The sequence below is a fragment of the Melospiza melodia genome, chromosome 3 (genome assembly GCF_035770615.1).
Source record: "Melospiza melodia melodia isolate bMelMel2 chromosome 3, bMelMel2.pri, whole genome shotgun sequence".
In the NCBI taxonomy this organism is placed as follows: domain Eukaryota; kingdom Metazoa; phylum Chordata; class Aves; order Passeriformes; family Passerellidae; genus Melospiza; species Melospiza melodia.
In genome coordinates this window covers 72,070,774-72,142,862 of record NC_086196.1, presented here as the reverse complement: position 1 = coordinate 72,142,862, position 72,089 = coordinate 72,070,774, and the positions used below count along the sequence as shown (strand labels likewise).

At 39.7% G+C, this 72,089-nt stretch overlaps 1 long non-coding RNA gene across 2 annotated transcripts; it reads right to left on the bottom strand.

The window, feature by feature from the left end:
- Positions 1 to 32,236: 32,236 nt before the first annotated feature.
- Positions 32,237 to 52,512, bottom strand: LOC134416052 (uncharacterized). 2 transcript variants are annotated; one of them, XR_010027167.1, is made up of 5 exons: positions 52,411 to 52,512; positions 51,575 to 51,980; positions 37,804 to 38,068; positions 33,800 to 33,892; positions 32,237 to 32,521 (listed from the first exon to the last, which is right to left on the bottom strand). It is a non-coding gene; the product is annotated as an uncharacterized LOC134416052 (long non-coding RNA). The 2 variants fall into 2 exon arrangements; XR_010027168.1 differs by having other exon boundaries at positions 51,575 to 51,706; positions 52,411 to 52,487.
- Positions 52,513 to 72,089: the final 19,577 nt, after the last annotated feature.

Here is a 72,089-nt window from a genome sequence, read left to right as displayed (position 1 = left end):
AGGTGGCAACTCTTGCAGGAATCATGAGCAGGAGATGGATTCTTTGGTCTCTTCAGGCCCTTTCCTGTGCCTGAGGAGAACTAGTTGCTCCAAGCATCCATCTCTTTTCAACCCTAGCGTTGGCCATAGCAGAAGGAAAAGAATGCATCCCCTGGGCCCATTTTTTGCATTTGCTTTAAGCTTTTCATTGTAAAAGCAATGCAAACTGGCTTTAGTATAAGTGAGGATTAAGTGTTGCACATATCGTTAGGAAGTCACCAGGGACCACAGTAAAATCTGAGCTATTACTACACACAATTGTTGAATCAGCTCTCTTTAGAACCTGATTATCTTTTCAAACAAATTTTGTAAATGAGCTGTAATATTTTATATCCACTCAAAACTTTTTAGCCCAGAGCACTTAACAAGCTTAAAGACCTGGAGTGAGAACCAGTTTTTGTTCTGTGTACCTGGCACAATGGAAGTCAGTCCCTCACTCAGGTTCCCATGTGTTGCTACAACAGCAATACCCTCAGGAGAATGAACAGCAGAATGGAAATACTGACATTTCTGGGTCAGAAAATGGTCAGACAAAGAATGAATAAGGAAAGCTTTGATTTTGAAATAAGGAGTTACAGAAAGTAACCAGAATCTAAGCTAAAGAGAGATAGATTTTGAAGGCTGAACTAAAAGACTAACCTAATTAACATATGCATCACAACCTTTTTATGATTAATTCTATTCTGCCAAGAACCAAAATAGTTTCTAAATAAGAGTAAGAGTTTGACAATGCAGGTATTCATACCCATTTACACCATATAGATATGCATTTATAGGCAGGATACAGGACTTGAAGGATTTCTTTCCCATTTTAAAAAATAAATATATAAGTATGCCCTATGAATATATGTAATATTCACTTATACTCTTTGGAAAATAAGTGCCATTTATTATTGATATTCTAATTAAATATTCTAATCAATATTTTTACCAAAGTCACAAATAACTATGCTGAGCTTCTTTGTAGGAAATTGGGATCTCTAGCCTTCTGTTAGCAAGCCTTGTGAGCAGAGTATGCAAATGGAGAGGTTTACGTGAAAATTCCACCATTTGCAAATGGAACACATCTGCACTTTGAACCATGCTGAGTAGTGGTCTGTTCCCTGAGCATTTTCTGCTTTTGTGCCTGGGCAGGTAAGTTGAGGAATGTATCAAACATGGGCACTGTTTGAGGAAGTAAAATGCCATTGGATGTCATTATTTCTCTCTCTTTGAAATTCAAGCAAGTCTTCTCTAGAGGTGGAAAATATGGCTATTACAGAAGGTAGACGAGTTCAATTTTGAATATTCTCAGTATTTTGGAATATTTGTCCTTAATTTAGAATAGCTGTCCAAAGCCAGACTTCTTCATGAGTCAGTGGAAACATACACAACCCTTTGCAAATGCAAGCAAAAACTTTGAACACCCTCATTTTGGTACAAATTGGTCAGTCTGCAAATGGCTCAGTTGGGCAAGGCTCTCAACCCTCCTGGCTGCTCGCATTGTGCCCTCCCAGCTTTCCCTCCCCAGCAACCTCAGGGAAGCCACTTTTGTAGTAATATAAAAGTAGATCAGAACCAAAGCATAAACTTAGTCATGAGTGTCTCTGAGCATTTGAAATCTTGTCACTGGGATCATGGAGTCTATGCCTGCAGCCATCAGAAGTCCTGTTTGTTTGAGTGCAGTAGTGGGCATATCAGTGAGATGGAAAGTACCAGAACACTGAGTATCACACTTAGTTACTGCACAGGCATTTTCTCTAAGAAAACACTGACTAGCTCTACTGGTGGCTGCACTAAAAGATGGGATTTAATTCTATGTCTTTCACCTTTCTGATCTGAGATATCAGTAAAAGATTAGGAGCTGAGATATTTCTCCATATTAATGGCTCTCAACACTTAATAATTGCTTACCAGAAAATGGTTCCCTTTCTTCCATTATAATTAGTAATCTTATCAGTACCTGAGACTAAGAACCAACAGAAAAATATTTTCCATATGTTTCTTATTTTCAGAGATGAAACAAGGAGCTAAATTATGTTATATTGCTGCGACATAACATAAGAGAATATTACTGCTTTTTACATTCCAGATCCTTGTACCTTATCTATTGTACCATTGTATTTATGAGTCAGATCTACATCACAGCCACTGAATATTTGTCAGTGATGGCATAGCTTAAGGAGTTCTTTGGTCCATGATTTTAAGTGTTTTGAAAGGTAACAAGAAAGAACCCAGCTTAATATCCAGACTTGGCCGAGTTGAAACAGTCATGAATAACAAGAAATGCCAATATGTTTGTAAATGAGGCATCCCGTGCTTCATTTTTATTAATTTTACATTAATACTTTATAATGGTGAACTGCTCTTGAACTCTGTCCTGTGCCTGATAGAACTTTTCACCATTAAATTCTAAATACAGGAAACACCAAAGAACATCATAGCCTGTCTGTCTTGCTTACCTACAGAAACTCCAATGTAGTGTTTGATCTTACAAATGAAATTGTAAATCTTTGACATCAATAGAGCAACAAGAAGTTTCAAAGGTAGAGATTTGTGGTTTTTTTCTGATTTTGTAACTGAGGTACACAACTGAGATGTGGAAGAAATTGTCATCACTGTGGTCCGTGTGAAAGTATAAGGGATCTTGCCTACTAACCTGGAAACTTGGGAGAGCTAATGCAGAGCACATCAGTGTGGAAATCATACAAACAAGAAGGAAAAGCATGAAAAAAAGTATTGAGTTTAAACTAACACCTAGGAACACTGAAATTGAGATAATAATTTTAAGAAGAAATAGTATATTTGAATATTTTCATCTAAGTATGTTAACAAATTTATCACAACCATTTTAGGGCTTTCTAAGATGGCTTTATAATCTAACATTATGTGCTAGATATCTAGAAATACCAGAACTATTTTCCTTGTTGCCAAAGACACAGACAAAACAGTTAGTTTGGGGTGAGTAGGTGCTTTCACTGCAAATGGAAATACATTTCTTTCATATGTTTTCTTGCCTGAAATTTTTCATAGGGAATAAAACCCACTCTCAACCAGTTCCACATGTGATTTATTTGAGTTAAACTGTGTGGAATGAAATCTTAACAAGGGACTGATCTGAAATCTATAGAAATCTCTGGGACTCTTTCTATTAATTTGAGTGGTCTTTGATCGGGTCTTACATGAAGAAACACATTAATGGGTCCCAAATATGGAACTCGTTAAATTATGTTTCCTTTATTTTACATGTGTAATTTAAATTATTTTAGATTTTATAATTCCCAATGAAAATATTTGATTCTACATTACATAAAGATAGGGGAGCTGTAGGGATGTGGGAACCAGGATAAAACCCCAAGTTTGCTGGTATAAATAAGTCTTGTTCTATTAGCTTTTAAAAACTTCCATTATTTGCAATAACAAAAGATAAATGCATATGTTAGCTTTCATGCTCTTTTAGCAACGCAAATGTGAACACCACTTTTTAGTTGCAGGTTATAAATATGATGTAGTAAAAAATTGGTTCAGCAAGATCTACCAGGGAGAGCAGTCAAAGGCAAATGTTTTTACCTGATTAAACTAAAAACTGACAACATCCCAGCCTGGCAAAATATATCCAAAACACTTGTGCAAAAGATCTGTGGCACCAAGTAAGAAGAAAGATGCTCAGCCTTAGGAGTAATGTTTTTGGGGAACACAGGAAAAGGCTGAATCTGTAATGCTGTAATGGCTTGAGACAACTCATGTTACAACATGTAAAAGCCAATACGTGCCCTCAGTTCATGGTGAGGATGGAGATCTCTGTAAAATGGCATCAGGGCTGTTGAGCCCTGAATGCTGACAGCCTGATGTGAAGTAATGGAAAAGCAATGACAAAAAATGGATTTTTTATTGTGTTTTGTCCCTCCCTTTCCCTCAGAGCTGCCACAGCAGGAATATGCTGCTTGGGAAGAGAACCTGTGTTATTGTTTGATTTCTGTTTTCTGTCAAGGGCACTGGCAGAAAACAAGACTTTCCTGTTACAAGAGGGAAAAGTTTGCCAAAATTCTTATTTTTCTCTACTAATTTCAGTGTAAGAGGTCTGAATGATAATACAGAAGGTTTATGTGCTAGCCATTTTACAGTTGTTTGTGTAGACTGTCTTTTGCAAGCAGTGGCTATTTATAGCATCCTAAAAACTGACTCCACAACCCATGAATGACACCTAAATTACTGGTATCAATATCCATTTTTGTTACTATTCTTAAGTGAGTTGAACTGTAATTAAATAAAGCAAGCAGATTTCAAGATATTTTAGAGATGTTTTCAGTGATCAGATATCAACATTCAGCAGTTATGTTCTAGAAATACCAAAGCAGTGATCTGTAATATTTTCCCTATTTAATCCCTGAAAGTATTTGATTTTATCTTTTATCTTGATTTCATCTATCTATCTATCTATCTATCTATCTATCTATCTATCTATCTATCTATCTATCTATCTATCTATCTATCTATCTATCATCTATCTATCATCTATCTATCTCAACAGGCTTTTTGTGGGGGCTAGGGGGGGTGTCACCATTTATGTGGCACATATTTAGAGAAAATATTAGGGAAAAAAGAAACAAACAAGAAACAAACGTGAAAAAAATCTTGTCCTTAAAACAAATGCATAAAGGACAACTTTCTGAACCAAGGTTTTTGTTGAACTTCAAAGTGAGAATTAATATATAAAATATCTAGGATCTTGAAAGAAATAAACTTTTGAAGAATTCTAACGTGTCTAATATAAACCAAAAAAAGAAAAAAAAATCCTTTGAGTCTTTAAAATAATATTAGTTTTGCTTGTAAGTTTTTCTTTAACATCAACTTCTTGGACTGTTTTATCGAAACTTCAACAGACAGTAGCTTATTTTTCCACAGACTTAAGCACCTGAGATTTTTGGCTAATGGATATAAGGCCAGTAAAATTTCCTATAAAATGTAACTTTATACGAGAACTTACATGATGTTTATGGAATATATTCCAGCGTTTGCTTTTTCAAAAGCAAACTTCTTGATATTCATAGGAAGACTATCAGCTGCATTGCAATGAGAAAGTGAAAATGATCAGCTGACGAATACAAATAAACAGAGATGTTTTCCCTGGCTTCACTACTTGCTTCCTGAGGACCTCTGTTTCCCACTTAAAGATCAATAAATACCAAGCACAAAGCTCAGTGAAATCCTTTCTGTTCCTCTTAATGAGCTGTGAGTTAGAACTTAAATTAAAACCAGGGATGAACAAAGACGTTTTTAATGAGAAAATTTCTGAATCAGAACTTCTACAAATTACTCTTGTTACTTTTCATTATCCCTAATTTTGGCAAATAGATCCCCTGGTGGCTATGGATTCACAAATATTATGTGTCTAAATGGAGTGCACTGAAGAATATTCATCTTCATAAAATAAATGAAGGACAGCACTTCAGAGCCAAGAATGACAGATACCAGTACTGGATTCATCTTTCAGAAGGAAATAGGCCCAGATATCCAAGATAATATGCTTCCCAGAAATAATCTATCTGTTTTATGGCTATCAACAGCAAAACACTCATTTCAGATAAGAACTTCTGAAAATTTCATTACTGTCAATCAACTAGGGCTTTTACTCAGAAAGTAGGAAATGAGACAGCAAGCTCTAAAATGGATGACAACATTTAAATGTACTTTGCCTCTTCTGCAAGTCCTACATAAAAATATTCCAAAGAAAACACACCAGCAGTAATAAAACTGTCCATCAATTCTATTTCATACATAAATGCATCTGATTAAGAACAAAACATGTAGGGCTTCTGACAGTAGGAATCACTCTTCCCTCCATGTAATTTACTCCAAAAAACTTTATCTGTTGCAAACAGGTCAACAATTTCTAACTTTTCTCCAAATAAGACACCCACACATCATTTGATCTTCATACTTCAGAGAAGTCAAATGGAAATTTAACTTTAAATTCCATGAGGAAAATTTAGGTTACTGCTTTGGACTGAGACAAGCACCCTTGTTCTCTGTAGCCTGAAATGGCAAATAGGTATAAATTGTGTCTGGGGACAAACTTAGAATCATAGAACCACAGAATCAGAGGGTCACAGAAACATAAAATATATTGGGTTGGAAGAGACTGCTAAGTCTTCTAGTCCAACCTCCCTGCAATGAGCAGAGACATCTTCAACTAGGCCAGCTTCTTCAGAGCACCATCCAAAGTGTTGGAATAGTATCACCCAGAGGAAAGCTTCTGGTCTTTCTGGTTTCTTCTTTCTTGAATCTGGTCCTACAAGATTTTGACCATCAAACCTGGCATTCTAGAAGTCAACTAATCCCCCACTGGAATGGAAGAATTTGGAAGGCAGCTGCTTGTATACTTCCCAAATATTCCCATACAATCCCATCACCATGCATTTTTTCACTTGTCAAATCTAAGAAAGGTTAACCCAATGTGCCTCTGATTGGTTTCTGATTGTCACTCTGGACAGGTTTGGTGGGAATTGCCTGGGTATTAATGGATAAGTTTTAATATATGGAAAGATATTAGTAAAAACTCTTGCCCTTAGCAGGGAGGTTGTGGATTTGAATGCAATGTCCCTTTCTTTTCTCCTTTAGTGATGATTCCTTAAGATCTCTTCACTCAGAGGTAATCATCTTACAGCCTTCTTCTAAGCAGCTGACATGTGGCTTCAAGCATACAGGCAGTGAACATGCCTGGATATTTTTCTCTTAATATATCTTGAGTTTTGGAAGTGGTTCTAGAAACTGGCTGATGCTCTTAGAACTTTCTACATGAGGCAGTACCCAGTCAAAAATTAATGAACTACCCCCAGCTGCTGAGGAATAACTACTTAAAGAATTGGCACGAAATAAAAATATGAAATAAAACTTCTGTGTTCATGTTGGAACAAGAAAAGAGCCACCTCAAAATGTTATACCATATTATGAGCACATCACCCAAGGACAGCTATTGCAAAACTCAAATAATATTTTGTATTAAGGAAGACCATATCACAAGGTTATTTGCTTTGCTGAATCCATCCCTAGTCTGCTGTCACACTGTGTAGTAGTATTGAAATTTCCCAGAACTACTAAGTCCCTGGGTGCAGCTGGGGATCATCATCACAGGGGAACAAAAACTCAGCATATTTTATTTTACACAGCTCAGAAAACGTTAGGGTGCTTCACACTGACATAAAATCTTCTTGCATCCCTCCCTTTTCTTTCCTCCTCTCAAATCATCGCCACTGTTCTAACAGTTCTGCTTCTACCTTTGTTTTAATCTCCAATTGCTTAATTGTCAGTTACCAAAGCTTTCCTTTTGCTTAGTAGACAGCAGTTATGATTATTTAAGCTCTGCTTGCATATATTTTAACAGTATAGCTTAATAGGATAATAGAGGGCTATTGATCAGAAAGGGAGTTGGACTGGAAGATGTTCAAACATTCTTGACTCCTCCTTGTGGAGGGTTATGTATAGACTCTGTCTGCTCCTTCATAAATAACACACTTGAACATAAATAAAAGCCCTTTAGCCCTCAGCTGAAGTGAGAGAGTCTGAACGGGTCTTGAATCAGCTTTATGTCATAATTTCTCACAGTCATCCCACTGTTCTGCTGTTTTCACTTAGAATGAATATAAACTATCCAGATTTAGTGTGAGTTTCTGCTTTCAGGAGCAGTGCACTTAGGGATTCTCTGAGTATGTGAAACAAATTCTCAGTACCAGTTTTTAAACAGGGATTGAGACTAAGTAATGGAAATAGCAGAGCCCATGGGATTGATTAAAAGCGTGTTGAGTTTCCTAATATTCAAAGCGCGGTAATTAGAGCCCTCTATGACACAGGACCGTAAAATCCAGTTGATCAGATGCTCACATACATGGGCTTTCCTTGCAGCAGTTAGCTAACACCAGAAATGTTCCAAACACGTAATGGAAAAACCATTACTATTTCAGAGCCCACGACGCCGCACGCTGGATTCGTATTCTCCTTACAGTAAATTGCTGTTTATCTGGAACGCATCATCCTATTCTGACAGTCTATCCAAGGGTCCATATTTTCTGTCTGAGCTGATTACACCCCTCTGTGTGTCATTTGTGTCTCCCTGAAAACCTCCGGCCAAAGGGAAGCGTGGAGGCTGCGGGGAAGGGAGGACACAATTAGCCCTGTCCTCCGGCCGTGACGGGAAAGTTGATACAGGAGTAATAACCACAAGCCAGGTCTCTCCCACATTTATTGTGCCCATCATAGCCAGTAACATTTCTTTAACAATAGTCATTTATCAAGGCCTGGCTTCTGTGGAAAGATTTACTAACAGCCCTAAGTGGAAACTCCACTATAAAATGAACATGCTCATGGAAATTGTACTACTACAAAGGCATAAAAATAATACACAGAAGTGACCCACCGGTGCATTTACTGTAAAACTCAAGGGCTAAAAATAAAATAACCTCAATATTAAAATGAGTACAATTTTTCTTTTTTTTCCTTTTTGAAACACAGAAGTAGCTCTAATGGATCATGGACTAAAAAAAGCATATTGTGATTGGATCTAATAGTATTTTCACATTCTGCCCTTCAAATACTCAACTCCATTTCTTTTTTTACAAGACAGAATCTGGCTGTGAATCTGGCTGTGAATCTGGCTGTGTAATAGAAGTTTTCTTTTAAAAATTATATATATATATATATAAAGGACAAAAGCTAAAAGTAAGAAAGATCATCAGGACTGAATAATATCAACCGATTTTGTGTCATTCTCACTACTCCACTTGCTAAGCATTCAGAGATTATAAGAAAATAAAAGAAAATATACTAGTGTCTCCAGACATGCTGTGTCAACAAAAACTCCTTCCGCTGGCATGATATAATTTCTGTTTAACTAATCAGGAGGAAATTTATCGTACTGGACTTGGTGCAGTTGTTTATGGAGTCATTAGCACAATGGCACTCGGCTCTCGGATGACAGTTGTGCTCTTCAGAAGATGAAATGCTGCAGCTGGCTGGGAAAGGAATGAAGGCCAAATCCAAAATTATAAAACAGAGGACTTTGAAAAAATTTTGTTACTATGATTTCATGGATGTGTTGGCTGATTTATTTATTTACTTATTTACTTACTTCTTCTTTCCAAATAATGAGAAGGTGCAGGAGACTGTAAAGTGGTAGTGTGTTCTAGTGTTCGCTCATAGCCTTAGAGTGATTTCTTCAGTGTCTTGCTGTAAGAATATCACACTTTGCTAACTGGCTCATAAGAGACCTTTTTAAAAAACATCGAAGTAGTGGAATGAATTCCTAGGATAATATTCAATTGCTCAAATTCTGCCTAATGCTCTGACTCTGATTCCCAATTATAAAAGTAAGATAACCACTTCAATTCTAAAAATATTCCAATGATGCCTGCCAAAAGTCTTACTGCTGCCTTGTCCATGTAAAACATGACTTCAAGGAGAATTTTGGTAACACAGAGTCCAGATCTTCACAGATTTCTTACTACACCTTTAACTGACATAAGCATTGCAAGGATTAAGTCAATAATATTTATAGAAATGTATGGAAGATACAGTTTCAAAAGTGCATTAATAAAAGTGTCCAGCAGATAAAGAAACAGATCAAATTCAGGTTAGAGAAATGTAAAGTAAAGTACATAGGAAAAGTATTCCTTGGAACAAGTAATTCCTTAAAAAATCTACAAAACTCTACCTCAACATATGATGGTAAAAAAAAAACAAACAGAAGAAAATGAAAAACAAATGAAAGGCCAGGAATAATTAAGAAAAAATAGAAAACATTAATCATCATTATGCCACTGTAAAAATCCATGCTTCTTCTTCATTGTAAATACCATGGTCATTGTGTCCTCCTCATGAAAAGTTACAGTGAAGTTAGAAACAGCTCAGCAAGTCCCTGAGCCACAAATTTCTGAGAGAGTGTCCTGAGGCACTATGAATTATGTATGTCCTGGTATGGCTGCTGTTCTGTGACTTTTTCTTGAACATCCTATTATCCATCACTCTTGGAGAGAGCATGGTGAGCTGGCTGGGCCCAGGGGCTGGCCTGACACACCATTCCTTATGTTTTTGACAGATTTAAAAAAACAAAAACCAAAGTGGAAGAGTAGTTTGCTTTAGTCAGTGTGCCTGGCTGGGAGGGAAAAAGGAGGTGTCCTACTGCATACAGAAGAATGGAGGTATTTTCACTGCTGTTGGTACCCTGGCTTGCCAGGAGACCAGGAAGTTTAGAACAACATGGAGAAGACTGAGTGTGGTTTTTAAAGCATCCCCTTTTTCTCACCAGCAATTCAAAATCCCTGTAAGGATTCAGCTGCAGCCAAGTGCTCTTCACCCAGACCCTGAGACAGCTAAAGCATCTTACTCTGTGCAGAATGTTGGCAGTGTATTCCATGGGCAGGAGGAAAGAGGGCACAGAATGGATAACAAAACAGGGCAGGACTTTTTCTTTAAAATTATGATCATTGTGTTCCATAACAATTAGAAAGAACTTGAGTACTTGAGTATGATTTCTTGCTAAAAGGATACACTGTAGGAAACTTGCTAATGCAGCCCACATGAGGCAGTGCTGCTTGAAAAAGGAGAACCAGGGCTTCAGTAACAAAGCAGAGACCCTGCACACCCCTATGTGTGTACCCCATCTCTCTCTCTTGTCCTGCCTGGAACCTGGAGAGGTTGAGATCAGAGAGAGACATTCCTGATTCTTCCTTTAATGGTTCCTCTTTTGCCAAATCCCCAGATGAAGACTACAGTGAAACAGTAAACTGAAAAAAACCCCCAAAATGGCAAGTCCAGAAGAAAAGAAAGTGTGTTCACCCCACTAATAGATTTTGATGGGAGATGAACTGTCTTAGGGAGCAAAACTTGCTGCACAGCAATTTCTCCAAGTATGTGTCAGTGCCCAAGTTCAAAGACAAAGACCAGAAAGGAGAAATTCATTTGCCTGTCCATGGGGTCCATACGCGCATGTGGCCTAAAAGGACCTAAGAATATGCAGTAAAAAGTGCTGTCTTGCCATTAAGATAATGACACAGCCCATGTAATCTGTCTCCAGCCGGTGAGGTTAGAAATCCTGTGTTTGCTCACAGAATGAGAAACAGGAAGATGCCTTTTCTTTCATTCATTTTTAGTGCCATCCATTCCTTCCCCTCACTGCAGCTAGTGCCAAAGATGAAGGGAGCTAGCAGGACTGCCTTCCTATGCAGCCCTTTCTCCACGTATGAAAGAAATCAGCTCTGCAGCATCTTCTCTGCACACCATGGTCTCTCTTGATATCACACAGCATGTCTCCTTTTACTGAGAAGTAAAAGTGCATCAGCAGGACAACTCCACTAAAACATCCAGCTTTACATTGCCCTTACATGCTGCATTTGCAGGAATGACTGTCACACAGAGCAAATCACACCAAAGCTGTCATTTGTCAATCACCTTTAAGGTTTACCCATAGAAATAAAATTTAATAAAAATTCAGCAAGTGGTTCATTGAATTAAAAATCTTCTTCCAAATCTTTTATGGGTATTTACAAAACTGTAAGGGCAATTATACATTGAAATGCTTATAGGGGAATATTTGTTTTCAAGTTCATTAAAAAAAAGAAAATTAATCTACATTATACTTGGAAACACAAAGACTTACTATTTGGAAATGCAGCCCATTTAACTATGACTTTATTAATATTATGGAAGCATTGATAGCAACTCTATAACTAACATTCAGTTAGGCATGAAAATAAATACTGATTGAAACCAAATAACTACACCTCAGTTCCTCACACAGATGTATCATGCTTCCCAAGCAAAACATCTGGAAAAGTGCCCTAGCAGGGCCATTGAGGCTTTTCTTAATGTCAAGGGATTCTTGGCAATCTGCAAAACCTTTACTCCTAATTTCTGCAAGTTATTGGTAAGAGATGCAGATGTTAGGTTAATGTTTGCCTGTAATTTTTGTGCATGAATCTTATTGCACTGCAGATATCATTACACTAGGGCAGCTATCAATTACTTAGTGTGGAGTTTAGAGTGGGTTTACAAATAATTTCAGCCAAGTGTTTGGACTGGAACTGAAAGGCTACTCTAAGATTTTTTCCCTGTCCAAGATATTCCTTGTTGTGAATAATTTTTCTAGGAGTTTATTTCTATTTTATTTATAGGAGAAATTAAAATTAGCCTGAATCTTACAGTCTGGGTAAATATTGTAAAAGAAAATATTGTAAAAAACCCCCAAAACACATAAGGGGAGGGTTATTCCCATTGTTCTTCATTACTGCTTGAATTAAAGAAACCAATGAAGAAAATTAGAATTTATAAATGCCAACCTATCAAAAATATATCACAGACCTCTTAGAGCAGTTTTAGTACTTAAAAGCACAGAGGGAAGAAAAAACAAGTCAGAAAAAAAGAGGGTTAAGTTCCGAAGGGATGTATTTTCCTTGATGGGGAGAAATTGTCTCTGCTGGATCACAGAAGCTCATTGCCAAGATGCTGTTTCCAAAGGATCCCAGCCCCAGGAGTGCACAAAGGGCAGCAGCATGGCCACGGTCTGCATTGAGGGGAGCTCCAGGTGGAGTGCAATGTGGAGGAGGGAGCAAGGAGGGAGCAGTGATGACCCTCAGGATTTCAAGCACAGACTTTTCTCCCCCAAAAAAGAAAGAGGAATTAATTTTCTTGGGCATCCTCCTGCAGTCAAGAAGTCTCCATTTTCTTGTTTGTGAGTAGTGAAATAGCCTTGCTCTCCTTCCCTTTTTCCATGGGAGATGAAGCCACCAGAAGAGAACGTTTTTTGCATGATTTCTTTCCATCAGCCATAACATCCATCCATCCATCAGGTACAGAAACATCTGGGTAAGCTAGTTAATGTGTAGCTGACTTCAGTTAATGTTTATAATTAAGGCCTGAGATTCCACAAGCAGTGCATTTCTGAGGGATTATCACACACCTCAGGTGCAGCATGAGGCAGCAGCCAAAAGCCAAGTGACTTCAGCTACTCAAAGAGTGCAATAATCCCTCAGAAATCTATTAACCATGAGTGCCTTATAGCTATTATGGTATGGAAACTCCAAGGTAAAAAGGTCATACCTGTGCTTTTAATGAGAAATATTGACACATGCATGACATCACTGCCAGCCAATCAGAGATCCCCATTGTTACCCTGTGTTCACAAATCATTTTATAACAGGACAAAGTTATAAAGCAGTTTACAGTGCTATGAAACTGAAATAGATCACTTATATGTTGAAAACTCATTAAAAAGAATATTTCATATGCAAAACATGTCTAGGTCTACTCTTTCTTCAGGTCCATTCTCAGGTTCATAGTATGAAGGTTCAAGTGATGGAATTGCTCATATTCATAGTAATAAGCTCTTTCATTATTACAAATGATACATTTTCAATAATATTGGTAGGATTTAATGAACACCTAAGCCTTGTTTTTGAGGATTCTACTCCAGTTCCTTCCCAGCCCTGGTCTCAGCATCCTAACTGTATATCCTTATCAACTGGTTGCCAAAAAGGCATACTGGTCACCAAATCTGGATAAAGCTGGCATATTCCAAATTGCAAAATATATTTTAGTCCTGATGGGCAAATAGGAGGGAGAAAAGCACCCATCCAAATCTCATTGGGGGAGACGGCTCAATAACTTGGGCCAAAAAATCAGAGATGACTCTATTGTGCTATGGAGCAGTATAACAACCCTGCATGCAGGAAAGCAGCATTCAGAAACCTTGCCTCTTGTTGCTTGATTTGTTAGCCATAGATGCAATCACAGAGGCTCAATAAGAAAAAAGAACTTGTTATTTGCCAAAGGATGGCAAAACAAAAACTTTGGATATAATGATTTATTCAGAGGACAGAAAAACTAGGTACAGATTTTCTTCAAATTTGAAAAACTTTTCTGCTCAGTGAAAAATGGCAATTTACATGACATTTATGTTACTGCACTGGTTGGTGACTCCTACTGTGATAATATGCTCTGCCAGGCATGATGAAGGACCACTCCAATGTGTTTTTGTTTTTTTTTAATTGCATGAATATGACTGAACAACATTAAGCATTCAGTATATAATGGCGAGAGAAAATAAGTGGGCCTTTCTTTATAACTTGCAGAGTCAACAAATAGGCTCTGTCAGACCAGTGAGAAAAAGTGAGTGACAGATCTAAGAAGCTTTTCGGAAGAACGCATTGATATTTGAATCTGCAATTTCCATGCTCTAGCTGATGTCAGCTGTTGGGTGAAAGCCTAGATATCAGGTAGCCAAGACAAGCATCTAGCTGCCACTTGAAGGCTATCTCTTTCAGGGAAGAACTGAAGCAGCATTCTTTCTGCGGCTGTGCCTGCCAGGCAGCAGACAGATGCCCGCTGTGAGAGCTGAGCCTCCCCTGCTCCGCCGGGCAGCGTGCAGTGCACGAGCCCCAGCTATACATTACAGGGGACCACAGCAAAGGAGAGGCTCACGGGTTCCAGCCCCGATGCCTGAGCCCAGGGCCTTAATGCAAATACAGCACAAGTCAAGAGATGAGCACAAAAGCCACTCTGTTTTTGCAAGCAGTTGTGACATTATGAAAGCAGGAGTCGTAGAAAATAACCCTGGATCAAATGGATCACAAGTTGCATCAGCTTAAATTACACAGAAAGTGAAACAAACAGACTCATAACCAAGATTTCTTTATTTCAGGAAGAGAAAATTCAGGACATTAATATACCCAATACATGAAGTCAACTGGGCTTCAGAATTCCCAAATATCAGCACAGAGGAGGCTCAGCACACTGGATCTCAACACTTGCTGGAGCTTGTGACTTAAGGAAATGGAAACTCACAGAGAAGAGGTGGAGAGAGCAATGCCAGATGGCTAACAGAAACAAGGGGATAGAGAAGAATCATGCTGAGGTAGAGGAAAAACAACTCCAAAAGCTTAATGCATTTGGATCAGGAGAGATGACTAATGTCCTCCCCTGAGCACTGCAACAACTGGCATGTGAGACATCAGCTCCAGAAGCAAGTGGCTTTGCTACCCCTGCATACTGCACAAAGACTTTCCTTGTGATAAGGACTGTAGCATGTATAACTTCAACTTGTGCACCAAAAACATGAGAGAAGGGGTAATGAGTTAAAAGCTGATGAGGAAAGATCAAAAGACAGTTCTCTGATGAGGAATTTCTACAAACTACAGAAAAAAAGAATATTCTAGCAAGAGTATCCAGAATATTTTGTATAGTCTCACGTGAGAAATATTTAAAATATTAATGCAGTGAAATAAAATAAAAACTCTCAAGTAAAAAGTGAAAATCTGTCATCATCTGTCTTAGAAGCTGGTAGAAGATAACGGTGGAAGTTCAGATAAGTGCCATAATTGCTATGATTGCCTTTTGCCATTTGCAAGAGTAGAGTTTCAGTATCACTCCTTTGAGACTCAAAGTGAGTCTTGGCATGCTGTCTCTGGAACTGGAGTTTTCCATGATAAGAGGAGCATAGACCATCTTCTTTACTCAACATTTGGAGGGCAGGCTGCTGCTGTGAGCCCCACTGCAGTCCTACATCACATTTGATAATAGGGCCTCATGCAGTATAAACCAGAAATTATGGATGAGTTTGTGTCCTGAGAGGAGCATCACCCTGCATGTGCCCAGCTGCCAATGGCTGCTCAGAGCACTCCTCACATGAAACAGATCCCTCTAAACTCCCTAAATGCTGCTATGACTTGAACTGATAGAGATTTTGTCATGTTTGTCCTGGTGTGACACAGCAGCCCTCCTGCAGATACACAAAAGGAACATTGCTAATGTAAATATCCTCAAATGAGCATTTATAACTTTTTGACCTCCAGTATTTTCTCTTTGTTTCTTCTTGCCTTCCAAAAAGCTGCTTATCTAACATCTCAAGAGTCACCCTGGGATGGTTGACTTCAGTCCAGCATCCAGGATCTGATTCTACTTTCAGTAAAACTGAATGCCTTTTGTTTAAATATGTAGCAACAAATCACAGTAAGTTCAGGAAACAGTGGCACTGTGCACTTAAGATTTAAAATTATGTTAGCAGGCTGCTCTATCCAAATATCTTGAAATAGGAATTTGTTTCATAATACTCTTCCAGATTCTAAATATATCACAGCAAATGCAAATTACCATTGTGCCACCAATGTGATTATTAAAGCCTTGGAAAGTCTGTTATTATACTGACTCCAGCATTATTTCAGCATGTTGTCCCCAAAATAGTTATTCCATTACCCAAAGAGGTGGTTAGAAAGCCTGAGTTCTCAGGGATGTTGTGACAAAATGCTGATATTTCAGAATTATACCCCTTGGCTCCACTTCAGTTGCTCACAATCCAGGCCAGCAAATAAGATAGAAAAATTAGCGTTTGCCAGATGAAAAAAGAAAAAAAAAAAAGGCAAAATCACCAGAAAGGAAAATGTTACTTAGTTACCAGCTCTTCTGGGCATATCAGACAGGGGTAAGTATGAAAACCAGTGGACCTTTTGGGTCAACATAGAGTGCTAGTGGGTGCAGCTGAGGATGAGGTAAATATAGAATGCACAGGGTGAAATGCTGGTCACACTATAAAAACTCACACTGATTTCAGCATGGCCAAGATTTCACTCTTCAGAGGCATTTAGTGCTCCAGCAGATATCTGCACCTGTGAATCCATAGGTTCAATGTCCAAGATGAGATTGGTCACCAAGAGACCCTTAAATATCTGATTTTTTTTTTTTAAGGAGGAACTCCATAAAAATAAAGTATCTGAAAGTGTCCATAAAAATAGAATTACTGTTCAGTGTAAAATGTGAGCTGAGGTGATAGCCAGAAAAAATTACTTATAAAACTTTGCTTGATATGGAAAACAAGTGTCAGCTCCTTGCTGCTGTATTGCTAATACACAAAAATAAAAGAAATCCTATAAGGTCTATGGGAGCTTATTGCAGATGAGTAATATTGAAGGCACCCTCATAAAAAAGACAATGATGTTGGTAATCCTTAGCTGATCTCAAGGGTTTTCTCTCTTTCTTTTTTCTTTCTTTGATTTTTTTCCTTTCCCTCTTTTATCAACATCTGTTTTAGGTCACCCTTGAATCCCACCTTCTCCCCAGGAAGGCAACACAATAGTGTGCTCAGTAGAGCCCCCAGTACACTCTCACACACATTCTTCAAATGACAAATAATCTCTATATATCTTCTGGGAACAATAAAAAATCCTTGGATGTGCTCCCAGAGCCCTCAGGAAGTTCAAAAATCCTTAGAGGGGGGCCCTGGATTGAGGTTTTATCTCTAGAATTTTACATAACAAACTTGGTAAGTGTTGTATAACAGTTAATACATATTCAATGGCCAAGGGAGCTAAAAAAACCCTCAACCAACATTAAAAATAACACTGGGGAAGGTCAAGTGTGTGAAAGTCCTGGCGTGCTCTGATCACTTCATGGTGACAGCTGGGTTTCCTCTCTTTTATCCCATTTGTGGAGCTGCCCCAGTGATGGAGTGCTGCGCAGGGACAAGCTGGTGAAGCTCAGGCAGGACTAGCAGTGCCAAGGGGTTTTCATGTGTTCTCCCCCAAACCAAAGTTTTTCTTCTTTCCTGTGCTTCCTATAGCACGTAAAGCTCCCTGGCACCATCTCCAGAGGTTTGCCAGACACTTTTGAACCTGCTTAGGCAACTGTTTCTAACTTTAATTAACTGTAGTCTGAAACTGGTCAGCTGAGCCACAGGACATCAGTAGGTGACTGAGTTACTAATACTTTTACAGAAGAAAAGGATTTTCTAAAATTTTTTCTAATGAGACTGTTCTAACGTATATAAAATATCTGTGCATGCAGGTGCTCAAAAGAGTGCGTCTGCATTAGAAAATCAAACTACCTTTGTGAATTACCATGCATTGGAAAAAAAGAAGTATTTCAAGGAAATCTCAAACCTTAAAAATAAATTAATGCAACCCTGGATTAATTTACCCACAGAAAAAGAAATCCATATGTTTACTGTTGTTTCTTAGTTTGATTGGCCTACTAATTGCAGAGATCATCTCATGAGGAGAGGAAAAATAAAGATGACAATTAACGATCTGTGTTTCAGAAAAATAATGAACAGGTGATACTTAGTTGACTCATTCACACAAATATGCATGTGAATTCAGGCTTTTGTTATACATGTTTCCTATATGTTACATGATGCAGTGCAAGGGTAGCAATGGGCTAAGATTGAAACTGTGTGAACTCTGACAATAATATGCTTTAGCTTCTCCATCCAGTGAGTCCAGCCAAGCTCAAATTACCTCCAGCATTAATTATTTCCAAAGTGTAACAGGCAGAACTTCAGTTTATGGTAAGTTCTTCTTCCTAGTAGTCATGGTCACGTGTAATTCATCTTACAGTAAGTGAAGTGAATCACAGCACTGATTTGTCCTCTCTAGAGCAAGGCAGGTTTTTATTGCATTCAATCATACCAATTTTAATAACAATTGCTTTTAATGTTAAAATGGGAAACAAGCTTGGGTACTAGTGCTGGCTAAATGCCATCCTATTGTCCTTAGAAGAGGCTAATTTACCCTGCCAGCAAGCAAAAGAGTATTAAAGGGAGAAAATGCTTAGGAATTCTGTAAGTGTGGAATTCATCACCATATGGAGTGGGGGAGGCCCAGGAGCTATTTTAGTGGGACTCTAAGCCATAGCAATTTAAGTGGGATTTAAGTTGTTGTGCACAGACCCGTGCAGGCTTCCTGCACAGAAGAGGCTTTCAAGCAAGGACATTATGAGGAAGATGCAAAGGGATTACAAGGCCTTACAAGCATTCTAGGCCCACTTCCACCCCTGAGGCTCAGGATATGAACGCACACAAAACCTCCAAAAAGGTAAACGAGGCTGCAAGCCCTCTCCTTGTCAGCTCTGTGGTCACCGTAAATGAGAGGTTTTCTTTAAGGGAAAGAAAGTTTGTATAACACCAATATATTTTAAATCAGCTATTGCATACTCTGAGCACCTCATTCCTCATCTCTCACTACCAAATGAAAACATACCCAGTTGTCCTCCACCAAAATCAGGCTTTTGAGGTGCAGGGGCAATCTTAAGATCACATTAAATGACTCTGTGGCTTCCACAAGCTTTTGTGGAGCTTAGGCAGGGTGGGCATATAAATGTCTGTACTCACTCATGCACCCTAAGACACGTAAATATAAGCTCTGCAAAAACCAGGGAACCTCTGTCTAGTGGCAAAAGCTCACAAGTGAAGTGTCACTGAGGCCACCCTTCCCTGGATGCACTGACTGCCTGAATTGGAAGCTTTGCTCCCAAGCACACAATCAGACCCCTAAAGTCCCCCTGCAACACTTGTCTTTCCTCCATCACCACCTCCCCTCTGCTGACAAAACCAGTTAAGATACCACTTGATAAACACTTAAAAGCCTTTTTCGAGATGAAAATTTACCTCTTCTTGCTGGCTTAATATTGATACAGGCAATTTTCCCAAGATAATGGATTGAAATGGGAAAAGTGGGAAGGAAAGAGCATCTGCAGTCAACAAGGAAGGTGGAACACTCAGTCTTACCTTTTAACAATACATAAAGGTACACAAAATTATTAAATGAAACTTCATCTTTCATTGGGATTTAGTTGTCTCTCTTTCCTTAGGATTTAAGAAAATGAACCTTAAAACTTAAGAAAACTTAAGAAAGCTTCAAGAAAATAAACACTAAAAGAAGATCAAGGTGTATCAGACTGTCACTGCACATGGCTACTGGATGGAGTGAAGGTGGTGGTACCTGCCATTGTCTTCTGCTTCCCAAAGAGCCCAGTGCCCTGTGTCCCTACCTGGGATGGGTGATCAGGTTCATCCTCTGCCTGATGTGGAGGTGAGACTAGTCAACATGAGCAAGCCACCAGAAAAAGGCAGAAAACCAGAGTGGTTTTCTGCTGCTTTCACCTCCTAGGGGTGGCTTACATGAAACTAAGGGTACTTGGAGCATATTAAACATTTGGGATATTTACTGAGAAAAATATATCAATTGAAATGGGCAGATCTACATTTTGAGTGACAAGCTTATGTGCCTAAATCCAGTTTGAGAATTTACTTCTCAGGATACATCTTAAAGCATTACAGCTGTGAGTAGGCGCAGTAATGATTAGAAAAAGAAATTTGCCAAAGACTCAGAACAAAATACTTTTGCTTGGAAAGTACATTTCCATGAATGTTGCTAGCTCTAAAGAGAATATATATTGAACTTTGGCCTTCGTAATTCTGGAAATCTTTATATTTATTGCTTATTTAACATTAAAATTCTCTTCTAGTAATTCTAATTGATAAATTCTATTGCCATTTCTGAGTGAACTCTATTTTAAATTTCTTGAAAAGCACACTCACTGACTTCTTGGGTATTTTTGCAAACTAAAAACCATGCTCAGCAGTCTCATTTCTTAAACTTATTTAGCATGGTTACTGAAGCAGAAACTTATCATGCATGAATGTGAAGCAGAGTCATTTGAGTTTGACTGGTGCATACCTTTGAATACAGAGATAAACTGTACTGAGTCATGTATGGTATGTTTTTCTAAGCATTATAGCCGTGCTCAAAAGATCAAGTTTCTGTCTCAGTTTCAAAGCTTCATTTTTCTGAATAGAAGGAAGACTATATTTTTAATTTTTCAACAAATTAAAATCAGTTCAGATGTGCTGGCCTCAGCATAAAGGAGAAATATTGTGAAACTACTTTTTATTGCTATGCCTTTCTTTAAGGATGTAGACAGGTTTATGAAAAAGACCAACTTGGATCTCAGCACCAAGCAGCAAGTTAAGAATGGTGCTCTCTTGCTTGAGGTGCTGGACTCGGATTAACAAAATCTGCTCCAAAATATTCATTTCTCTATGAGCATATTTTTTCATCACTTTAACTCCTAATGGTTTAGTTCCCCATTTACAAAATAGTCATAATATTTCCATACTTTAATGGACCTCAAGAGGATCCCTTGAATGACTACTTCTTAGAAATGTTCAAGATTTTAAGTATTGTAAATGAATCAGCCTTAGTTAAACATTTCTATATCACTATATGAGAGGAAGACAGAGTTCGGCTGAGGTTGGGATTTTTGTATGGAAAGAAACTTAAGCTGTGGTGTCCACATGGTCTGGTAAGAGAGCAAGTGATGAAAGAACTCTAGACCTCTACCTTTCTACAGGCTTTTGGTTTGGGAAGGGTGTATTTGATTTTGGTTGTTTGCTGTGGGGTTTTTTAATATTTAAGAGTTTTCTTTTTTATAGGAGCTTTTTGCTTTGGAACTAGTATATCACCAATAACTAAATAGTGAATTACCAATAACTAAATAGTAAATCTTGGCTCATGGTTAGAAGAGCCTCAGTCATCACAGAAAGGCTGATTCTACATGGGGAAATACGTAGCTAAACCTTAATGCCCATGAAGAACCTTACCAGTTCTTCAGAGAAAGACTCCTCTCCTGAGCTGCTGACATCAGCTGAGTTTGAGCAGTGTCAGCTCACAGGCCTGTGGTGTGTTTAGGATGACTTCATTACAGACATGCTATATACCCGAAAGAACCCTTGGAAGCAACCTGGAAGGATTCCTATGGGCTCTTAGGATCCGTAACATTCACTCATACCTTTGAAGCAAACTCTCTTTGCATGAAGTTCATCAAGAACAAGAAAAGAATTGGAGCACCTCCCCACCTCAGCTGAAGAAAGGAGTGCTGGCAGTGCTCTGTGAGCCCTTCGGGGCTGGGACAGCAGGGAAAAGCGAGACAGGGTGACCTGCAGTGCACCAGGTGCTGCAGGTACAGTCAGTGCTGCTGGGCTCCCTGCCCAGGACTGAGCACAGCCCTCTCCCCTGCCATCTCCTCTGCCCTTTGCCAGCACAGCCTGAAGCACACTTTTAGAAGCAGAGTTTGCTGCAGGTTTGCAGACATTTATTGGGCAGCTTCTAGGCTGGTGGTGAGTTATGGTCATATCATGTTCCTGAGAAGGTTTTGGAGATTGTTAGTGTTTTGAGGAAGGTCCCACTGAGAATTCCCCTTTTAAGGGAGTAAAAGGCAACACTGAGGAGATGGAGATAAAGGAATAAAGCTTTCCTTCCAGGCTGACCCAGAAAAATATTCTATTAACTCATATGGCAGAGCAATTGCCTTCGAAAATGCAAAGATGAAGTTTTAGATTCCCCAGCAGACTTATTCAGATCATGTTTTATCATAACTGATGATAAATGATCTAATATTCCTTAATTAGACAGCTCTTTGATGGCCTGTAGCTGAGTGTGTTTTAGGAACAGGCTGTTTTAGTGAAAAGAATATCAAGAAAAATATGCTTTTGCTGAAAAAAATAAGAGCCTACTGATGAGAAAATATTTGATTACAGCATGTGAGTACTCTCACAGACAGAAGAGGCAAGAAAGCATTAAAAGTTCTGGTAAACTAATAGAGAAAAGTTCAGCAAGAACCCATGCTGGAAACTTAAAGCTAAGTAAATTCAAATTAGACACAAAACTTTTTTTTTTTTTAATAGTGAAGCTGATTAAATAATAGAACAAAGAAGAAGGGACAGGCTGCTTTCTCCCTCCCTTGGTGTCTCTGTGCCAGCATTGATTGCTCTCTTGAGAGGTATCCTGCAGTCAGATGCAAGCTCCTGGCTTGGTAAAGGAAGAGAAATTACAGGACATGTGCTGTGCAAGCCAGAGAGGATGACCTCACCACCACCTCTGTCGTAAACATATATGAACCCATATGACACCATACAGTCTTGTTTCTTTGAAATTCTAGAAAAAATATGTACTTTTATTAGTTAACTTATTGGCCTACTAGCATTCATTCAGTTAGAAAGGGGCTAGCTTCCTAAGGGGCATAGACCAGGTATTTTTTAAAGAGTTCTCTTATTTTCTATCTGCCATATTACCAGTGTGGGGTCACCAAAGAATAACCAGATAGAAGAAAAATAAGAATCCCAGTGGCATGGTTGAATAACAGTCTTTTTTTTTTTTTCCTTTTCTTTTTAAGTTGAGCAGTAAGGAAAGACACATTTTTCTTTTTCTATCCCCTCTAGTGTTGTCTTCGTCCTGTTCTTTCTGATTCCCTTTAGATATAATATTTTCAACATACAAATAACTCATTGCAGGCCCAGTAACCCCATATTAGATTTTGGAAAAGATTTTAGATGTGAAGATCTCAGCAGGATTGAGTTAGTACATCACACAGCAAGGTACTTAAGAAAATTGTAATTGTAAGCCAATTGTCACTTTAAAGGCCTGTGGTTTGTTATCTGGGATTGCTTTTTGTGGAGCTTCAGTTTTCAATCCCTGAATTAAAGCATAGCTAAGCCAATCAAATAAATTGAAGACTGTTTGAATTATTTTTATGGCAGTGATATAATTATTTAAAAGACTGACATTTCAGATTTTCCTGGAAGTGTAGGAAAAGCAGAAAATGGTTAAGCTCAAATATACAAAACAAATCCACTTTTTTTTTTTTAATGTCCATTTCAAAGGAATTAACCTACTTTCCAGTCCTTCCACAAATAACTAGGATAAAGGTTGAAGTGGTTCAGAAGATATTTGGATGGAAGACATAATGGTCTCTGCATACTGAAACATGTCACTGAACTCACTTTGTTTGATAAATGTGCCAATTCCGAATTGGGAAGTTGAGAATAACAAATTATTATTTAAAAAATATTTTATAAGTACTTTTTCATATCACTGTGTTCAGAATCAAAACATACCTTTTTTCAGGGTGGAGAACTAGCAAATCTTCACTGCTTCATTTACCAGGGATGCACATGCAGTGGTAGAGGCACAAGCCCTGCCTTTAGGGATGTAGCACTCTGTGTTTTACTCTCCAATAACAACTGCAAGCCTGGTGGGCTGCTCTGATCCTGAGCTGAGTTTTCATTGTTTTTTGGAGAGAAAGATCTTGGTTTCCACTTACATTACAAGGTCATTTAGGGCTGTCAGACACTTACAGAAACTCTTGAATATGATCTCTGACTTCAGTAGCCATGAGGCTGAAGTAAGGAAAAGCTTGAAAAAAGGATGGATAAACAATAGATACTGAGGAGCAGGGAAGCAGGGAAGTCTGACCGAAGTCATCTGGACTCTGCAGCTCAGGTTACTCTGACCAGACACCATGGTGCTCCTTTGGTGCACCTCTGTCTGCCATATAACTGTGAATAAAGAAACCAGGTGGGAAAAGCCTCTCCACTGTTGAAGCGTGCAGGGCAAAGCAGACCAGGTCTAGTCCTGGGAAAAGCTGATGTCAAAGGCAGATTGTGGGTCAGGCAGAAGTTGTATGTAAAGATTGAGCAGTGATGGAGATGTAGGTTTGTCAGCAGTCTGTCGGTTTTTCGGCAGTCTGTTGGTTTGTAGTTTGTCTGTCGGGCAGTCACTGTACAGAGTGGCTGTCATGAATTCAGCTCTTCTGAGGAGTAGCCATGTGAATTTAAGAAGCTCCAAGATTTTGAAATGATTTTCAGAAATACACTTGCTTGCGAATGGTCCAGAACAGGATTTCCCTCCTTCTGTAGAGTTGCCTTCATCTCACTTTTGGTTTTGGTTCAGAAACACAAAGACAGTGGCAAGTGAAGTGAGTGGTTACAGGATGACACATGCAAAGTCAACAGCTCTTATATAATATCCCCATTCTCTCTCCTCCCTCCACCACTCTTCTGGAGCTGGAGATTAAAGCCAGAGTACCATATTCAAATAATTAACGACTGGCAAAAATCACACTGAGATTGACCAGCATTATCCAAGTTTCATGTGGGACTGGTTATTAGACAGATTTCTGCTATTGGCCTGCCTCAACTTTCATGCTCAAGCTCTTCTTTTGGAGGAGCAGCAGCTCATGGGAGCAAGCTTGCATGCTGAGAGTTGCTGGGGAGCCCTTCCATTGGCACTCCTGCGCCAGCAGAGACAGCCCAGCACTAGGGGAAGTTGAAGAGGTGCTGTGTCCTTAGCATTTTGAAAAAGCCATAGCTGCAACACCTGAGTAGGAAGCTGCCAGGACACAGGAGCGCTGTTGGTGAGGGAATGTGGTCTGCCAGGTGCTGTCAAGTGTGTTTTCCCAAAACAACAGAGATACAACCTTTACGGCTTAAAGTGAGTGCTGTACAGGAAATTAAATACATGTGACAGAGACAAGCAGAGCTCAGAGACCTCATAAACACAGATGGAGCCATCTGTATCTCCAGTTCAGAGAGCACCTGTTAACAAGCTCACATGCCACATGCATCCTGCTGTTGGAAGAGTCCTCAGGAGACCTGATTCCCAATCCACCTCATTCATCATCAGGCTTCACTCTTTCCCACTAGAGAAGCTCATAGGGAAAGGGATAACAGATGCTGGCCCAGCTGGTCTGCCTCAAAGAGAGCTTTGCTTGGAGAGCTCATCTCCAGTAGGAAGTCCCACAGCACTGTTTCTTATATTGGAACCTTAAGGAAATGTCAGCCCTATTCCCAGCATGTACAAACTCCACAGTCAGGGATCCCCAGGATCCCTTGTTAGTACTCACTGAGCAGTTTTGTGGACCACAGTTGTTACACTGGACAGAGAAAAAGTGGCTGAAGCTGCTGGGTCTTTGCCAGGACCTTTGAATTGGATTCTGAACTGCCCAAACCCCAGCCTACAGCGTTTTTATATCTACTTTGATCCACTTAAAAGTGCACTGTAACATGCGGGGATAGAGTGGAACACTGGCAGTGTCATTCAGGCTGAGATCTGCATGCTTGTTTCTCAGTCTTTATCAGGATAGGCACATGATTACATATTATCATTAGAATAGCTTCTAACCTTGGAAGAACTTCCAAATTGCAGAAATCAAAGAGGAGAGAGAGCAGCCTGAGGCGTGTACTAAAATGTTAGGTTCCAGTAGGTGCCAGGAGAAAATCTGGAGTTTTTCACGTCTAGAAAACAGGAATCTACTTGTGACTTTGTTCCATACTAAAATGTAAGGAAGATATAAAAATGGTACAGGCAAGAGAAAAAGTGGTGCTGGCCATATCACAGATCTGTAAGGAGCAATTTCAATGATCTTTACTTTCTTTATCAATTAGCTGTGCCAGAATTCATAACACCTACCAGACTGTGTGTGAATGAAAACATTGCAGCCATTCACACAAATAATAGAACCATAAACACAGATGCTGGTGCAAGAAATCTGTGGTGCAATGCAGGTAGAAATGGAATTGCTTGCTAGCAAATGACCTCATAAATTTTCTTTCCTGTAAGGAATTCACCTGCAAGAGTCTAGTGAGCCTGGCTGCTTCCCTGTTCAAAATTGTGTCTTCATTAACTGTATGTAGAGTAAGACCAGCCAACTCACACTTGTGCTCTAGCTCTGGTGCAGACTTCTCTCTGCAGAGTCAGAGCCAGGGGTGAATCCTGCACAGAGATCTGGGGATTTCTTCCTAGGACTCCATCTCACTCAATGCTTACTAAACCAAAGGAACATGGAGAAACACGGAATCCGTCATCTGTTGTTCTGCCTCCCCTGAAATCAAACTAGCCTTTGACTTCAACATTGCAGGATCAGGACAGTTATTTAGTACCATACAACCAGTGCAGAGCTCTGCTGTTGAGGGATGGAACAATCCCTTTTGGGAAGTTTTCATTACTGCTGTTAAATGAGGAACATGAAAAGGGCATGGTGGTCTCTCTTACATACAACTTCCATGCTTCTGTGAGGCTTTGCCAGTGCTGTCAAGCACATAATTACTGTTCTCTGTTAATAATGAATAGGGTGTAAACATGTGCTACATATCCAAATAACACATGTGAACTATTTGCCCCCTTGAAATGAATTTATCCCACTGTACTTTGAACTGATGCAGAATATTGTATAACAAGTAACTCTAGGATAAAAGGTCAAGCTAGAGTTTTTCTAAGACTGGGAATGAAAACAAATACTACAAACATTACACAACAAAAAAGCCTAAATATTATTCCATGAGGATCTGTTAAATTTTGAAGAAAACAGTGTGAGTAACAAAGAATTCCTTGTGGACTTCCAGCAAAGATATTTGATTAGAATGCCTACGTGATTTTCAAATGCTCATCAAGAGCAACAGCTGGTAGTGACAAAATTCCTCACACATCTGGTCTAATCCTTTCACAACATTTTGAAACACCAAGGGAAAAAAATCATCTAGAAGCAAGATGTGTGTAAAGCAGAGATTTTTCTTCAATGAGGCTGTGACAGGCAGAGTGATGAATTTATTTCCATGGTACTTGGTTTTAATAAATATGATCAGCAGTTAGATATTACCCACAAAACAGGCAACTTTTGTGACAAGCTGAATTTATTCCTTTGCGCATCAGGAAGGGCTGTCTCTGTAAGTCTCAGCAGCAGAAAAAGTGCACTAGCATCACACTCTCTGTGAGATGTGAGAGGGAACTAACAGTTGTTTTCCTATTACTGACTCCCAGATCTTCATGTACAACTATTACCCACATAAATGGGCCCTCATAACACTCTTCCTCTCCTCACTGTTAAACAAAGTCTTACTTAGTGTAATGAATTTACATACTGGGGACTTCTGAGAGCGTATGAAAGAAATGTTATATGTAATGAATGTAAACACCCTGATTATTTTGCATAAATACCTTTCAACTGCAGCAAAACAGCTTAGAAATTGTTTCTAAACCTAATACATGAAAATTACAGCACCTCAAAGTTTTGGGTATTATGCAGAGTAAATAGAACATTTGTGAACTCTTTCCACAATGTTTGAGCAATTCTTGTGTGAATCCAAATGAAAAACGGAGAGCTACTACATAGATAAGGGTACCCACTCTCACACTGAAAGAGGGTATTTAATACTAAAGTATTACTATATCTGCTGAATAATAGTAATAATAATGCTAGTAATAAAGTGCCATGATACTGTATGGGTACAACATTGAAGAAAGAATGATCATAATTCATAGTCAAGCAGGTTAGCTCTACCTCTCTCCTAAGAGTGTATTTCTAGCTAGGCATACCATATTTTACATCCTCAGAATGAGAACAACAAAAATACCTTCAAATATGAATTAATAAATATTAACTCAGTTTCCATCCTTGATCTTATTTCTTTTACCACAACATTGGTTGCAGCAGATATCATATACAATGATCAAGAGGTATTTATTAGCACAGACCTCAAAGACATTAACACATAGAAAGGTTTGTTTCTGATAGATAGATGCTGAAATCTGTATCTGAGGTTCTTGTTCACTATCAGCTGTAAATGGAAACACATAGAGAAATATGTAAAGACTTTTAGGGTATAGATGTAGAAATCAGTTAAAAATATTTTTTCTTTAATCCTTAGTAAATGCATCTCACTGATGATGTTGCTTTCCTCTGGGAGAGGGAGCCAAATTTTAGGAATTGGCTGTGTGACAGATATGGTTTGAACATTACTGGAGCACCAGTAAAAAAGCAGTTGCCAGCAGCCAGCTATCTTATGGTTGCATGTGAGGCACAACAGCAACAAGAGCACATGTCCAGGGCAGATCTGATAATCATGTTTGCAGCTGAAGATTTTACGGATACTGCACAGAAATTGGACTTTAGGCAATGCTCATTAAAAAGAAATAAAAATGCTTGCAAATACAGTTTTGAATTCAAATTTCAGAAAACACTTAAGTGCTTTGATTTTTTTTCTTTCTACTTTCCCTGTTATATTCATGGCCTGGAATGCTCAGCTGCAATGAACAATTGTTTAATTTTCAATTTTATCTTTAAACATGAGCTTAAAAGTCATGTCTTACTCATTTTATGGTTCCTCAAAGTCCAAAGGTCCCCAGTAATGAAATTTCAAGCATTTGGATAAGATTTATAATAAAATGTAAACTAAGTTCTTCAATTATTGGCTGACAAAATTATCCAGAAAAAATGGGAGTGTTACATGCATAATAGATTATTTCTCTTAAATACTATATATCACTTCTTCATACCAAGGGCCAGAGTGAGCTACTGCCTCTATGGATGTTTGCCATGTGGGTTGCAGACATCTGTTGAGTGTCAGGGAATGTAATCAAAGGATTTGCCAGGAAGTCCATCAAAATCGTGCCTTTTACATTTTTCTTAGTTGAGAACACCATCCACAGTAGATTGACCTAACGGAGGGTAACACATTGAACTGGAAGCAAAATGTTTAAAGAGAGGCAAGCCTTGTTGTTAACCCTATGAATTCTTCAAAATGTTGTCCTTGAAAGCCAAGGTGGGCTGCAGGTGGGATGCAAATACCACCAGGAAAGCTCCTTGAACCGCCCTGCTGCTGGCCCTCAGAGCTGATGGGAGATGGGATCTGTTCACTCCCCACTGTTTGCACAGGGTTCATTTTTGCCCTGGGATATCTAGAAAGGCAATGCTCTCAGCCTGCATAACCCCAGTTCCTGGGGGACAGGAGAACAGCTGGATGTATCTGCTTGCCTCCCAGGCTGCAAACAAGGGAAAAATACATCTGCATCCACACCATTTTCTCCTACATAGCAGGTCATTCCAGCCAAGTATTTATCTCCACAAAAGCCGATGGAACTGGAGCCTGTGCACACGTGGGACAGAAGAGTTTGCTTTCATGTTGTCTCATGGCACTTGGTGTTGCTTTTGCTATTCCAATAATAAAACCCTCTCTAGGTGTCCATCCATCAATCTCCTTTCTTTCCACAATGGTAAATAAAAAAGTAAAAGTAGCCACAAATGTCAGAGCCTTAAGGTTGTTATGCCTCAAAAATTGCATGATAATGTTTTTCATATAGGATAGGGTTGTAATATGAATACTACAGAAGTAACTAAATAGAAAAGTTCTGGCATCCTTCATAAACTATTCTCTGTCAGACTACAGAAATCTGCTCCTGTCTGCTGAAGCTTTACAATAAATTAGCCCAGGATAATGGTACCACCCACTACGATGGTTATGGCGTAGAGTCTGCTCATCCTCTCTGACAGACTCGTTCATTCTGTGATTTACAGCATGGCACACAACACTTGTGTCCAAGAGCAAGCACTCTTTGTGTGGCCATTCACAGCTACGGAGAGAGGGGAAAATAAAGCTTTGGGGATTTAGAACTTTTCACGGCAATTGAAAACCCCACTGAAAAACCAGCATGATTTAAAACATTCACACTGGGGTTGAGATCCTCCCCCTCCTCTGTCAACAGGGTGGTCAAAAATTATTTCAAGTCAGTGAAATTACAGGTGGGTAAAACTACTATGGAAGAAACAAGCACCAGGCACTCCTTCTCAACAAGAATATATTCCAAACTGAGGGTATTCCTGCTGAAGTAAAACATCTAAAACCACTAGCAAATTCCAGAATTCAGGGTCAGAGGCATCCCTAGTTTTATTCTGAAAGAAAGGTCAAGTCAGGAGGCTCAGATGCATATCAAAATGTCCTCACAGCTGAAGGAGAATTCAGTTCCAACAGTTTCAGGACAGTATCTGCTGTAGATCACTGAATATTGACTGAGTAAGCCACATGAATTATCCTCCATGGTTACTGTAATGATAATATGAATAATAATGAGCATGTGTAACTGGTAGTTGCCCAGCTGGAAAACATAAAGTTTCCGTATATATCTGCCAATTGGACTTTTAATGACAAAACCACAGACGTTTGGACTATTTGAAAAAGGACAAATGAAATAAAAACATACTATCTCTGTGAGAAACTATTTGATTTGTAAACTGCAGCATTGTAAAACAAATGTCATATGTGTAGAAAAAAAAGAGTGGAAATGGTTCTTGAACACATATGGAAGAAAGTTTTCTTGATTTAGTGCTTATTGCAATAGAACTTATGATTAAGAATGCAAAAGCAGAAATAACTCTGCTTTTGACTATTTTTTAATGTTTATCCAAAGGAAATTTCTTATCTAGGGGAGGAGGAGGAGAAATTTAGTAATTTCTGACCCCAGGCTGATACTAAAGCATTCTGAAACAATAAGGACCCAGGGGTGTCGAAGGCAGCTGCTTGAATTCCTCAAAAATATATATTTACAAAGGCTATTTTGAGTTCTCTGCATTTCTGTAATGGAATCCAGCTGCTCTGACCTTTGGAAATTACCTTGTACAGTGTGAACAGCAGCACAGATAAGTGTTACATTAAATTGCAGTTAGAGTCCAACTGCTCAGCGTTTCACTTAAAGGGCTTTCATGAGAGAAAGCAAAATAAGAAAGAGTATTACATCTCTGGTCAGAGAAGCAAAATAAAGACTTCACTCATTCATAATAATGGTTTGATGAGACCCCCTCAGTGAAAATAATATATGCTAAATAAAACTTGAAGATGTGAGGATTGATTTTTATGGAACACCAGGAAACCAAACTTGAAAGACAGGATCTCTCCTCTCATCTCACTCCTGAAATAATAATTTTATCTTCATTCTTTCTGGGCTGTTTTAGGAAGCAGGGCCCTCAAAAGGAGCTTAGTTAATAAAAGCTTTGTATAACATTAAAAATTCAGATTTCAATTTTGGTCAGACCTGTGCAGAACAAAATGGTACCATAAGGACTAAGATGGAATCTAGCACAGGCCCTTTCATGCCTACTTGGAGCAAACTGATAAAATATAGTGGATAGCATGCTATGAAGCAAATAAACATTGGGGCCAAAGTCTGTAGGAGATCAACCTTTGCCTTCTGCAAATGTCAAATGAGACCTAAAATCAGAGCTTGTGAAAAAAAATTTTCTCTTTAACAGAGATTTGACAAAACACTTTTTACAGCATTCCAACCTATGTTTACCCAGCTCTAAGAGGTGACATGTTCGTGCTTCCCAATATCTACCATGGCTTGCCTGACCCTGGTTCCTTGCAGAGGGGCAGGTCCCTGCTTTGCCCAAGCTGCACATCCCACTGGGCACTGCATCCATCCCTCAGCTGCGCCAGGCAGTGGGCAATGGCAGATGGATCTCGGGAGCTGAACGAGAGGCTCAGAATTCACTCCTCACCCACAGGTCTCAGTGGTTTTCCACATCACAAATCCTTTGTTTTCATCCAAGACCTGAGCATCTGGAAGAGGGAAGAGCTGGGTATTCTGGCTCTTGCCTTTCTTAAAGTCATCAGCATCAATGTGATTCACACCCTTTGAGTCTGTGACTCCAGATCTTTTTTCCTATTGCTCAGTATTTTCATGTTTCTTTCTTAAGGGTCCTGAAAAACTGATGAGAAAACACAGCTGTGAAATAAAACATGGGAAATCAGCTGTACTGAGGCAATATCAGAAGGAAATAAAATGAAAAAAATCACTTATTATCTTTACATTTGATGATTTTATTTCAACCTCATCACTTTTCCAATACATTTCCAAGATTTTTAAAGCTTGGGGTGGGTCATATTGGTGAACTCAAACTTTGGGTAGTCAGTAAATCCTTGGAGCATATTTCTACACCCATTGGATCCCCTTCAAATGCTACAGCCACGTTTTCTTTGCTAAAATGCAACAGCAAGGCTGGCAGCTGTGGGAATGAATGCAGAAGCTGGTCAGACCCATGATCCTGCTAAGATCAAGGCATGCTGGAAAACCGTGTGAGCCTGTAGAAGGAAAATGACGCTTTAGTGCATCCCTCTGGCCTTAGGGTGGCAGCCTTGCAGCTGTCCTGAGAAGCACACGGTATCCATGTGCACTTCTCCCTTCTGCAAACCCAATCCCTTTGAGAGCAGCCAGCTCTGGGCATGCCCCTGGCTCCTTCCCACAACCAAATCCACCTCTCACAGAGCTGTAGAGCACGCAAGCAGGGCTGGAAACTCCCGGGCTGCCTGCAGCTATGATCTGAGTCAGCAGAAATGTGCCTCATCTGCTGTTTGATTTTCTCTGCCCAGATTAGGCTCTCAGTGCCTGCCACCTGATGCCAAGGAGAAATGCTGCTGCTGGATACTTCAGAGACAAATTCTGGTAAGTGAAGTCAGACAAGAAAAGTTTTCACATCTAGATGACCAGCTCAAAAAAAGAGACTTAGTAACAATTCCCAGCAATGGCTGTCCTAGGGTAGGACTTATGAAATTAACTTGGTGCCTTCAACTAAGCTAATCATAGAATCATAGGATGGTTTGGGTTGGAAGGGACCTTAAAACTCATCTTGTTCCAGTCCTGCTGCCTTGAGCAGGGACACATGCCACTATACCAGGTGGTTCAGAACCTCATCCATCCTAGCTGGGATGGGGCATCCAAAACTTCTCTGTGCAAGCTGTTCCAGTGCCTTTCCTCCCACACAGTAAAGAATGTTTTTCCTAATACTTAATCTAGTCTCTTTCAGTTTGAAACCATTCCCTCGTGTCCTGTCACTACATGCCTTTGTAAATGGTCTCTGTCCATCTTTCTTGTGGGCTCCCTTCAGATACTGGAAGGCTGCAATTAGACCACCCTAAAGCCTTCTCTTTCCTAGGCTGAACAATCCCACATCTCTCAGCCTATCCTCATGGGAAAGGTGCTTCATCCCTCTGATCACCTTGTTGGCCTCCTCTGGGCTCTCCAACAGGTCTGTGTCCATGCTGTGCTGAGGAGCCCAAGCTGGACACAGCCCTGGAGCTGTGATCTCACCAGAGTGGAGTGGAGGGGCAGAACTTGACTTGCTGGCCATGATTCTTTAAGGCATCCCAGAATACAATTGGTTTCCTGGGCTGCAAGCACACGTTCTTCACTGATGTCCATCCTCTCATCCACCTGCACCTTCAAATCCTTTTCCCCAAGGCTGCTCATTCAAATGATTCCAATCTGTTCATTCCTCAGCCTGGATTGATTGATTGATACTATGGGCTGTATGCAAGTCTTTGCCACAACAAGAACCATCACACCCCATATAAAAAAGTTACCTGAAGCCACAGAGTTGTTTCATTTATGTATTGGGAAATCCAGGACCTCAAGACTTTGAGATTTTACTTTCCCCATAAGTATCAGAACAGTAGCTGAAACAAAGAAGGGGAGAACAAGAAGAGAAGAGAGAAAGGGGGTTTTATAGAATCACAAAATATGCTGAGTTGTGAGGCACACACAAGGATCATAAAGTCCCACTCCTGGCCTTGCACAGAACACCCCAAGCATTGCACCATGTGCCTGAGAGAATTATCCAAATGCTCCTTGAACTCCATCAGGCTTGGTGCTGTGACCACTTCTCTGGAGAGACGGTTCCAGTGCCCAACCCTCTGGGTGATGAACCTTTTCCTAGTATCCAACCTTAATCTCCTCTGACACAGGTGATAGCGATGACATGCTTGAGAAAGAAAGGTTCAAGGAATCAACTCTTATAGTCTGACCTAAAAGAATTTTAGAATTACATGAAAAACTTGAGGGGATGAACCAGTGAATCAGGAATATTTGTCCTGTAATATTATTGACAAGAACAATTCCCCTCTTGGCACTGACTTCCACATATGCAGAATACTCAGCTCAAATGCAGAAAAGCTGTAGGTGCACAGCAACTTCTGAAATTAAGTGTTTAATTTGTTTTGGTTTGTTTTATTCCACTCTACCCCCATGGCTGACTGTATTCGTGGACTCCAGCTGGATCCAATTCCTAGGACGGTAGTATTACACTCCATCCCCCTCACCCTCCACACTTTTTCCCCTTTTACTTCAGTGAGTTGGCAGGAAGGTTATTTGCATCACTGCCCAGAGCCAAAGGTCAGCCTGAAAAAAATAACTTGTGAATTCTTCTTTTATGAAGAAAATCCAAACTGTAAGTTAATAGCCTTACTTAAAAAAATTATCAAATTAATTTTTGTTCAAAGGTAGATTGATGTGGAAGAGGATTCCAGATTGTGGAACATGCATGATGTGGAAAGGTCAGGGAGAATGAATATTCAAGATTCAGAGGCAAAATCAGAGGCATAAACTTCCCACACATTCCACCCAAAGAAGAATTTTTCCTTTCATATTCTGCTGGTAGGATATTATACACTGGTTGTCAGTTCTAAGCACCAAAGTGCAAGGTTATTTTTTAAATTGTGCAGTTCACTCTTCCAAATGTCCCCATTGAGCCCCTTCCTACTAAGTGGCTGCTTTTCAAATTTGACTTTTGCATTATGAGCCATGGTGGGATCCCCTTCAGCTTGGAATGGACCTGTCCACAACTTGGTGTCCGAGGAGTCCCAGGGAAGGCCCTTAACTCTCTCTTCTGCTTGCTTTGAAAATCTGCCAAAGCATGGGGATATTAAGAGCCAGCTCTGCTCTGGAAAAAACTGTGGTGAGTGGCATAGTGTTTACCATGTCAGTGTTTCCATTTGATATTTGAAAACCTTCCATGTTAATGTCTTTTTTTCTAAGAGGAGAGGTAGCCTAATGAGTACAGGCTAGGTTTAAAGAAGATGGAAAACTTCTTGTCTTCTTATGTTTAATGTCAACTGACAGGTACTACAGCCCACACTGTCCTCCCTTTACATCAGAGCATGCACACTGCCTCCACCTGCACCAACAGAACCACCTTTGCTAGGAAAGGAAAGAAAAATTATGCCCAGAATTCACACTGAAATGAAGTCCAGCTGGGATGAGGCCTCTCTATCCAGCAGCCTAACCTAAGTGAGTTGTACAGAGACCTCCAGCTTTTTACTTCCAGTGGACGAGGTGAAGTCGCCTGGAAGTGAAGTCACTTGCAAAGCACAGCTGAGAAAGGAGCACCAACACAAATGTGCCCAGGAAGCTGCTGAGGGGCATCAATGACTTTCTGGCAGTTGCCTCTACGTCCCTTTCCTTCCACAGAAGCCCAGTCTCCTTAAACCTGCGTGGTTGGCTCATGCTCAGCCTGTGGATGCTGTCTTCCTCTGAGGAAGCCTGGCAGCTGAGGTGGCTTCTCCAGGTTTCTGGTCAGGGCTGCTGAGATGGAATGTTTGTGAGGAGCCCTACAGCTGCATTCAGTTCTTGCTGCCAGCTGGTGAGCACAGTGGGACTGAATTCCCTGCTTCCATTCCTGAGCCAGCCCAGGACCTAGGGTGAACTCAAGGAATAGGCTTTACTACCTCTTCTTGCCTGGAAACAGCAGTTGCAAGAGCAGTCCCTTTTTAAAAGAAACCTGGAGCAAGTCTGAGAATCTCAGAAGCTGGGTTGATTCTCTCACAGCTGAAAGAAGTGGTTAAGAGGCTAGCAATGCCAAGACAGCACTGGAAGAGGAATTCAGATGTGACAGGAGTTATTTCATTTGGCAAAGATGAAGGAGGCAGAGGAATGAGCAGCCCCAGTAGAAAGCCTGTGTACCTGATGTGGACTTTGCAGGTCAGCTGTTTCCCTGAGATGCTCCATTTGCTACTTGGAAGGAGAAGGAGGTGGGGGTGGAGGGAAAGGGAATGGCCAAACTCAGACAGCTGCAATGAAGACCTGCCAACTTCTATATGATCCACTGTCCACCCCCAGCAAAAGATGTGTGAAGGAGAAGGAACATCTGCACTTCCCTCATTCTTATCTCACCCTCTGGGACTCATAGACAGTTGGTCTAAAGATGTTGTGACTTATCTTGGGTGTAAGATCAGCACATACAAGCTGTAACTGGCACCCAAGGTGAACCCAACTTGGTTTTGGCTCTCTCTGGTGCACAAGTCAAGAAGACTTTGATTTTCATCCAAATAACACCTCTCTGCCACTAACTTGAGTCTGCTCAGATGAACCTAATTGTAAGGCTCTGCAAAAAAGTAGCCAGTGATGCTTTGCCAAAACCAAACACACTTTCCTCCCTGGGTAATTCTACTGTTCAGCAATGGAAAGTCATGAACACCTCATCATGCATCTCATGGATAAAAAGTGACATGCTGTGAATCACTGGAATCCCCTGGTCTGCTTGAATATTTCATTTTTATCGAATGTAACACAAAATGGCAATACAAATCTTCTATTTTTTTCTCCAAAAGAAAGGCTTTGTTTACAGATAACAGACCTAGTTTTGCATCTTGCATATTTGCTTTGTTCTTAAGGCCATGGTATGTCTTTTCAGCCACACTTCATATCCTTTTACACATTTCCTCTTTTTTTTATTTTTAATCTGCCATAAACATGGTGCATGACTTTTCCTCTTAGTGCACTGTTTAAATAGAACAGGCTATTGACAACAAAACACACATCTTCTTTCAATTGTGATCTTCAGATGTAAAATACAGTGAAAGTAATTGTTTTTCCAATGATAAGAAATCTTTTTAAATGTATCTGGCATTCAGGGAGGTTGCTATATAAACCTTACTTTTTGATTTATTTTACTTCACAAGTAACTTGTTCGTTTTCAAATCCCAGTGCTATTTTCTTCACTGAATAAGGTCACAAGAGGTTCAATAATGGCTAAAACATCAGCAATAATTAGGAAAGTGTACTGTTCTCTGGAAACAGTGAGCCTTAGAAAGAAACTGATTTTGAAAGTCTAGGGTACTTTAATATTGAGGTTAGGATGTAGTTATGGAATAAATTTAAAACCAACATCACAATGCTCAGCATGACTAATAATTAGCCAAAGAAATGTATCTAGTAGTTCATCAAGGCTTTTTTAGTGTTTAGAGCAAATACAAGTGCCAGGTTTATTTTTACTTCCTCAGGCATGATGTAAGTTTTCTTCCATTGGAAAATCCCCTATTAGTATATTTGTCTGGATTATATAATATTGTCCATGGGGCTTTTTCTTCTTCTGATGACTTGTACCTACGGAATTCACTTTATAAACAAAGTTCACAGCATGTGACTTCAGCGGTTGCTGTGCTCAGGAGTGACCCCTCTGTGACACAGCTGTGCCTGAGCTGCCTGTGGGCTGTGTCCAGTCCCATCCCACTGTCCCTTGACTCACACAAACGGATACCCTTTCAAGTGCCACTGGAATTTGTTGAGAAACCCTGAAGGAAAACATGTGTACCTGCTTACTCTCCATGCTTGACTCTGCAGCAGCTGACAGTGGCCCACCTTGCTCCACGTGTGGCTCGAGTTTGTGAGATGACAGACGAGGAGGTTGAACACAAACAGGGGTTGCAGTGACTCTTCTAGAAACAGGGAAGTGGTGCCAGAGCCTCTAGTGAATTTTGGCTCCTCAGGGTGGATGCCTGGTTGTGCTAGCTGCAGGATGGGCTGCTTTTCCAAAGAAACAGGATCAGAAGGTGAGCTGAAGAGACCTGAGACTGGGCCTGCAACAATAACCCAGTCCAGAAAAAAAGCTTAAGAGGGTATAAAAAAAGTCAATTGTATACAATGAATGGTATACCACAGTACTGCATTTCTTACACAGGTGGAGAAAAGGACCTTTTAAAGATCATCTGTAAAAAAGCATTTTTCCCCAGATTCTAGAGGTCGAAATTAAGAGAGCAAGGTTTTTTTTACACTGCATTTTTTTGACTGTGTATCAGGATGACAGTTCTTGATATCTGATCACCAGTTGTATTGTGCTAGAATTAGGGAATCATGATGCTAAATTTAAAGAGACATACTAGACAGGACCATGATTATCTCTGTTACACAGAGCTTAATCATGAAAAACAGTTATGATCTTCAGAGAAAAAAAAATATCACAGTTTCTGTTTTCTAGAAATGAAAGGAAAAAGTGTGTGACTTGGTCCAGATAGATTCCTTCAGTTTTCATGGGTGGGTGGAAAAAGGTCCCTTTCAGCCTCCACAGTGTGGTGATGAGTCACCGTAGTTCTGCTGGGTTACCATGTGCTGTGATCTTGGGTTCAAAGGCTGAGACAGAAAATCTCTCCAGTTCCAGATGCAGGACTCTGGCAAGAAGTGCAGCAGGTTGCTTACTGCAATTATTAGGAATAAATGTTTTCAAATGCAGCTGTTAAAAACTGCAGCTATTTAACAATCAGGTGAGGATGGCTGTGATAACTGCTTTGCATGACAGATCTTCATCTTCTCACTGCACTGGTCTGCAAAATTTTTTTACTCCAAAAGCCTGAACAAGTGTCCTCACAATGAAAAGCTGCCTTTGGCCTTCACTCTAGGTCAGACCAGTAGAGCCAAGGCTGTGGTTTTGCCACATGTCCTAGAAAAAGAGCAGCAAAACTGGGCCATTTTGGGGCTAGTGACCAATTTGTATCTCAATATTTTGTTCCTCCTCAGGAAGGTGAATAATTTGCCCCAAATCTGGCCAGCTGCATAACGTTTTGGTTGGTGAACCTGAAGCCTTTTCCTTGCCTTCCTGGGGGAGTTTCTATTTTTGGCTAGCCTACAAGCCCCAGGTGAGCCCAAAGCCAAATGCAGACAGACAGACAGCAAGGAGGATGACCTGGTTTTCATACAAGGGCTTTTCTAGAGAGAAAAGAGACAGAAAGGCACAGTTTCCTTTCCCTCCACTGCTGCTTTGGGCCACTCAAAGTCCTGAGAGGACAAACCAGAGAAATGCTAGGTCAGGAACAGGCATCCACACAGCCCACATGGTGCAAGGGAAGGTCAGAGGTGATGAGCATCCCACCTTCCCGGCTCCTCACACCTACCAGCAGCAGGAGTGGCTCTTTAAAGAAGGCAGAGTGAGCCCCAGGGGTGGTGCCATCTCAGCAGCCTCCCATCTTTGTGATGGCTAGGCTTGTGCTAAAGATGCAAAGCTCACACTGTCCCTGCTCAGCCACCACGGCTGCTTATCCAGCTCTGGCAGGCCCCAGAGGCACAGCGTGACCCTTCACTTGCACTCTGGCCTAATTGTGATATTTCACTCCATCGTAGCATTTGCTGCTTGTCATTTATTAATGTGGTGGTCATTTATTAACGTTGCATCACACCCCCCTTGCTCCAGATCGCTTCCCTGGGGAGCAACGTGTGCCCCAGCAGTGCAATAAAAAGTCTTTTCCCCTCTTTTCTGTGGGAAAAGAAAGTGTTGTCTCTGCCAATGGACATATTTCATGACTGTGTACTAGGAGGGGGCTCATAGGCCTGGTAATTTTTTATTGAGCACTAGTGAGAACCCCCAAGAACTGTGTTGAAATAAATTTTCAAGGAAAAGCTTGCTGTGTACATTTGCAACCTCCCCTCCTCTGCAATGGGCCCTCCAGGTAAGATTGATACCATTCAGCTCACTGTGTTTGGGCCTGCAGGAGAGCTAGGTGGGTGGAATTCATTCCCTGAATCATTCAAGCCCCACCTTTTTTGTTTAGAAAAATAAACTGGGCTGTGCAAATACTTTGCTGATCACAAAATCTACTGGCAAAATTATTGTATTCTTCATTTTGTACAAAAGGGAAAACAAATGCTGGCAAGGATCACAGTGTGGATATTTATGTCACATCCAATAAAAGCCAGAAAACCGCAAGCACTAGTCAGCATCTGAACTGATATGAAATCAAAAGCCATTTTTGTTAAAGTTGGTTGACATAATCTAGAGTAATTCTTAATAAATCCTTTCAACCAGAAAGGGGTAACAAGTTCAGTTTAAACTGCGGGGATTGCTTCACAAGTATAAGAAAGAAAAATTGAAGGGCAATATAAGGTTGTATGAGAGCATAAAAAACAAGAAGGAGTAAAAGGGTTTTAAAAGAGAAAGATCAGTGGCAATGGTAAGGAATTCCACCCATGGAATAGATATTTCTCAAACACAGTGGTAGTATCATGGTGAGGTTAAGATTTGTCACAAACACAGCATACATTTTCCTGGGAGCTGTGAAAGGTTAACAATAGAAGCAAAAAGGTTGTAAGTGACCAAAATGTGAATCTTCTCCTTTCTCTCACATCGTAGTTCAGGCAGGCTTACCCTGGCTGCTCAGCAGATGCTGCACTGAAATTACTGCTTTAGGTTACAATACTGTAGGCCAAAGCCTTTCAATTGCCCTTCCAGCCACAAAGCAGCTACTGCCACCTTAAAAATTCAGCTAGGTTACATCTGAGGAAGCTTTAGCCACTTTTTGTTTCAAATCCGTAGACGTGTTTGCTTTGCAATGTAAATTCTCAGTTTTCATGAGGGAGACCATAACTCAACTCCCTGTTCCCATCTTGTTTTTTCATTAGAAGTGACAGTGTTTCATGGGACCTGAGGTTCAAACTAAGGATAGAAACTGGAGCGTTTCAGCTCCAGTCCACTGAATTTAAATATTTGAATTTGTTTGTTCCTATAAAAATTCTCATTTTTTCCAGAAAATGTATTTTTCTGGTGGATTCCAATTATAGCCACATACTGACTGACAGCTGGGCAGAGTCACCGTGGAGGGGATGGCATTTGAACTGCCTTGTGGCTAACTCTGGCACCAGGAAAAGTTCATTGTGTCCTAATCCATAAGTCATCCTTGTTTTTTTTCTGGAACACTTCTTCTCAAAGACAAACTGACTCGACATGATGATAAATGCTCAGAACTTAAATCACAGAAAGGAAAGTACCTTTTAGACTTTTATTTTTTTTTTTAAGACTCAAAGAAAAGCAGATGACCTTTCCAAAGTCCAGTGGGATAAGGTTCATATACCTCAGCCAGAAAAAGCTTGTCCTTTTTTAAAAAAGTAGGCAAGCAGAGGAAGAAACCTATGAATCCTTTTCCAAGATGTACAAATGGATCAGGTATGATATGAAGAACAAAGATTGAGCAATATTTTAAATTGTTACCTTTTAGCAGAATTGTGATACATGCTTCTCCTCTAAACTTCTGGGTTCCACAACCCCGCTGTTTGTTTTTTTGTTTGTTGGGGTTTTTCTTAAACAGACCAAATGTTTTGTAACACTTTTTTAAAATCTGTGACTAAGCCATTACCAATGAACCAATGTGCTACACAGAGGATAAATATTTTGCTCTTTTTAAAAATTTTGTTTATGTTTTGTTTTGTTTTTTTTTTAAATTAAAAGTGCATCCTCTTACTAGACAAAAGTAAGAGAGAGGCAAGGGAATTTCTGAAAACCACAGCCACAATTTCAGGTTCTTGCTCCCAGCACATATATGTCTCTCCATCCAGGTAGAGCTGCCCTGGGTTAAAGCCCCTCTAAAGGTTTCAGGCAATGGGAGTGATACATCCTGCTCCATTAATTGCTGGGAGAGGACTTTTCCTGCCATCTTACCACTCTTCAATTTTGAACATCTTTAAATCAGTTGAATATGAATCTCCAGTAAGATATGGCTATAAATTGTGGGGAATCCCTTTTGGGACACAGCATTTGTTGATTCAGGGCTAAGTGACTCAATTTGTTATTTATTTAAACATTCCAATCACCAGTACATAGCCACATAAAATGTGGAATCACATTCTTGTGAAAATCCTAGAGGACAGTAGGCCACTGACCCATGCCAAATTTCACTTGAACCCAAGCCAGGTTTGCTCAGCTCACATACACAATGGATAAAAAAAAAAATCAGTTCATAAGTTACAGTAGATGCTCATCAACCTAAATATATTTAATTTATATCTCAGAATCGGGTCAAAATATTCCCCTTCTCCTCTGCAACCACCTAAGAATGAATGAAGAATAAGGAAGCACAACTTAGTCAAAGCATTTCACCTTTCAAAACCAAGGCAAGATTTGATACCAGCCAAAATTTTCTTACAACCTGCTCCTCAAATTCTGAAGTACAGCAGCATTCTGCTGCTGGAGAAGGGCAGCCCCAGGCACCCTCCTTTTCTGGAGAGACAGCTTCAGTGCAGACAGCATCTCTTTCCTAGTATTGCATGACTTAGTTGCATTACTACCCAGAGGTAGAAACTGCTTTTTTGTAATGAATACGTAAATATTGTTTGTGAAGTGTCATCCTTCCTCTGTAGGTTACATTGGTTCAAGACTACAGAAAGTATTACAAAAATAAAGTTGAGTGCTTGGCAGTTTCACTAAAACCATTGATGAAATACAAATTTTAGAGACCATTAACATGAGTGAAATATTTAAACTATTCTCACTGGACTTTCTATTATTTAGTCTGTTCAAGATAGGGAAAGATCACTCATATGCTTCAGCAACAGTTTTAAGCAAACAAACAAACAAATCAGTTAATCTCCCTTCTATGGAAGCTATTAATTATTCTGCTTTGCTTTTGTTAAAGAAATAATTAAGTCATGCAGTTGCAAAGCAAGACATTTCAACTGAAGTTAGAGAATGCTCTCAGGGAAAACTTTAATCTTCAAGAAGGAACTGTTTTCTAGCTGGAGGGTGTGAGCCCTTTTGAGCTCCTAGAAAGGCAAGAAAAGTTCTCACAGTGTAAGACATGCTCCTAATAGTAAGTTTCCTTCATCTTTAAAAATCCAACTAGAAACACATACTTTCAAACAGGGCAGTGCTTCCCTTGCCAGGGTCTGCCAGGTGGGAAGGCAGTTAGAGGACAGAGTCAGGAAAGCATTATGCGAATCCTCTGCTGTTGTAGGGCTTGTTTGTTGGCCTGTGTACTTAGAATGATTTACAGACATTTCACAAAAATTTAAAGTCTGGTCCCAGGACCTTACAACTCACATTTGACCCTCATCTCAAGGATCTTAACATTGAAAGTATATTACTACCTTATATTCTACACAAACCATAGTTTATGACACAAAGTACAATATCAAAAGGCTGTGCCTTTATCTCTCAAAAGCTAAACTTCCCATTTACATTTTAGGATCATTAGAATCTGGTTGAAAAGAAAACACATGATAGAAATTCAAGAAGAATATGATCTACCATTGTGGTGAACAAATCCACCCTCATTAATAACAGTTTAAAAATGCAAAATGTAGGAGAAGGTGGTGGGAGCATAAGAATCAAAGAAAAAAAACAAAAGCAAAATCTCGAAATGCAGAACTTTGGTAAGAAGATGGTATTGGGACTCACATTAGAGAAACACGATAAGCCTGCAAGCAGAACTGATACACTGAGGAGACAGTTACAGATAGGTATGACTGACTGGGAGTAGAAGGGGTGGGCTAGGCAATTAAAGAAAGAAAACCAGTTTAATCGGAAATGTCTGGCCAGGCAAGAATATCACCCAGCAAGGTCTAGTAGCTATAGATGGTGAATGGCTCCATGGGGTGGGGAAAGAAGCCAAAGGTGCTCTGGAAACAGGAGGATTAAGAAGTGAACAGAATTACCTTTGGATGTTCTCTAATGGTTTAATATCTTTCTTACATGGTGGTGCCCAAAACTGCACAGATACTCAAGGTGGGGCTGCACCAGTGCACAGCAGAGTGGGAAAATCACCTCCCTCAACCTGCAAGGTATTACTTGTTTTGGTGTTCAGTTCAGTTCAACCTGTGTTTCTGTCAATGTTTCTGCTCAATGGTTTGAACTGAAGAATTTCAGTGCAAGTCTCCTCTTGCGTGTTCCAGCAAGAGGGTTGGTTTCCAGGCATTATGCGTGTTGTGTGGGAATTGCTGCCCATAAGGGAGCAGGGCAAGGCCAGTAGTCAAAGGAACTGAAGAGATGGAGATGGTATTGAGGGTGCTGAGAAGGTGGTGGACTTCTACCAGTACCTTTTCCAAAATCTAAAGTGCAGGAGTTGAACAGCTTCCGTGGTGGTAACTTGTAGTCCTATATCAATGTACTGGCAGAATGTGCTTTTTCCTAACAGATTCCAAACTGCTATAGTTCCATTTTAAAGATGGAAGAAGCCCGTTTCTCCTCTGCTCTAAATGGCATCAACTTGCAATATTTGGTACACACTTTCCCCTATTTCAGACTCAACTTAGAGATGAAGGTAAAAGATATTTTGAATTTGCATTTTACCTGTGTCAACTGGTTCTGCTTATACCTTTCTCCTCTGACTTTTTCTGGGAATTATAAAGCCACCTGCTCAGTCTTAAAATGTCCTTCTTAGATCTGGGTGATCAGATCAACACCCTCATTGTAACAAAACCAAAAATCCCACTTTTCTTCCTTTATCAAACACTCTTTACGCTCCCAGATTAGACTTTCAATTCACAGAATGGCTGGTGCACTTCATTCTCATGACCTCATCCTTAGGTCATACATAGGAAAGAGCTCATGGATACCAAGATATGGTACAAGAAATTTTATACAACTAGGAACAAGGAGACACAGCCTTTCTCAAAATATCTGCTGTTGCCAAAGGTTGGTCATCATGGCATTTAGAAAATGGCAGCATTTGTTGCAGAAATCTTCATACACAGGTTTATAACAGTGATCCTTCCTATTTGGATTTATACAGGGATATATAAATAGTTGTATTTTAAAGGCTTTCACTTCTGTGGGTTTTTTTCCTGTCAATATTAAAGATGTTGTAGTTTTTCTTATGAGTCAAAAGTGCCTTGTTTCCTTTATATGGAAAATTCATTTTAAAAAAAGAGCTCTCACTACTGTAAAGATCAAGTGTCTATCTCTGGGAGATTGTTACATTCCTTTTTCAGGAGCCAGGGCTTAACAATGCTATTGGAAAAAAAAGGATCTATATGGCAAATCTTGTAGTACAAGTTTTTGTGGTTAACCAAGGAACATGTCATGAGTCAAGCCTTTGGAAACAGTTTAGTAATTAAAGACAAATGCTATGACATAACCATTTACACGCAGCAGAAAGATTTTAGATTAAATCTGGCCTGACCCATTGCTCAGCAAGTGTTATCTGGGATTCTTGAAAGTCATTCATTTATTTACATACTAATTTGGCCCATATGTTTTATTGAAAACAAAAGCCTACATTTCTCAGAGAAATGAGCTCTAGTCCAGCTCTGGTTAACAAACTTGGTCAAGCAAGGTATGGACCCATTCCAATGGGTGCTATATGAAGATACTCATGAAGCAGCTGAGAAAGTTTTGGCTTTCCCCTCTGAAATTTATGCTCTTTAAGTGCATTTCTTTCAGGTAGATGCATGAGTCCTGTTTAAGGACACTATCAATCATGCACTTGCACTCTACACATGGTAAATAAGCTAATACACATGGTCCATAAAGCTAAATTGCAGAGAAAGCAGCTTATTTGGCTAAGGTTGGGCCCTCCCTGAATGGGAAAAAAGTATATGAATATAATCACCTGACACCCTCCTTTGTGCATGCCAAAATATTGCTGGATGCAAGTGCTGCTCCATGGAATCACTGAGTGTAAATCCACTTCCCTCTTGTTCAGCCAGAATCACCTTGCTACCAGTTCAACTATCTGAATTCCTGCTGCTGGGGATGTGCTGAAAAGAAGAAAGAGCTTTATATGGATGGGGTTTTGAAAAGAAATAATGCAACACTTGCTGACAGGAAAGCGCCAACAAGAGGAGAAGATCAAGGTGCAAAATGCTTCTGACCTGGCATAGACAGAAGCAGAAAAGTAAAGCTGTAAGATTGATGAATAAAAATATTTGCATAAAAATAAAGGATTTTTTTGGCTGTTAGATTCTGGGCTGCCTTCCTCCCCTGCTCTGTTCTTCTCTTTGTCAGTGAGATGAACCAGTGTGAGCTAATGGAAAAGAAGGAACTGGAAAACAGCAAAAGTCAGAAGATGAAGGGGGACTAAATTTGATGTTTCTGCAGGAAAATAGGGAGTTTTTCCAAATGAAAACGAGTTGCCCAAAAAACTTTTTATTTTCCTAGCCAAAAAATGATCATGCAGGGCAGTGAGTTTCTGAGTGCTGTAAGCAGCTGTCAGGAAGGAAAGGTTAGGCTTTATTGTAAGTTGGTTCTCACACATGAAAGAAGCTCCTAGTGACCTCTGAAGCTCCCTCTCCTTGGGCAGTGCCTGCTCCCATAGAGACAGGAGACAGAGCAGCACACTGACCCTGGACAGGTGCCTGTGTGCAGGCAGCCACAGGGATCAGTCTGCAGGCCTTGGGGAGCACCAGCTCTCAGTGCTTGTGTGGGAAGAGAAGCACTTCAGGAGACACAAGCTGAGTAGAAAAATAAACAAAAAGGCGTTGCCTCAGGTACAGGTGAGTGCACAGCTGGACTTGTCCCTGGGGCTGGAGCTAGCTGCTCATTCCTGCTCAGGGAGGGTGGGAAGCAGTGCCTGATCCTTCTGCCCTGCCCTGGCAGGTCCCAGCCAGCTGTAATGCAGTTGGCAGGGCTGAGGTCACCAGTGAGGATAGAGGAATTATTTCCCTCGGAGCCCTGACCTGTTTGGGTGGTGCTGCCTTCACAGCGGGGCAGCTCTGCCCCCTTGGCCCTGAGGTGGGCGTGCTGCCCTGGCAGCAGCTGGCGCTGGGAGCCCTGGGCTGGGCAGTACCACAGCTGCAGCACCCCAAGGCTCACTTGGAGCTCCAAGAGGGGCTCACTCTGTACAGAGCAGGTGCCTTTGCAGGACCACAGACGCTGGAACAGCTCTTTGGGCAGAAGTGTGCTTGACTCCAGGGTCACAGAATCAGAGAGTGGTTAGGGCTGGAAGGGACCTTAAAGGTCATCTAGTTCCAAAAGTCAGGGCACCTCACTGCAGTGTCTGCACCCTTTGCAAATAAACAACTAGGGGCCCTAGCCCTAGAACTTCAAAATGGGTATGAAAATGATTGCAACATAAGACAATATCTTCTAAAATGTGGTTTTCACCTTTTCATGAATCTGCAGATCACATAGAGATGCAGAAGAGTGGATTTCTCTATTAGACAGTGAAAATTTTCTTTAATTTATTTGCTTAGGAGAGGTGAAATCTGATTCAAAGATGCTTTTGGCATTAGTAAGTGCTTGGCAGTGGTATTCCAAACAGCTCTTTTCTATCTGTGGCAGCTTTTACCTTTGCTTAAGCCTCACAAACCCAAGATTTACAAGCAAATGAACACTAAGTGACAATACGTAGATGATACCCTGTGCACTGGCTCTTTGGTGTAGATAACTAAGGCTTGTGAGTTTACTCTCAAATTGACTGCCTAAGCCTGGATATCTGCTGAGATACTTTATCCTTTTATGAGGGTGAATCCAGGGTGCACTGAGTAATGCATAATAAAATTAGTTTGAGAGGGGAAAAAAGAGAGCAAAAAGATAAGCACAGTAAAATAAGCTCAAATGACTTCACTGTTCAGTAATGACTCCTACCAAATAACTGCATTGTAGTTTTATCTTTCCAACCAAGACTGTGTTAATGCTCTAAAATTAAATCTCTTGTGAAAGTTATCTGGAATTTCTCAAACAAGTTTTAAAGGGGTTTATTTTTTCATCAGAGGTCATGCCTCAAGAATTTGTAGGAATTCCGCCTGGAAAGTAATAATCAGTGGAAACTGGCAGTCAAAGCTAATTTATATTACTCTTCCAGATAAAAATTCCTTCCATCTTAGACCTGCATTTCAAAAAAGATGATTATCACTCTTGAGAGAATACATCAGTGAAAAAAGAGAAGGAATGACTTAAGAGATGTCTCTCCTGCATCTGTAGATTTGGGGTTTAGAGTGGCTTTTTTATAATCCTTTCCTCTAAAATGTGTGAAGGACAGACAAAAGGGCAGGAAAGCAAGAAGGAGAGGTGTGTATAAGACACCAAAGCAAGCTTAAGAAATCAGCTGTCAGGTAATTCCCCAGGAATTTCAGAACAAGGGACTTCAAAGCGGATTCTAAGACATTTCACCAAGTAGAGATGCTAGAGCCTATTCTTTGTGGGGTTTTCTGTTGGTTCTGCTTGTGGTGTCGTACCATGTCTGTCACTACTGTACCTGCCTTTCTGGCAACACTCAGTTTGATAGGCAAACTGCTGCTAGAAGAAAAGTAAAACAATCTCTTTTGGCTTAAAAAAAGATTTCAACTTTGCAGGCTGATGGGACAGTTGTCAGTCACCAGCTCTTGAACTCCTCCCTACGCCACTGGCACTGGGCAGAAGCTGAAATGCAAAGCTCCTGATGCATTTGGAGAGCGGATCCTGGACCTGTCTGACCCTGGGGTGATGAGATTCAAAGCAGTGGGCACTCACAAGATCAGAAGAACAGGTGTTGGGATGAAATCAAAATGAAGGCATCTTTGGCAATGACACCTTAGGTGTCTGTCATGTGCCTTTTCCAAATGCTGGCCCTGCTGGCAGACACTGCTGCCTTCAGTGTCCCAAACTGTCATCAAAAGTGGCATTAGTGCGTTCTGGTGCTTGGTGTTCATGATCTGCAGGGCAGCACAGAGGGGTGGGCAGAGCAGCTTGTGCTTGGCTTGTCTGCAGCCTTGCAGCTGAAGCACAGATCAGCTGACAGCAGCACCAGCTTGCAGGATCTGCTTGCAGAAAAGCATTTCAAGCAACCCCACACAAAGGCAGCACGAGGCTGTTTGTTAGCTGGGTCTCGCTCTGAGATGCTGCCAAGTGCTACACAGCCCATATGCACATTACAAAACAACAGGGTTTTGCTGTTCTCCTGCACAGTCATGCTAGGTCAGGTATTTTCCTGCTCAATCTCAAAGAAGACTATTTGCAAATATAGGAAGCCATCTATTTATTACAAATTTAATCTTTTTTATTGTAATATTTCAACAGGTTTTTTTTCCTTTAAATCTGTCAGTGTCACGCACATGTGAATTTGTGTGCATTTATTTTTTTCACAGAATTCCAAATCATAATTTTGGTGTAAGGCCATCAAAAACCCCATGAGCTTCAGAGAGTAGGTAATCCTTTAGGAGTGGAAACAGAAGACAGATTTGCTTCCAATGGTGAGCTCATTCCTAGGTCACCATTGAAAGCAGGGAGAGAAACATGCTCCAAAATAAACAATGGCTTGAACTCAAAAGCATTTTTCTTTTAGGGTGCCCAGCTTTGCATGAAGGAATTCCTGTGAATTCTTCTCGACTGTTTTGAGGGTTGTTTTGGTTTCTCGGGTCATCAGTGTGCATTTCCAAAAAACACTGCAACAATGCACTGACTCTGTGATGCACTTTGAAGAAGAGCATTTAAAAGAAATATGTAAACAGATCTCTCACTGGTTTGCAGCTACTTGGAGGAGTGGAGAACAGGGGGGTGCACACAAAACTAGTTAAGAACAATGGAAAGAGGGACCATGACAGAGTGAATGAGACAAATCCCAATGAGTTCCAGACAGTTTCATTTCTTCTAACCTAGAGTTTAGCAGCACCTATTGGCTAGCAGATTACTGCGTAGACTGCATTTGTAGACACCTGGAATCGTTTTCCAATAAATAAACTATTAAATAAGCTGTATTAAATAAAATACAGTCCCAGGTAGGCAGCATAGAAGCAATTAATGAAAATTCCAAATTGGTTGCTCTTAATAAAGCAAGAAAAGGCACCTGCTTGTGAAGGCCACACGTGTGAGGAGTATCAGGTTGAATAGTACCATGTGAGGACTTCCTGGATGGACTCCTTACCAGACTGAGTGATTTCTATGGCAAAGGAAATCCCAGACATGAAAAAACCAGGCAGTTTTCCAGTGACCTGGCTTTCATTCAAAGGGTTATGTGCCTTTTGGAATTCCAGGTCAGTGACAGGTAGGATATAGGTTGCCTCTGTTTTTATGGCAGATAGTTGACAATTATCTGCAAGAAGCAGCAGGAGAAACCTCCACCAATAGAATGAAGTATTTGGTTTATAAAGAAGGAGAATAAACAGTTGGATGAGGTCAGATATTCCCAGTGGAGTGTATTCTCAAATACAGAAGATGGATGGACTCATCTGCAATGACCAAGCAAACCCATCCTTGGTAAGTGAGTTTAGGCAGGAACCAGGATTCACCTCTAGACAAGCACATAGAGAGTGATTGTGGTGGAGTTGTGGTCCCTTCTCTGAAGGGAGAGAAGATGAGAAGGAATCAACACACAATTAACTGAGTGAAAGGTTTTATACCTGTATTTTTAGGCATTTAAATATTAGGGCACTTTCCTGTTGTTGGGAAATAAGCAGTCTTTAATTTTTCCTTAGTGTTGGATGTCAAATTATGGGAGTGCTCCTTTCAGAAATGAAAGCAGAGTTTCAATATGATGGTGCTCCACCAATTTGTCTCAGCTTTGTGAAACTTGGTTTGCTGATTTTTTTTCTGAAGTTGATGTATTTCTTTCCTGCATTTTTGAATGAAAATGTTTTATTATTTGATAAACTTTTAATTTCAAATATTTCAAATCACCACCTTTTAATAAACAAACCCAAAAACAAACCCAAAAAATTTTAATTTGAAACAAGGGAAAAAGAAGAGGTCAATGAATAAGAGAAGTTATTCATACATTTGTTTCAGAGACCTGAACCTCAAATTACCTTCCTGATTCATGCTCAGCATTGTCCTGCTTAGGCAGAAGTATGCTTCAGGGTTGAAAGCTGGGTCCACTGGGGGCCTCCTTCCTCCCTCCTGAATGGAGGCACAGGAAACTTGTCTTAAATGTATTTCCTCCCATCCATCCATCTGCCTTAGAGACAAGAGGTGGCCTCCATCCAACTCATTCAGTGATCTGCTCTCAAAGGTCTTTTAAAATATGCTGTCAAATAAACAAATTATTTAACTCCTGCTAATCAAATCAAAAAAACCCCTAACTATCTTTAAAAAAGAAATACTTTCTCACATGGTGATCTTTTCATTCCCAGCTCTCTAACTACACCTACCATCACTATCTAAGACTTTATAGCAATAACCTCTTACTGTCCTTACATGAATAATTGCCATGATGAAGATTATTTTAACAAAATAATACAGCTACAGAGAAGAAGTAAATCATGAATGCATAAACATTTAAATTAATAGGCAAGTCCTCACTGAAGATATTCGGGAACTGTCTGAACAAAATCCTGTGCAATGTGCTCTGGGATGACCCTGTTTGAGCAGGGAGTTGGACCAGTGACCCACTGTGGTCCCTTCCAGCCTGACCTATTTTGTGAAGAATTTTTCACTTGCCTCCCCCCCAGTATTAGAGTTCAGAGAGAATCATCACCTCAGAGAGATGACAGGAGACCTGCTGGGACCAGACAGACACTCTTCCAGCAGAGGATGGCTTTCCTGGCTTGTGGCTCCCTGGCTGAGGTACACTGAACTTCAGGGAGGAGAATGGCTTGTCTTTGCAGTGCTGCTGGGACAGGGAGATGTGTCACTGGTGTCATAGCAGTCTGCACTGTCCTGGATGACTTGCCACCTTGTCCTAGACTTTTATTCTTCAGGGCTTCCTTCGTCACAGAGGTTCTGCACATTACTGCCGGTCATGATTAGCTGCTTTTTCGGAGTCACACTTTGGATGGCAATCAGCCTTCTTTGAATCATTCTGATCACAGGAATGAAAACTTGTCATGGCAGCACTGAGGAGACACTCTTTGAATTTGGTTGGGTTTTGTATCAGTGCTGTTCTGTGGGGTTAAATGAAGAGGCCAGCCATGAGTGATCTTTATAGGCTCTTTGTATAGACCGACTTTGGGCTTGAGACCTGGGCTTCAACCCAAGCTCTCATTTCTCATGCTGCTGTGCAAGTCTGGTCTGCACCCCAGTGGGAACAGGCAGAGGAAAGCAGCTTCTCAGACAGGCAAATAAAAATGCAGGTTTAGGACATGTTTGAAACAGATTGTTACTGCCACAAACTTTGGATGATCATATAGAGGATTTAAGAAGCCCGGTAAGTCTAACAAGCAGTACAGGCAACATCAGGGTGAACACTCAAAAACCCATTTAAAGTGTGTTTCTCTGTTTCCAGAGAAAACAACAAGTGGGGTTTTTTGCTTTCTAAATCTTTCTTTCTTCATTCTCTTCCCTGACTACTGTGAAAATACACTGAACTCTTACCTCTGTCTTCTCATGCTGGCCTCCCTCTCTCCAGTGTGTCCAGCCTTGACATTTGTACCTGCCTTTCAGCAGAAAGCTGGACAGTCAGCTGAACAACCCATGTTCTGTGTTTATTTACTGCCAGAGTGCTCTTGGCAAGGTCACCACTCAGGATGAGGGGAGAGGTTCACCCTGGAACCTCTGGCAAATGGCTTTATGGGTGATATAATCCAGTTGCAGTTCCTGATTTATGGAAGGGAACTGGGCTGTGATGAACAAATTACAGCTCCCAGCACATACTCCAACTTCTGTGCTCAGGCAGGAGCTTTTAGGCATTAATTTGTACTTTCCTGAAAATGGTAACATTTTCTTGATGGGGAATGGGAGAGGAAGAGAGGACCTTTTTCTCTTACATTCAGATTTTTTTGAAAGAGAGCTGGTAGGATGATGAGAAGTCACTACAATTCAGTTTTGGGGTTTTTCCTCTGTCCTTTGTAAGACACCCACAGGCTGTTCCCACCAGTCTGTTATTTTCACTCCTCATTTCTGCCTGTTCCTAAATTGTTCCTGTCTGCACCAGAAGATGAATCAGGCTTTTCCTTTGTAATTGCATCTTAATAAAGAGTCATGGGTACATTGTCTCATACTGTCCAACATCACTCTGAATCAACTGGAAACACCTTCTGTAAAAACACCTGAGACATCTCTAGGAAATTATGGCATGACAATGATAATAAGGTGATTATGTTCTAGTTCCATTCTGAAAACTGGTGATACATAAGGCGAGGCAGATCAGATCCTGTTTTAACAATTTCTGCAACCTCAAGTTTTTTTTCACAGTTTGTTTCTATCTAGGTTCATGACCAAAGAGGCCATGACATCATGTAAAATTAATTTAAAGGTATTTTAGGCAAGGAAAACTACAAAAAAAAAAAATCCAGTATCTTTTTAGCTCAATTATATATATAGTCTTAAAAAATCCCTTCCTTGCTTAAGGGCACCTGACTTAAAGGGAGATTTAAAGGGGTGACATAGTGACTACTTCAGGTTAGGGATAAGAGATTAAAAATGAGAATATTTTTTAAGATTAAAAAATCTTGTATATTCACATATTAAAAAAACCCTCTGAGAATTACTCATCACTGGTTCTGAGATCTACAATACCTGAAAAAAAATTAAAATTTTCTGCATAAATATAAAAATGCACTTAAAATTCAATAGTTATTTTCTGAAAGACAGAATTTGTAATGTGCTATTAAAAGCATACAAATATAAATATATATACAAATATATATTAAAAGCATACAAACCAAAACAGCAAAACCAAAGAGTTTGTTGTTGCCCAACTCACTGTAACTATATTTCAAAGCTTCAGCTTAGCTATTGTACCATTGGAAGGTCAATAACTGGGTTCCAAACAAAAGGAAAAAATTGAATAGTAAACTTGGTTTCTTGAATGAAATTTTGCTTCAGATAAGAAAAGATTTTGTACATTTTTAACATTTCTGTGCAGGAAGAATGATTGCTGCAGCACCTGAAAAAAAGCCATATGATATTTATTTTGGAAAAGAATCATAATTTGATTTGAACAATTAAATTGTGGTGGTAGCTCTGCCTAAGGTTAGTATGTGGAGCTGTAACAAAGCTCCTGGTTTAAAAACCTGATTCCTCCTGTGACTCACAAGTTCTCCCTTAGTATTTTTTACTCTCTCAGGAAATTTAGTAAAACCTCCCTTGATAACAGCAGCTCTGGTAGCTGAGTTACTGGTATTTCCCAGGAGGAGATGCATCTGTATCTTATTTTCCTTGTCTGCAAATTATTAATATTATCATCTACCTCATGCAAATGCTTTGAAACTCAGCAGATTAATGATGGTATAAAAAATGAGGCAAAACAATTTTGAGTAAAGGTCAGATGCAAGCTACCACCTGTGAGGTAGAAGGTGTTAATCATGTTTTATCATTAGTACTTCATGATTCACATTTAAGTTTCAATAGTATAGACCCCTCTCGCAATCAAGGACACTATGAAGTGTTCACACTGAGAAAGTCTTGTGAAAAACAGTTCAGGCGTGATCTTTAAATGAATGGAAAGGTCTGCAGTGAGTGGCTAAACCGAGACACTCAGCCTGCCCTGCAGACCAGACAAACGCTCAGGAAATGACTAAAGCGGGACATTCCTGCTCACAGGAACTGGCAACGGGGACAGAAGTCAATGGGCAGAGCTTCTGGGGTTTGGATGACTGGCTGTGGTCACTTCGCATTGTTTTCCATAGCACTCACCACTTACTTTCAAAATACCCCCTGGCACGCAATAAATAAATAAAAAATTGGGTTCAGAACCTTTAAAATAAATTCTAATGGTTAAACCTGTCGCATGAGGTAAGGAATTCATTCACATTAGTTGGGGGCTGAAAATCTTCAAATGTCACTCTGTTTTTCTGTAATGTCTTCAGAAAGAATATGAAATTTCAGTTTCTATAGGAAGAATACAGGTTTTTGTTTTGCATTAATCCATTGTTTGTCAATATTGTACCTGTCCCCCGTAAACTATCCCTTTCACTCACTGTACTTGAAAGGTGCTGGTGAGAAGACAGAACAAATCAAAGAAAATGAACGCTTTTTAAAAAAAATTTTACATTGTAAGAAAAGTCATAGCTCTGCATTACCCAGACAGTTTCAGCCTTTAGTTTTGAGAGTTCTTGAGAGTGCTCCATGAGGTGGGTGTTTTAGAATCGGTATCACCTAAATGGATTTTTCTTTTACTACAAGCATTATAGAGTTAACCTCCTGCCAAGGCTGTCAGATTTGCATGAAAGTGATGCTGCTTTTTTTTATCAGACTTTGTAACAGCTCCAACATCTATTTGGGGCATTAAATACATGCTTGCAGCAAATATACTTCCATTGAAACAAAACCTGTTCTGTGTAGAAGGTGGCCATTTTCTGATCCTACATGAAATCAATGCTACATTTTCATGGAAATATATAGTGTCTGTGGGAAATAGATTTTGAACATATTAGAAGAAGATATTAGAATTAAATTTTAATATTTTAAATTCTTTTTTAAGGATGCAGGCATGTTGGAGCAGGTTTTTCAAAAGTGTCTAACCATACAGGATCATTTCTCTGACAGAAAGTTTCATCAGTTAGTTTTCACTATCTCTGTCTCTATTAGTGATTGAACATAAAATTTAATCTATAAAATCTGGATCAACTGGCTCTCCACATAAAATATCTCAAAATATTTTGTAAGACACAAAATATCCTGTTCTCTTCCTCCACCAAAATTTCCTAGCTTCTGTGAACAGCAGAGTGAAATTTTGGGCTGAAAAATATTTTTGTCTTTATTTTATATTGACTGGGTTAAAATTCTGTTTTTATTAAAAAAAAAAAAAAAGACAGCGACATTTAGAAACCTCAGCCTCACATAAATCTTATGTGATTTCAGCCTCTAGGACCTAAGGGAATCAGAGAAGTGAGATGTGGTGTTTTCAAATTTTTTTTTCTTTCAATCATTAAATTAAACCTATGGGTGCCTGTCTTGAGACATTATGGATATTTTAGAAAGATTTAATCAGGGAAAAGGTTTATGGCAATAATCTAACTGGATCTATGACATGTTTTATTGTCTCTTCTTTGTCACAGTCTCACTCCTCCTTGGAGCTTAAGCGACACTCTGCAGTGCTTTGTCACAATCCCGCCTGCACAAAGGCAGCTATGTCCAATAGGACTGAGAGGCCTCAGATCTGTTTTGTGTGAAGCTACTAATGAGCTAGTGTGTTGTTGCTGCTTTGGAAAGCTGATATATGTGCCCTGACACAGGCTTCAGCAGAACAGCCATGGGACTGAAGCAGCTTTATTGCCCTGACCCGAGGTTTTCCCAGGAAGGAGGCAGGCACACAATGGGGATGCTAATCTACTGTACTTCTGATCTCCCCTGAATGACCTCACTGCTACAGACAAAACTCTCTGCCTATTAATGCTTGCCTATGCCCAAATCATGCTTGGTTTTGGCTAAAACTGCTTTGAAGGGTAAAAATTAGCATTTTGCAGATAATTAAATTTGTGATCCTGCTATTTAGCCAATGAGAAAGAGGATTAGGATCATCAGACAGAACACATCTGCCATACTAGATGGAAGTGATCATCATTCACAATGCAAATACAATTTTAGTAATCAGAGTGTAGAAAATTTTCATTTCACACTCTGCAAAAAAACAGGTCATGCAAATATCTTTGACTCTTTTTTTTTTTTTATTTCACCTTACTAAAAATTGAGAGCACTTGGCCAACAACACAGGCTCTTGGCAAGTTAACAAATATACACAAGGAGAAGAAAAACTTGAGGGAAAAGAAAGAACAGTTCTCCTATCTTTTTTCTTCCCTCTTTCAACAAATAGTTTTGTATCCTTATTCAAAAGTTTTGACTGTAAAATAATGAAGTGCAGTGATTTTATTATTTTTTTTATTTAATCAAAGATAAAGATACATATGAAAAGCAATGAGAACATTGAAGAATTCAGTAGGCATCACCACCCCTGTTATGACATTGCTGTTGTTATTCTGCTCTCTTTGATACAGACCACAGACTGGGGAGGGACCTCCTGGGCTCTCGGGCCACTCAATAAGTACATTATATGACTAACTAACCACGTTCCCACTGAAAGTAGGTCAGTGTTTCACCCATTTCTCCTGACCAAAAGACTGTTCCAGACCCTGTATTTAAGCTTCTTCCAAAAGCTTTGCTTATTCATGAATTGTTCAAGCTCATTTGTTCATGGGCTAAGAATATCCTCTAAGTAATTCTTTCCTTTCCCCTTAATCCCCATGACTGGCTCACCCAGATCAGTCATCACTCTCATTTTTCTGTGCTGGATAAACCAGGGTTTACCCTCCCCTCCCACAACATGCAAGCTGTAATTGAATTAATCCTTCCAGAGCTCTGGAGTGCAATATTGATGTCAACTCACCAGAAATCTTCACGTGGTGGTGGTGGTGCTTCTCCTATTTTTGAAATCTTGTGAAGCAAATAAGGTTGAAAGCTTCCCAGAAAAAGTTTATCAACAAGGGTATCAATAGCATCCAGCTCCTTACAATTTAGGAAATTTTAGAATTGTGAATCCCTACTTTCTTGAAAATACTTTGCAAAGGAAAGGGACATAGTCCTAACCAGACCTGTATTTAACTAAATAACTACTCCCATTATAGGCAATTTAATGTCTTTTTCAGTCTTATCTGTCATTTAGCTAGGGGGCCAGGAGCTGGAAGGCAAGTTTTGCTTCCTGATTCTGCAATGTTTCAACAGCAGCATTTTGGAACAAGTTCAGGGATTCATCTGAATGTAGCTGCACAGCAATACTCAAAATTCTCTTCTGCATCAGCTCTCCTCTTAGGTTAGCAGGTGAAATTAGGGACAAAATATTAGTTAAAAGGCAAATATATTCCAAGAAAATATTAAAACAATCAAGAAAGGTATTAAATAAAAAATAAAATTCATAAAAATAATCCAAGTTTCCACTGAAAACCATTTCTCCACATAAGAAGCAATGCATGTGCTTCATTCTTTAGCTAAGTTTTTAAGACATTATTTTCCTCTAATAGCTGAGATAAAATTTTAATTGAACCTTGCTGATGAGTTAGTCATGAAATGTAAAATGGAATGTAAAAATACACAGTATTTCAAAAAAGTGACAGAAATGGGCATTTCTCAAAGGAAATCTTGCATCTGCTTGCATTTGAAAATTTCTCATTGTGAATTACTTGGATGTTTGCTAAATCATTCCTGTCCTTTGTGGTGTCTAAATAATGTGTAAAAAATACAGCTGTTTACCTATCAGGAGGGCAGGAAAATGCCACCCAGCTTCAAGGTCATGGAATACACTGCCCGACTCCAGGCACTGATTTGCTGCCGTTTGAGGACCTCTGCAGCTGGAGAAGTTTGCAGATGTGGTCACAAAGCCCCCGGGCAGCTGCTTCTGCAGGCAGCCTGCACAGCTGGGGGTTACCAGAGAACTTGTGAAAACCGCTCATGCTCTGATCAGTGAGCTGCCTGCTGAGTCAGGACATGGCTTTTCTTCAAAGCCTGTAGTTGAGAGAGCCAGTTCCAGTCTATGATGAGAGAGCTAGAAAAATTTCAATTTTTAGTTCATTCTGGGGATTTAAAAATATTTAGAGGGGTCTGAAATTAGGTAGAACCCCATCTGGAAGACAATTTGTTCTCTCATTTCTTTTGGGAAAAATTTGCATAATGTTCCTCAGTTAAATATGCACCCTCAAGTCCTGTAATCCTTTGTTAACACTCTATGTTTGATAAAAAACACACTTAACCTGTAACAAGAAAAAAAAATAAACAACCCCCCCCCCCCCCCCCCCCCCAAGTTTTCCATTTGGCTCTCTGGTGTTCATGCACATAGGTTTTTTGAAAGCTGCTTGGTCAGTATATTAGTCAGGTTTGATTAGGTGTCAATGAACAAATGGAAAATGAACACAATTTTGCAGATGTAGAAATCAAAAATACTCACTGGCAAGACTTGTAGTTGCAATTGTGACTAAGAAAAAGAGGTTTTTTCATCCTTATTTGGTTTGGTTTATCTTCATCTTTATTAATCTCCATCTCAGATGAGGCTTAAAAATAGAAAGAATTATATTTCTTCATAATTTGTAATTTTTAAAGCATCTTGCCCTTTGTCCCCCTCTTTCTGAATTTACTGCAAAAAAGCCCCAGGAGCCATAGACTTCTACTCTGTTTATACCTCCATTATTTTCCTGGAGAGAGGCATTTCAACACAGAAAACTTTTAATAAGTTTCAATACTTCACATCTTCAACCAAGGTGTTGAAATACCTGCTAAATATTCCTTTGTGGTCCTCGAGGAAAACACAAAACACAGACTTTCAATTTTAAACTCTAACACAAAGGCTATCACAGTTTAAAAATGAAAGAGAAATGAAAGTCAAAATCAAACATGGCTAAGTTCATGTCTAAGCTTGCCATTTGGTGAAATGAGGTAAAAGGACACATGACAAATTAAAGTTATGTCCTCCCTCACCATTTTTAAAAAGCAGGTCCTGATCACTCCTGGAATGAGGGGAAAGCAATGGGATGCAAATTCAGCCTGAGGACCATCACTGTTACATAGTCTATGATGATGCTTCTGTGGTTGCCAATACTTTCTTGTAAATGTCTATGTGGCACCAGAGCCTCATGATAGAAGGGAATGTGACTACTTTAACCTAACCAGGAAAGATCCTGTTCCACAAACCTTCATGTTTTGAAGGGTTGTTGCAAGTGGATGAGTGTGTTTTTGTTTTAAAATACTGTTCCATAGTAATCAATAGATGAAAATTGGTTTTGGTCAAGAAATTAATCATAGAATGGTCTGGTATTGACGGGACCTTAAACATCATCTAGTTCCAACCCTCCTGCTCTGGGCAGGGACTGCCTTCCACTAGAGCAGGTTGCTTAAAACCACCAACCTGGCCTTGAGCACATACAGAGATGAAAGAAAACACCCAAGTCTTAGAGTTATCCCACTCGTGCTTAATGCTGGGAAAAGATTTCACTTATGTGCATCTGTAACATGGCTATTGAAATTAATTAGATTTCATTCGGATTTCTTTATTTGCTGGAGAAATCCTATGCTTAAACCATTACTATGGCTTATATTTGTAAAACCAATGACAAAGAGAACAAACAATTGCTTTATGCTGACCCAAAGCAATTAAAAAGTGAGATTCCAGCAGTAAGCAAATGATGCAGCTAGAGATAGAGCACACAAAATATTCAGTACAGATGAGTGAATGGGGGAAAGGGAAATGATATAGAAAATCGAGGCATTTATTATCCCTGCTTTTCAACAACTTAAAAAACAAATGTGATGTGTTTATAGTGATGTTTTCTAATTCTTATTCAAAATATTTTTTGCTCAACTTATCCTTCATTTGCACCACTTGTGTGTAAGTCTGTTTCAAAAATATGCAGAAGCAACGTGCTAGAAAGTTTTTTCTGCATGGTACCAAGTAGTTACAGAATTATGGTAAGGTATAGTGGCAAATCTAATTAATGATTTTGAGGGAACATGTGGATTTCAAAGGAGTCAGAAAGCTATGTGTGCAACCAGCTGGTTCCCAGGGCAACACAAGCTTATTTAGTTTAGAGAAGGTATTGCTGATATTTCAGAAATACAAAATGAAGGTGACTGATTTCTATTACCAGTAGAGAGATCCGGTAGAGACTGAAAATTCTGTGAGGTTTCCAGAATTTTCTTTCTTTGGAGAAAGCAATTGAAGCTGCATCAAGCACACAAATCAACAACTGTCTATCACATCCAGGATGAAGTAAAATCCACTGAATATTAACCTAAGAAATACTCAGAACTAGCGAAAGAGATTAAGGAGCCAATGCACATATTAAGCATCTTCTGAAATATTTCAGGGCATCAAAGCACACATCAGAGGGCAGAGTTTATCAGTGCCTACTGCTGAGGATCCACTTCCAGAACTTGTTTTCTGTTTATTTTGGTTTTTGCTCCCTGTGGTCAAGAATGAACTCAAGCCCAAGTGCCACGGTTCTTCTTCACTGGCCTTTGCAGTAAGTCATCCTGTATTTCTTATTCTTCCACTCTGTCAAAGCCCCCCCATATTTATTTGTTCTCAGCCTTCATGCTGTAACTGAGGCCTCTCCTGTATGCAACTTCTCAGCCTCTACAACCATATTGTTTCCCTTTCTCCTATGTAGTGCACCCACCTTCATTGCAACAAAATTTGAAATCTGATCCTTTTTTAGAAGATCATAAACCTTGTCCTTCCTTCATCAAAAAGGCATTTGGCTGTATGCAACCTAAATTCATTCCTTTCTCAGTGACTGGAATACATACCACTAATTACTGGGAATAATCACAGCTACAATAATTAACTGACATTCCAGTCAGCATTTGGGTCACCAGACTGTGAGATAACAAAGGACAAGTCTTGTCTGGTGGAACTTGAGTCAAGGAGTTTAGTGAATGACATAAGATAGCAAAAACTTCGTAGAGTAGGTGGAAGCAGAAAAGTGACTAAGATTGTGAAGCTGCATTAGAAGCAGGAATCTCAGAATTAACATTTCTGACATGGAAGGACAAATCTTGCTCTTATAGTTACATCCTATGTCAAGACTGAAGAACCAAGAAAAAATTTGCTGGAAATTCTATGGAGGAAGGTACTAAAGGGTCCCAGACTAAGCTGGGTATATCAGCAGAGAAGCTGCAATGGCCACCAGAGCTGAAATGGGAAATGATGACCTGACACCACGTAAAATAAGGAAGCCTAGACACAGACCAAGTTTGCTCTGTTTGGTCTGGAATAAACAAAGGGGATTATTCCAAAGTATCTTACTGCCACCAGGTAAATACTTTCAAGCCACAAAATCATGCTTTGGAGAGCATAGAGGCAATAGAAAAATAGAGGGAAAACACTGTTGGCCTATCCCACTGGTGTCTTAAGCTGACAACAGGCATGCTACAAATACACACAAATTGTATGAATACCACCTTTTATAGATCACCTTTTGCTGTCTGAGGGAAAAGTGAAATCACAATGAGGATCCCCATCATGAATGAAGGGCATTGAAGTGGCCTACACATGCCCTGGAATTGCCAGATGACATCATAGTATAGCTCAAGATGGATTTCACATTGATGTAAAGCACTGTTTAATTTCAAAAGAGTAGGTATCTAACCGCTCTAAGACTTGCTTCATGGACGTGAAAAGAAATGTTTACTTTTGCTAGCAATTACCTGACTTTCCCAATTATCCAGAAAAATGACCTCATTGTAGCACATAAATGTGCATTGGAGACTCTGTATGTAAGCTATAAAAAATATGGCTTTTAAAAATAGATATGCAACAGGACTGAGATACTTGAGCCCTAGACACACTCAGTAGTGTGAATAAAAGGAACTTTTCTAGAGTTGTTACCAATCAAACCACACTGAACACTTACAAAAACATAAGAATATCTCCCAAAATGTTTATAATGGTATCTGGTTTATTTGCAGATAACCAGCCAGGAGAGAGGAAAAAGACCAAGCTTTTGCACTGTCTGAGAAACAAGTCTTTACTTCCAGCTTCCATCTACAGCCCTTAGACAGCTCTCACTGTCTGCTTTGTGCTGGCACTTTGTTCTGCTTCACCTTGCCAGCACAGAGATAAGGTCGTGGGATGGGCCTTCATCGGATCAAAAAAAAATCTAACCTATTGCCCCTCTCAGGCTCTAAACAAAATATAAATAAATGACCTGCGGCTTTCATTAATTCAATTTACCTTTAAAACTTTCTGCAGGTGACATTTAGTCATTCCTTGTTGCAGGTTCAGTAGGAAGGCAACAGCTGTAATGTTCTTCTGTGGAAAGGTATTTGGTGCCTCATACACAGTTTGAAAGGTTGACAGGGCTTCTGTATTTACCATCAGGGCTGTTTGAAAGTACATATTTTGGACAAGAGGCTTGTGATAGAAACTACTATAAGTCTAAGTGAATGCCTGCCTGAAATTAAATGAACTTACCTGTGTGTGAGCTGCCATAAAGTGAAGAGGTTAACAGACATTTCCTATAAATTTCTTTTTCCTTACTTACTTGCAACCCTCCATCCTCCTCCATTCAGCCATGGCCTGCTTTGTAAATTCTATGAATTTAATCTGTGTAAATTAGGAAAGAGTAGGCAAAGGCTGAAAGACAATCAGTGATGCCAGCTACAAACAACTTCTCATGGTACTCAGCAGCCTGAGAGAGCCACGTAGACAGTAGGTGCATGCATGCTCAATACGTGTGTGTGAAAAAAACGGGTTATGAATCAGCCTACTAAATCTTTATAGGGTTCAGATCAGTCCTGTAGGTATTCATTCTTGCATGAGACATTGCATATATTTTCCCAAATAAAATAATACAGTGGAGACTGACAGGATAAACTCATGGGTGGCACTGAAAAGTATGATGCAAACATAAGCTTTCACAACTGTCACCTTCTAATGCCTCTCTGTAAAATATTAAAGGAAAAATTATCATCAAAAGAAGTTCGCATGCAAGGTTTTGACAGAGCTGGTTAATAGGCACAGTTGTCCCAATAAATCATTAAATGTGTTTGCAGTGAATTCGTAAATCACTATGTGAGGCATTGAAATAACTGGCACTACTGTTTTGGCTCAGTTACCAGTTTTACATCAGGGAATTATTTTCCAGTTTTTTTCCTCTAAGTCACTGTAATCATGTGCTGCAGTTGAATCTTAACTGAATGGCATGCACAATAAATGTGCTCCCTCACTGAGATCATGCAAGCACTGTAAAATGTAAAAGAAAACAGTGGAAGGCACTGAAGTGGTTCACACTGTGACCTTTCATAAACCAAGAAGAGAAAAATAGCAGAAGAGCAAAATTTGTCAGATTTATCTGCTCCTTTTGGCTCAGTAACAAAGACCTATGTTTGCTTGTCTTGTGAGGACATCTATGGTGCAGGAAGAAGCCTTACCTGAGCAGAAAAGAAATCCCAGCTCAAAGTCTTTCATCCACTCACAGATGCAACCCTGGTGGGTCTTTTTTTACAGACTCCTCCATCTAAAGTGATGACCCTTCATGCAAAAGGAGTCACTGGGGAGAGCAGACACTGACTTGCAAAGTAAGCAACTTGCTTGGAGCCTAAAGGCTCTTTCTGCACCTCAACAGCAATCCTGCCTGTCACAGCTCTTTTATTGCTTGATCTTATGCTATGTTAAAATCCACAAATCTTAGAAAACAAAATATCTACAAATGCCAGAAGGGACATTAGCATCTCTCAGTCTCTTCCAAATGTAAACAGCTACAAATCAAAAGCTAATCTTACAAAGTGCCCTTATCAGTGTTTAAAAACAATCAGGATACTATAACACAAGGTTATCTGCTTTCAGTTGATTTTGGTTCTTGTATTAACAACAGATACACGGAGCAGGCCAGAGGAAAGTGAGTGGGACCAGCCCAGAGAAGACCTGGTTTCTGCTCCCAAATGTGCTTCCTGGCTTCCAAGATAGGCTCTGCCATGAGCACCATTGAGCAACTATCACTATCCCCAGTTATTCATTAATAAGTCTGACTGTTTTACAGGACAGGTGATCTCTTTGGCAAGCTTTAGAGTAAAACCAATGCAAAGTGACAAGGCTGATTGCTGTAATGAAGAGGTATAAGCAAAAGCCCAGTTCTCCCCGTTTCTTACCCTCCACAACTGTCCTTCAGCTGAAGCAAACAAAAAAAACCCACCTTAGTTTTTCATAATGCTATATAATCTTCTGAGAGTTCTATTTACCAAAACATCCTAATTGACATCTCCATGCTCACAATTTTTAAGATGTAAAATTATGTACATTGACTGAAAATGCATACATCAGTCTATTTATATTTAATACACACACATTTACACGAAAGCTTGCAGAGTGTAGCCTTTGTAGTTTTCACTGCATATTAAAGAACATACAATCATTCTCTGCTTTGCAATGGAAATATACTCTTCTAAAATAATGGTTTACTTTTGAAAAACAGGAGCTAAAAATATTAAGCTCTTCTGATTTAACTGTGTTTCTCTCTTTCAGACTATTTCTAATTTTATTTTCCAAAGGAAAACTAAACCACTAAAAGTAAATAGTTGGAAGCCTGTTTTTCTCATTTGGTCATATACATACATGCCTGTTTCTCAAATCGTCAATTCTGCTACTTCTTTTTCTTCCATGCTGATGCTCCCTTTGCTAAAATGAATTCAGATTCATAGGAAACAAATAGGTTGGAATGGACCTAAGGAGGTCACCTGCTCCAACTTCCCCAGAGCAACACCTTCTTCAATGTGGGGTCTGGTCTGGTTGAGGTTCGTAAAGCCCCAAGGAGGGATTGATTTTCCACGGTGCTTTGCCACTCTCATAATGAAGAGTACATTCCTTGCATCCAAACACAATTTCCTTCATTAGAAATCATGATCATTGCCTCTTGTCTGTCTGCTATGGTGTCTTTCAGAGAGTCTGAAAAAATCTCCAGAAATTCTCTTAGATAATGAAAGATGGCAACTGGACCCCTCAACACCCATAACTAAGCAAACTCGGTTCCATCAGGAATTCCTAGAACCTCTCATTCTCTAGCCTTCTAACAATTGTAGGAGCTCTTCTCTGTACTTGCTCCAGTTCATCACTTTCCTGTGGTCTCAACACTACACAGCTTTTCAGATGCAGCTACTGGGATTCACCTACAAAGTCAGCTGGAATAGCTCAGCTCCTCAGTGAGGGCTAAAGAACTTTTCCTGCAGCAGATTATGCAGCTCTCCTACACTTCCATTCAGTGAAGACCTACAGGTACTGTAACTTCTGGCAAAAGGTAGGTACAACTTTCAGCCACATCTAGACAGGAGTGTTTAACTCCTGATTTGGATCCTTTTAAAAGGGTCTTTATATATGATGTTAAGACTAATTTTCAGGCACCTGTCCCTCATATCTTGATTTAAAATCATTCCCTTTACAGTCCAAGGGAGTTTACCAGCTGCTCAAGGAGAACTCCAGAAGTCCCAACTGCCCCAAGAGCCTGGGGAGTTGTTACAGGGCTAAAGGCAAAACTGCCCATATAAAATAGCTAAATACAAACCAGCTAGGAATATACCATGTCCCTGAGTTCTTCATGCCAGAAAGCACCACAAATCCATTGGAATGCAGTAAAAGCAATAATAATAATAAACAAAACATTTCATCTTCAAGGAGGGACTCAAACCAGAAAAGCAAGGCTACGTTATTTGCCTGTGCCCTGGCCCCATAATTTGTAACAGGAATACCACGGGGCCAAACGAATGGCGTTGCAAGTCTTGCCCTAAGGACTGAAGTAGCTAAACAGATCATTTGTAAATGGCTATAAATAACCCACATGTTGATCTTCAGCTTCCTGCAGCCTGCGCCAGTATGAGAAATGGCTCCAGGAATAATTCCAGAAAAAAGCCCTGTCCACTTGCTGACTTCCATTCTGCCTTTTGCTTTCACATCTACTTTCAGATAAAATTGCTCCTGTTGGAATACTCTAGCATATTGCAATGCTGTGAAAAATCACATTGCTGCTCTGTTTCTTCTGCCTTGGGAAAGAAAAGCAATCCTGATATTACCATCTTGAAGTGCTTTTTCATCCACTTGGTCAATGGGTTTGGATGGAGTCTGACACAATGTTTCTGTTCTGCAGAACAATATTGTAAGAACCCTTATCACTTCACATGTTTTGTGAGTCCCGTAACGCTCATTCCAACCCCATTTGCTATAAATTTCTTCCATAAATCTTCAGTGTAACTGTCCTCAAGCCAGTATTCCATTCCCCAACACCCTCTGCCATAGAAAACAACACTTTGAGCATCCCCATTGGTAAATCTACTGATTGAATGAAACCAATTGTGCAGTCAATATGAAAAAGTCCAATGGCAATATAGGAAGTCAGGAAACACTGGACAGATCCACCAGAAATTACTGGGGGGAAAATCAAATGCCTGTATGGAAAGTGTTGTAATTTAGTTTTATTCCAGGTCTAAAAGTGGAAAAACTTAAAGCTTCATACTACTTTACAGCAGTGCCGTTCAGTGTCTGCCAATGTTTCCATTATGAACTGCAATTTTCAGGGGTTTATAACTCAGCCATAAAAATTTGCTTTGGTATGAAGCTAGAAATAAAAGCTCTCCACCCAAAAAAATAATTCTCCTCCCTGCGTCTCAACCCCCCCTTTTTTAAGCAGAAAGTTAAACTGGATTTTGTTATTCTTAAGCCAACTCATTTTAAAAAAGGTAAATTCTTTGGTTACTTTTTGTACTATCACAAACTATAGACAATCTTGGGGGATTTGGAGTTACACCATATGACATACAATTCACAATCAATATGCTGCAAGAGGGCAAAACTCTTTTTGGTTTGCATTAAAAATGTGAACATTGCTAAGAGGTGGGCAGTAGTTATTCTATGCAACTTTGCTATTGCAAGATCTCATCCAGAGGCCTCTAACCCAGTTAAACATTGAGCAATAAAAATTATATAGACCTACGAAACGTAAGGCAAGGCTGAAGAACTTAGATTTCACCAAGGAACTGAATATCAAGGAATAAGTGACAACCATTTTGCTAATATGAAAAACAGAAAAAAAATTGAAAGGAGGATGGTGATCAGATGCTTTCCAGGTTCACCTCAAAAAGTGTAGTAAAAAAAAAGGTTTATTTGCAAAAATAAAGTTTTAAGTTACATGTTGCTAAATTCACATGGCAGTGAAGTCATGCAGTGGAATCACCCTCATATTGACCTGGTCATATTACTTAGCAAATATTCCTCTTGAGGCTGGATAATCACTTTGAAGTTGGTAGTGAAATGTAGCACTCAAATATAGGTTACTCACATACAGCACTCAGACACATAACCCCAAGGTTTTATGATCAGCTCAAAAAATCCCCAAATTGTCTTTTTTACTAAAGATAATTAGTGTTTGTTTTTTTTTCTTTGCTTTGGATTTCTAGAGTTTTTAGAGCATATTTTCAATTTTCATGCAATTCAGATTAAAAACTTGAAATGCTAATAAGTAAAAATTCTCACAGAGTCATGACTTTAAATGAGCTACAGCTTTATGAAATACATCACAAAATCATGACATTTGCAATGGAATGGCACAAGCTTTTAGCTCTGCATTTAGTCCGTTATGCAGATGCTTTACTTTCCACATTTTATTTGGGACAGAGCAACTAAACAGAGCACTTTGGGGTTTTTTACAGTGTATCTTTTGTTTCCCTTTGCTAAACTAACATACCTTTCAAGTGTCGTTTTACCAACAACTTCCCAACCTTTTCACAAAGAATTATACCCTATATATCCAAAGCAGCAGTCATCCACACAAGTCAAACCAAATTTGGGAATCAATTTTTCAATCTTTTGGGAAAGAATGAAGAACTTCTTCTGAAATTATTAGCAAGAAATATTTGCTGGCTTCTAGTCCTTTATCTGGTGGCTTATCACAAAGGCTGAGAGTTTAATACAGTGTAAGAACACTGATTTATAATTTGAAAGATTACAAAGCTTTGAAAAGCTTCTGACCATGTTTAAAATTTGGCTGAGGGATCAGCTGAAAATGCACTTTATTTAATGCACATCACATAAATTTTAAATATTTCTGATTCTTTCCTAAAGAGAAGCTTATCTCCAAGTGGTGGCTGGGGAAAAGATCGTAACCTTCCACCTCCCTCAAAAGCTTCTGACATTTTCTACTGCCTCTCTTGCTCCTTAAGTATTACATCTTCTCTGAAATGTGGTTATGTCCCCCAGAGCCTTTCCTCTGAAGGTTATTCACCATCTCTGCTGTCCTCCCTCACCCCCTCCAAGCATGTCTCATTAGATTGCATCATGCCTGGTATCTCTGATATCTGATTCCCAAGTACTGACTGCCAACTTCAAACACTATTCTGGCTCCCCACATTATTCATTGCTTTTGATCCTATAAAACAAACAAACAAACAAAACAACAAAAAACCCCCAAATCAACCCACAAAACAAAACAGCAGTACATGTCATTTGTCTTCCAAGAAGGTCAAATCCTGTTTTCCATCCATACATATTGCTATGACAGCTCAACTCTCAGTGTACCTCAGGTCTCAGGTTGCAACACCAGGTCCAAACACACTCAAGACCTTGAGGTTTTGTCTCTGCATCTGGTCTTTGCAAGGAAAGCCCAGCTTATCTCTGAGTGAATGGGCAACATCTCCACCTAATTGCAGCCACCCAAACTCAAAGCATGCTAACAGGATAACGTTACTCTGGTGCTGACCTCACATGTAATACCCTGGTCATCCATGTGCCAATCCTGCCCCTGCAGGCAGAAAAAACTTCTTGAACATTTGGCTCCTGCCCTTCCACTCTCAATTCTACCCTGAGTCCAAAACACTGCTCACACAAAACAGCCATGCAGAGACCTGGGCTCCAAGCAGAAAAACACTTTGGGAAGGGACTAGATAACTCTTCCCAGATAAGACCAAAGGGAACCTAGGGTAAGCAGCTAAATAATTTGGCTTAAATGATCTTTGACAGTACAGACTACACTGAAAGTTTGGGTTTGCCTTGAAACAGTTCAGTCTGAGAGAAAGTTCTTTGGCAAAAACATGTGTTTAAGTATGAGGTGCCAGACTTGGTGCACTTACCTGGTAAAAACAGTGCACAAAGTCCAGGTGCCATCAAACACATGATGACTGAGCTTGGATTTACACAGTGAAGTCACAGAGCTGCACAGATATCTCTGCTCTGGACAGCGCCCCACAGAGCACAGTGCTGCAGTACAGACAGTGCTCCATTCTCCATGCAGGACTCAATGCCCCCAGGCTGCCTCCACTCCTCATTTTCCCCTTCCCACCATGATTTTAACAAAATAGACAGCAGGCTGTAGTAATTGCACAAAGCTCTGATTTTTCAGTCCAACACTTGAGGTTCCCTAGACCACATCTCGCCTCCAGCTAAGGAATTTTCAAGACAAGTAACAAAATGAAGCAATGCTATTATAAGCAGCCTTTGAGTGGGTTACAAGTCATGCTGCTGATGACTGAGCAACTTTAATCACCTTCAGAGCCCTGCAACTTCCCTGAAATAACGCAAAATGTTATTCTGAAATTGAATTTGTATACAGAAAGCAAGAAAAACAGACTTTCTAATTTACCAGGCTTACAACTATGATTAGGAATATAATGGTGGGGCAGAATGTTCTCATTACATCAGTGGGTCTATAATTAGCCCCTAACTCTGTTTTTGAGGGAGTAAGAACATCTTTCAGCTTGCCAGTAGTGGTTATATGAATTTGAACACAAGTGCCCCTGCTCCAGCTGTCAGCACTATGCCACCATTTCACCTACATTTTTTGAGGCTTCTAAGAAAATTATAATTAAAAGCATACTACTGAACTTTTTGACATCATCTGTAATATCCAGGAGAAGCAGATCCTCAGATGAAATGGGATCAAGCCCCCAGTAACTCAACTCATGTAAGGACATTGTCTGATGTATTTTGGCACAGTTCAACTGGTCCTAAATGAGCTCTACCAATTTACAGAAGGAACTGGCACAGACAACTCTGCTCTGCTCTGTATAGCATTAACACATCCTCCTAATTATTTATTGAAAGAACATTTTATTTTCCTGCTGCTGTCCTAAAACCAAGTCCCTCCAAGGTGATCTCCATACAGTGTCTGGTGCTGGATATTAAGCTGCTTTTGAGTGCTTTGAAGTTTTGCGTGCCACCATCAGCTAACCTGACCAGGTCTGGCCAGTCAGCCAGAAGCTAAATGTGTTCTGGAGATTATGTTGGGCACAAATCTAGGAACACAATTTGTGCCATTTAGTCGTCTCAGTAAGCCAAAACACAGTTTTGACTACAAGAGACATCGGCAGGCGCAGATGTCCAAGTAAATCGTTATAACACACTCTCTTGTGGTTGTAGCACTGCAGGGAATTGACAAAGTCAAATGAAGCCCATCTTTCTTAGCACCACTTCAGCACTTGATTAAATATAAAGGGAAGGTTTCAAAGAAACTGCAGTGAGTTAAATTTAAATTGAGGTAATTACAGTAATTTTTCAAACCTACTTTAATAGTGACTAGAATGGAGAAACACTGTACTAAGTTTGACACATTTCACTACAAGAAGGGAATGATAGTGATTTCAAATATGACTACATCCAGCAAGCAAAGCAAGTACACACAATAGCAAGATAATAGATAGGATCTGTGCTATAAATTCTGCTGTAAGTGTAATGTAACCTGTTGTGGAAGCCCACTAAAGTCCTGTGGTTAAAAATATGATGTCTGAAGCAGCTTTGTCAATACGACTTCCTGTTAAAGAACACAGACTATCACAACTAAAAAAAGAGCCAGTATTTTCTGAAAAAATAACTTTTCCAAAATACATATATTCCTAAAGTAATAGTTTTAATTATTGTAAAGATGCAAAGACAAGAATATTTACCTGTATTACTCTGTCTTCCATTTATCTCCCCTTACATCAATTTTCCCTGGTAAAACGAAAGAACTAGAAGAGAAATGAAGACAAGAATCCCCAAAGGAATCAAGAACCTTTGTGGCTTTTGAAGATAAAATAAAACTTTTCCACAGTGAAAGGAAGGTTTTTGGGAGGGAGTGAGAGAAGAAAAACTTTAGTGAAGCAAATTTAAAAAAACACCCCAAACTGACAAAACAGAAATTGTTGCACCATTAGCTGCATTTCAAACCTCATATAATAAGGGCAGCCAGGCTGCAAATCTGGAAGGGAATTCGGCCCATGTTATTGGTGGATGATTTCAACACAGCCCCAAGGGAAATGCATTTAAAGATCCATATGTTTGCTTGGCACCAAACCAAGTTCCATTAAATAACACTGTATTCAGCTACACAACAAATTTACTTACCATACATTTCATATGAGAACTAATTTGTTTGATAGCAATATTGCTGATGTTTATATTGGTTTACTGTAATGAAAACAGTATTTTCCAAACTATGAACAAATGCATACCAGTAGTTTTACAGTGGCTTAACCAAAGTACTGGTAGTACTTCAAGAAGGGAATTTATACAATATGTACATTTCTCAGCGCTTCTCATGCCAAACATAGTAAGGGGGTTCCACTATGAAGATGGAACTTGCTTTTGTCACCAGCAGAGCTGATCTAAGTCCCTTTGT